Source organism: Cupressus sempervirens, chromosome 4 (genome assembly GCF_028749045.1).
Source record: "Cupressus sempervirens isolate cs-2001-9-10 chromosome 4, ASM2874904v1, whole genome shotgun sequence".
NCBI lineage: Eukaryota > Viridiplantae > Streptophyta > Pinopsida > Cupressales > Cupressaceae > Cupressus > Cupressus sempervirens.
In genome coordinates, this window is record NC_143121.1 from 570,761,260 (window position 1) to 570,833,348 (window position 72,089).

Here is a 72,089-nt window from a genome sequence, read left to right on the forward strand (position 1 = left end):
ATCCTAACTGCAAAGTCAAACCCTAATCTAACTCAAACCCTAATATAATCCTAACTGAAAACTGAAACCCTAATCTAACTCAAACTCTAATGTAATCCTAACTAAAAACTCAAACCCTAGCTAACTTGAACTCTAATGTAATTGTAACTAAAAACTCAAACCCTAATCTAAATGAAACCCTAATCTAACAATAACCCTAGAAATCAAACCCTAATCAAACCTTAATCTAATCCTAACTAAAAACTCAAATGCTAACTCTAACTCTAACTCTCATGTATGATATATTAATGTGTACCACATTAGATGATGTACAATTTCATATCTTTTAAATAAAAGTTTTTGTACTAGACTACATGTATATGTATATGTATATTTACAATATATATTAGCTATATCATTGTAGATATGACTTCACATGATCAGCCTACTTATCATCCTAAGGGTGATGAGGATCCTGTTGTGACTCCTCCTATTATGGCTCTTGTTGTAGCTCCTGATGTGGCTCTTTCTATGGTTCCTACTGTGGCTCTTGGTGCAATTCGTGGTGTTGGTCATGGTGGCACTTGTGGTGGGGCTAGCATTGCAACTCGTGGTGGGCCTCATGTTGTGGCTCCTATTGTAGCTCCTATTGTAGCTCTTGGTGTGGCTTCTGGTGTGGCTCTTGGTGTAGGTCCTAGTGTGGCTCCTAGTGCAGCTCTTATTGGAGGTCTTGGTATGGCTCCTATTGGAGGTCCTGTTGTGCCACCTCCGCGCATTGATATCGATGCATTATTTTCATTTGTAGAGTAGGAGGTTATTATATTAGAGTAGTCTATATTGTCCTCTAATGATAGTTTATATAGAGACATGTGTGCAATCATATGTAGGAGTTTACAGGATCTCACTACTAGATTTAGAGCTCATCATTTATTTACCCCTAATGTATTAGTTGTCATATCTAGGGAACTTAGAGATGAGATTTTAGGAGATGCATCTTTTGATGATGTCAAGAGGGTGGCCCCCAAAGACGTCATCAAATGAGATTTGTTTCCATCACATGAGGTTACACAAGGCAAGGTGAGAGGCTATCGAGTGACATAGTGCAGAGATCCTATTATCGTTAGTATGATCTATCCTCATTTTTTAGCCACCAATGGTCATTATCCTAATAATTATTAGGTACCTCTTTATTTTGTACAATAGCTGTACATTGAGTTCTACATGGGGCTCAATGTCAACTACTTAGACATTCCAAATTATTGCAGACAGAGGCGTGGTCAGATCGCATATCATGAGTAGTATCGTAGTGCACAACATCTGCCACCTCTAGATGTAAGATAGTTCATTGGACAGAGATTTCCTCTAGTGACACCAGCACTAGCACCTATTGCAGATAGAGTTGTCATTGCTTCTTAGAGGGGAGCAATTGACAATATTGGACACATTGCATCTATGGCAGTCCAAAATTCTATCTTTTCAAGGAACTCTACAAATATTCACCCAGTTATTCTCAATGTTATCATCTAGCATATTTCTCCTCTTGATGTATCTCTAGATAATTCTTTTAGATATATGTAGTACATCAAAAATTGCACGTACCTATTTTCTATGTGTCAACTTTCTACTAGATATAGTAGTCATCAATGCTTTACATGCATTACTCAAATTACCTCCTTGAGTTGTGTTGTCAATTTTGTTATAAGCATTTTGCAAGTTTTCAACTATTGTTTTATTAATATTATGTGCATGGCTTTTCCTGTTATCAACATCCAACAACTCCAAAACAGGTCTCATATCTTTTCTCCTAAATAACTTGACAAATAATTATGCCTATCTAAATATACTTTTATCCTTGAAATATTCTTCACACATGTTCTGACAATGCTTTCTAATAGTGTTATCATTTATCATATTTTTAGATGGAATTTGGTTAAAAAGTAGTTCCTCATCCAAATCCATCAAATTTTCTATGCCTTCTAATTTGTCTCTATTAGTAGAACTGCCAATTTCTTCCTCTTCATTACTTTCATTTTCTTCATGAATCTCATCTTGTTCAAGAATTTTAGTAGGTTGGTTTTGGTTACATTTTGTATGACCTTTCATTTTGTTATCTCTTATTCTATCATATTTCCTTGATCTTTTCCTTTTACTGCCCATTGAATACTTTAATCTATAAAAACAAAAAAATTATTTTAGATTTCACTAAATACCAACTAATGCTTCAATATAGAATACATAAAAATAAAAAATAAGTAGACGGGGAAAAACACATTAAAAATCTTTGATCCTTTGGAATTCTGATTAAATCCACGAAGTAGTTGCTGAAAATGGCTTCAAAATTAGTTGTCTTCCAAAAATGCTCTTCCAATTTTCGCTATTTTCTATATTTATTTTTTTTTAAAGAAAAAATAAACTTTATTTTATATGAAACAACCACATTAACCGCATGTGGTTTAATCGGCCAACAGGGATTTCGATCAAAACAGGTCTAGTCGAAAGGGTTACAACCAAAATAGTTTCAGCCATAACTCCTTATGTGGCATCCTAGGTGGTAGCCACACAAGCAAAAATAAGAACTTCTGTAAACATCTCACTTTGAAGGCCAATTTGACCTACTAAATTGAAGTTTTTTAAAAAACTAAAAATATACTTTCGTAGGTCTCGGAGTCATGATTATGATCATATAAATTTTGTATTATTTTGATTATGGATAATATGTTATAATTTGAAAATATTATAAGTAGGTATTTTAAGATTCAAGAAGATGTCTATTCAAAAATAGGAAAAAAATAGTAAATCATGTTCAAAAATTATTATTTTTTAATGCTACACTAGAGGAGAGAGTCTCCTTCAAGAATATGTAATTTGTTTTAAAAAAATATGTAGATTTGATGGAAAAAGTTTGACAGGAGAAAAAAACTATCAATTTCTGATAACTTTGACTTTGATTAGTTATAACTTGAAAAATATTAGCTAAATTTCAATTTTTCTTTTTTGGTGCACTAGGTATACATGTTAACTCTAACATATTCCAAAATCAAACCAAAATATGAACATTTGCATATATTTGTTTTATGAGAAAAAAAAAAAATATTTTCAGCATTTTAAAAAAATTTAAAAATAAATAAAATTTTCACTCAATTTTTTTAAAAAAAATTATAGACATAAACTTATCCAATTTTACACATTTCATTAGTTTACATATCTTCAAATTCTAAACACAAATGCCACTTTTATGTTGTTAAAGTTTAAAAGTTTAAATTTTGATATCACTTTCCTTTATAAAAGGTGACACAAGTTTGTGCTTTTACCAAGAATATTAAATCCATAACTATTAAATCATCACACATGTGAATTAGGTCCTAGTACATATCATAAGTGAAATTCACCAAAATCTAAACATCACAACTAGTATCCTTTAATTCAATTAAACATAGTGTGATCACTAACAGTATCATTTTATCATTATGAGATAATATATCATAAGGTATATCAATTATGTCAAGTAATCAGAATGTTTGCATAGTAATGTCACATAGTTTCAAAATCAATCATTGAATTAAATTATTATGTTATATTGGGCCATAAAATTTGTCCTCGTGAACATCAACATATCCACCTAATACTACTTGCACAATAATTGACTTATTACGTTACATCATAAAGAGTTCTACCATGTAGACCCTTATCAATTTTGATAACAATTTTTCTCTATAATTATTAGTATTATTCACAAGGGTGGGTGTTGATTTATCTTTTCCATAATAACCATCTCATTCATTTATCTTTATAGATCATAAAATACCATGAATCCATTGATATAGTTTCTAGGATAGGACATCTTGAGCCTTTATTCCATAAGGTCTTAACTTATCAACCTAATGCAACAGAATAGGGTATTTAACATAACAATAACTACAATCTATATCAGTCTCAAAAAGATCTCAGATTTCATTATTGATAAGAAAAAATGTCAATCGTGACATACATAAATCCTAAAACCTGCTTACTATCATTCTATCATAAGATGTATGGATAATAATATATAATTCACATTCTATACACAAGAGACCAAAAGTTGACATCGTTGAGCTCCTTACTCTTCCTAGCTCTAATCATTTTCAAGTTATTAAGATTTATCATAGGACACTAGGGAAGGGGCCTTACATTATGATTGGTCCTCATATCTTAGACGATAATGCACATACTGGAAAAGATATCAAAATGTTCCATTTTTGCTTCTATAAGGCTAGGCTAGGTCACAAGTTCAAGTCCTTTATTATTGTATCCCTCAAGAATAGGAATTCTCATATTGGAAAGAGAAAATTTTCACTTGGCGTAACTCACAAGATGATCGTCAAAGAATAAGGTGGTCCAAGAATGAATTTTTACTTTATTTATGCCAACTTCAATTATCTTAACAATGAGGGTGGCACATGAGAAATTTTAAACCTTGTACTTAGCCACCTCATGACAAGACTTATTTTTTACCAAGGTAAAAAAAAAAATATTCTATTTGAAAGATTATTCTAGGATTGCCTCATTAAATCCAAGGTAACATCATGATGATCACACCTTGAAAAACCTACCATTGGGTAGGTTCTTACTTCTCAAAGTTTTAAAGCTTTAGTAAAAAAATATCAGCTTAGAAAAAGGGGTGAGTGGGACATAATGTTGATGGGTTGTGGGAACATAGGAGCGTTGAAAGCATGGTTGTGACTTTTAGCTTTATAGGATTCATGATAAAGTTGTTGGCCTAATTTTTCACTTTCTTGCAATCTTGTTAAAATCTATGAAAATCAAGAAGAAATATGTCTAAAGTGCTTAGGGTTTCTAAAATTTATGTTAGGCCTCATGAAAAAACCCTAGGTCAGTATTTTATCTTGTTATGTCATTTGAGTTCATTCGAAATACATTTGACTTTTTAAAAGGAGATATGTGAAATACCTTGTTATACCTTTATATCCCTAAGGTTTAAGCTAATGTTTTATCTTTGTATTTAATGATCTCTTGTCATTTTAAGTCATGATGTTGCGAAGTCTCAATAATTGCAATATCGCTTTGTTTTTCTTACTAACCATTTCAAGATGGTGAAAGAGTGAAACAATCTATCCTGAGCTCAGCATGGCTAACAATAATATCAAGGTTGGATATGTGAATGAGTGAAACAAGGAAGAGCACATAATTGCAAGTAATTTTTGACTTAGGGAAATTCAAGTGGCAGTGTTGCAATAAAAGGAAAAATATTAAGTTCAAATAGTCATCGTAAGGTCATAGGTCATAAGGCATTAAGGTTATATTAAGTTGCGATCATGTGAATAAAAGGAAGCAGCTAATAGATATTTCAGTGCAACATCATAGGAGATTAGATAAAATGTGAAGATTAAGCTACAAGAATGTGAAAAGGCATTGATGGTTAAGAATTATAAGCGAGTGCACATTCACAAGTGAGTTAAATTGACCTTAGGTTAATGGAGTGAGACTGCAAAAGCTTACAACCGTGCCTTCACAGGGTTATTTATTGAGTCAAAGGTTTAAGCCACAAAGCAATAAAGAAAAGAAGGCAGTCAAATAAAGCCCTGTTTGCATGATCACATAGTTAAAATATGAAGGTGATGTCCAGGATGTGAAACTATGAAGGATGCTTAGCAATTAGAAGAAATTATTATACTAGATTGCAAAGGTTTGATGCAAACTAATATGTTAAGTTGTGATGAAGTGATTCATTGATCACTACAGTTAAGATTTTATACTACTACACCATTCCTAGAGTTAATGAATAACTTAGAGTAAAGGTCGAGAGGTGGTGAATGCTATTGATCGCACCTTTGCAAGGTTTAACTACAATTGCTAAATTGATGTTGCGAGTAGGTGATGATAAGTTTAGAATGGCCAAGGTTAAAGACTAGTGCAATTTTACAAGGATTTACATAATAGTTAAAATCCAAGTGGCAGAGCTATGAGAAGAAGGTAATAGTCAAACAAAACAATGGAGCACATCTTCACAAGTCAAGAGTAAAGGTAAACAAATAATGATACGAAGTTGTTTAAACAAAGGAATTGTTATAGTTAAGAATTTCTCTCACACCTTGCACAATTCCATAGACATAAATAGGGTATTAAGTTATGATGTTGCAAGATGAAGTAAATATCAATGGAAATGCTTGCCGCAATGTCACACAGTTAGGATGAACATCTTGTCTAATGGTTGCAAAGAAATGATAGTAATAGAATACATAGTAGCACATCATTGCAAGGATAAAAGATGTTAGGGTATAAAGAGAATTGAAAGTGTGAAATGGTAAATAAAGTATTCATCATTGAATCATAGTAGTCTAAAGGGTAAATAAAAATGGAGTTACAAGGGAGCGAACAAAGGCATTTGCAGCATCACAAGCTAGATTCAACAGTTGAAGAAATAAGATGTGAGGTTGTGAAACATAAAAAAGGTAATCTTGTTTGTATGGTTGCAACTATCAATTTTAAGGCATGAAAGTAGTTTTAATAGCGACACTTGAGCTAGATAAAAATAACATGAGCCAGAAGTATGAAAAATGAAAAAGCATAGATTTTGCCAACTTTTCAAGAATTGATAGGTTTTCAAGTGTGTTGATCTTAAATACCATTAATGCCACACTCCCATTATAGAAGAAAATAAATTTGATATAGATTTGATACCATGTAAGAATAAATAATTATTATTTATGGTTTACTTAAGATAAATGCATTATTTTATTATTTATTAGGTTAGACACCTAGGAATTTGTGTACTCATATGAGCTATCTTATTGACAACACAGGAGTAAGCAACTCTAATTTAGCACGTGGTGTCTACAACATAATTTTACATGACACACCTATGTAGGCTTATCCTCTCATCATTGCACTAACTCCTATGCTTAATGGAGGATAATCCACTTCTGATGGACATGTGCTTAGTTGTGAGGCTTATCATATGGCTAACTCTTAGACATTCTAGATGAATCCTAGATGCCTTTATATACAGACACTCCTAGTGTACTATGCAATCAATTGAATATCATATTGTTATTCTAATCATACTCTATTGGTTTATTTTGTGTTAGTTATTATGCTTCTTGGTCTTGGGTGATTTTTCCCTAAGGAAAATTCTTACATGGTATTGAGCCATAAAGGCATCATTTCATAGCCATTGGAGACCATTCTTGCTTCACCTCTCTGAGATGACCTCGATTTAGATCCAGAGTATCCATAGTTATTGAGAGTGTCTAGAGCCAAAGCAAACCTCACCTTGTGTCTGGAGTGTCAATTCGATGAATTTTGACTATAAATTCACCTATATTGGGCCATAGTCAAATTTGAGGCAATTTTTTTTTTGCAAACTGGCACCTAAAGACCCAATTTGAAATTTTGGTATGATCTATTAGATCTGTGCATTTTTTTGCTTTAGATTTGCATTTTATTTTTCTCTATATTTTTTGGAGTATTTTGTTCAATTTTTTTAGGCCATCAGGCCTAGAGAGAAATTTATTTTTTACAGGAACCGAGTGGTGAAATCCTAGCCCCCACAAGTGGAATATTTTGTGAATTTCAGCATATTCCATTCTCATTAACCACAGGTCTTATCCACAAATTCCTGATGACATTCAACACATAACAACCAACCACCAAATCTGGCAATCGACCAACAAATCTAGCATCGCTTTCAAGGCACATGGACTGCCTTCAAAATCTAGCAGCCTCATTCACATTGAGCCCAATCACTTGTGTGTTTTAAACACACCTCAGCACCATATTTTGGTGCATGTGGGACTAACCCACTGCATTGCCAACCTTTTGAGAATCTGTTAGGAACCTGTGTGTTCCTTCTGTTTATTTTGTTAGAGTAGAGTTGTTGGACGCATATGCTTTGTAAGTCGTCCCGTGAGTTTATTTTATTATCCCACATGCATAGGTAGTATTACTTTTCTAGATCGTACCCAGTATATAAGAATAGGTTGAGGCCCTTGATGGGTACGGACGAATTTATTGTATTGAGCTTGCTCAAAGGAGGTTACCCCCTCGAAGTGGCCTGCGATCAGTAGATTTATTTTGAGTTCTGCTATCACTTTGTATTCTGTTATTTCGAGCATTCTCACGATATTGCTATAAGGAGGTTCTTCTCAGAATCTCGATGACCATTTTTTTAAACTCAACACCGACACCACTTTATCAAACACCACCCACCCAATTTGACGCTTCCACATGGTCTGACCTCCATGGCAACAAGGCGCTCAACCTGCAGACATGCAATCCACATTAGCCACCATGCAACCTTCTCAGACCCTACCACGTGATGCTAGACAGGTCAGCCCATAGTCTGCATCAGCGACACATCAACAAAGTGAGATGTAGGTGCCAACTTTGTAGTGACTCACCCACCAACTCAGTATACAGCTAAGTACTACCACATGGCTTCATACACATATGTATGATTCTATAAAATTACTGATGTCACTAGTGACATCACTGCCATGTCATTGGGGACCTATTTTTGCTAACATCAATAGACCTCGTCATTAAATTCAATAGTCATCTGACCATCATTTGGAGACCAACTTACACTACTGTGACAACCATTTGGACGTCAAATTTCACTTCATGGTTTGCTAATCAGACCCCTCTCTAGATTTAGTTTTGATTTGACAGCCTAACTTTGGGAGGCCATATCTCAGTCATTTGAACTCCAAATTAGCTGCAATTTTAATTTTTTTGGCTAGAATTTCTTGAACTTTCCAGTGGTGCTATTATTTTTTGGTTTTGGTGCACGAATTTGTCAGAAATTGCAATTTTTGATGATTATACCTTTCTAATCCTGCATTTTACACCTTCAGTTTCTCCATAAAAGCTCATCTGAACTCCAAATTAGGTTCCTTTTTTTTTAAAGTGAATAATTTTTCATCTACTTTCTAGATCTGCAATCAGATAATAGGCTTGTGTGGACAAAAATACCACTTTTAGAATTAGATCCTTTCTTTGCATTGTATTGCTTCAAAATTGTTGTACATTGCTTAGTTCCAGATTTGGATTCCAAAAGGAGGTTGTAAACAGTAAATTAGAAGACCACTAATGCCAAAATTGACAAGTGGCTATTATAATCGCACTAAGTATAAAGTTTCAAAATCTTTCATTTAGGAGGTTTCTTGATTGAGTGAACAGGGAGGGTGTCTCGTGGTGTTGTGTTCCTCTTGTCATGTTGTTATCTTTCATTTCTTGCATCATGGGAAATCTTAACATTCTAAAATTAACACCACAAAACTATGCCACATGGTCTATTAAAATATGGTGTAAATTGATGCATGCTAAAGTTTCTCAACATGTAGATGGTTCCCTTCCTAAACCAATAGGTGATCAAGTATCCAAAAGTGATATCGATGCTTGGGTACAGGCAGATAGGAAAGCCCTAAGTGGTATTAGGATGAGGGTTAAAGACAAGATCCTCTATTAGACCATGAATTATGATACATCCAAGGAAGTTTGGGATGCCCTCAAAAACCTATATGGTAAAGTGACTGAGGAGGATGTTTACAAAATTGAAGATGAGCTTATCTCCCTAGATCCTAAGACTTTTGATTCAATACAAGATTTTATCATTAAGGTGAATGAATTAAGAACAAAGCTTGATGATTGTGGTATTCCTATAAAATATGACAGGTTGATCTATCTCATTCATAATAAGTTGCCATCTGAGTACTCCACATTTGTTTATTCTTTCAACACCACAAAGACTACATTAGGGACTGCCTATAAGAAAATCACTTTTGATGATTATGCTCAACTGTTAGAGGATGAACAAACTAAGTTACAAATAATGGGGATTCTCAAGTCTTCAAAGTCTAAGGCATTGGTGGCTAATAATGAGGGTTCTCAAAATTTAGCTGGCCAAAATTCAAACAAAGGAAGGGGCAAGAAGAATAAGTGGAAGAACAACAAACAAGGGGATATAGAAAAGATAACACCAACATCAAATCAACAATGCAAGTCTTCCTCAAATACAAATAAAAAGGGGGACACTAATCATGAGAAGAAAAAGTGTGCTTATTGTAAGAAGATAGGTCATGATAAACATTAGTGTTATCATAAACAAATTGATGAGTTGAAAAACATCATGAAGAAACACAATGTTCCACTGCCTAACATGCTTATAAAGAGAAAGGATTTTCATCTTCAAATTCTAAGGGCAAATGACATGCTTTACTCACAAACACTATTAGTCAAGGACAATGGATCATTGATTCAGGTGCCACACATCATATGGGTGCATCAAAACAAGATTTTTCTTCCATGACACATTTAGAGGTACCACACATCTTTGTAGGTGATGGTACTAAGGTGGAAGTTGAGATGCACAATGGAATGTTCAAGGATGTTCTATATGTTCCTAATCTTACCTCCAATCTTCTTTCAGTCTACCAAATGACTCACTATGGAGGTGGAAATAAAGTTAAACTTCTTCCAGATTCAGTGGTAGTGAAAAGTAGCAAGGATGACTCTATGATTGCAATAGGTGAAGCCAATCATTATTCAAGGCTTTACACTTTCTCCTCCTTTGTGCCAAAATCAAATGCAAAATCCTTGTTATTACATTCAAATGTAGAAAGCAAACTATGGCATGAGAGATTTGGATGTCTCAACTACAAATATCTTCAGCAGCTTAGCAGCAAGATAATGGTTAATGGTCTACCTCAAGTACAATTTTCAGAAGGTCTTTGTTTAGGTTGCTCACTTGGAAAACATCCAAGAAATCTTTTTGAAAAGGGGAAGTCTTGGAGAGCACAATGTGTTCTTGAAAGGTTTATAGTGTTATAGTCAGCCCATTTCCAATGCCATCATTTGGCAAGTCTCACTATGCACTCACCTTCATAGATGACTAATCTCGATTTACTTGGGTTTTCTTCATGGCTCATAAGAGTGAAGTGTTTGAAAAATTTCTCAACTTCAAGGCTCAAGTGGAAAAGCAATCAAGAAAATCCATCAATATTCTTCAAAAAAATAATGGGGGGAGTATATGAACACAAGACTAATAGACTTTTGCACTCAAGAGGGAATTGACCTTCAGCATTCACTACCATATACGCCACAATAGAATGGTGTTGCTGAAAGGAAAAATAGAACTCTCAAAGAGATGACCACTTGTATGCTACTAAAAAAGTCTCTTGATCAAGTCTTTTGGGTTGAAGTAACGAATTGTGCTAACTATATCCAGAATAGGAGTCCTCACAAAGCTTTGGATGGTATAACTCCTTTTGAAGCATGGATTGGCAGGAAACCTATGGTTAAGCACTTCATATTCTTTGGTTTTCCAACATGGGAAAAAATTCTTCTATAGAAATTCAAGGCATTGGAAGCTCAACATAAACCTTACATCTTTATTAGATATGCGGACTCACATAAACCCTACAACTTAATGGATCAAGAGACATGATATATTCTATGAGAGGAGTGTACATTTTGAAGAAACTTGTCCAAGATTTACTTCTTCAACTCCTCCTTCTTCCTCCTCCATTGAAGAGAGCGATAGTGATAATAGTGACTTGGAAGATGTTTGTCCCCAACCAACACAAAGGCATTAGCTAGTTGAGATTCAGGATACTCCTACTACATCTTCTTCCAATATACCTAGATGGGCTAAGAAGACATTGGATGTGGCATGACCATTGGCAAGGAATCCTTTAGATAATAGGAGGACAATATCATAGCACAACTCACTCCCACATGCTTATATTGCAATTTCTTTAGATCCACAAGCATTTAAAGAAGCATCAGGTATTCCAGAATGGGATTGAGCAATGGAGGAAGAATATAACTCTCATATGAGAAATGATACATGGGACTTAGTCTCTCTTCCTAAGGGAAGAAAATTGGTTCACTATTAGTGGATCTATCAGACCAAATTTGTAGCAGATGGAAGTATTGATAAACATAAGGCTCGACTTGTTGCAAAAGGTTATTCTTAGGTACCTAGCATTGATTACACTAAGACCTTTGCACTAGTAGGAAAGATGAATTCCATTCATTTGACATTAGCTATAACAGTAGCTCAGTGATGGGTTGTTCATCAGATGGATGTGAAAAGCATGTTTTTGAATGGGGATCTTCATGAGGAAATATATATGGAGCAACCATAGGGATTCATACAAGATGCTACCTTGGTTTGTAAATTGAAGAAGTTTATCTATGGACTTAAACAAGCTCCAAGAGCTTGGCGTGCCAAGATGGATTCTTTCCTTCTATCCAAAGGGTTCACTAGATGTCATTTCAATCTAAATGTCTACATTCTTTAGAGGGATGACTCTCATTTTCTTCTTATTCTTTATGTTGATGACTTGATCATTACAGGGAGAACAAAATCCATTATTGATAGTGTCAAGGCTACTTTGCAGGACAAGTTTTTGATGATAGACTTGGGACTACTACACTATTTCCTTGGTATCAAGATACATCAATCTTCATCAAGGATTACATTATCACAACCCAAGTATGCTCTTGATCTTCTTTCTCAGTTTCACATGAGTGACTATAACGCTACACCTACTCCCTTTCTTTTAGGTGTTAAGTTAGAAACAAAGTGTTCCACTCCACTCATTGATGCGACTTTGTATAGATAGTTGGTTGGAAGCCTTATCTACTTGACACATGCAGGCCCTAACATCTCATTTGCAGTTGGCATGGTTTCTTGCTTCATGCAACAGCCACATGAACTTCATTGAAAGGTAGCCAAACAAATCTTACACTGTATCTAGGGTACACATACACATGGGATACACTATGTAGCTAGTACTGAACTTTAGTTAGTGGGTTATACAAACTCAAACTATGCAGGGAACCTTGATTCTCACAATTCTAATTCAAGATATATGTTTCATCTTGGTTCTGGCCCCATTTGTTGGTAGAGTAAAAAGCAGAATACCATTTCTCTTTCATCGACTAAAGTTGAGTATCAAGGAGTTGTGACTTCAACAATAGAGGCTACTTGGTTGCAGTAGATTTTGAAAGAGTTTGGTTTTGATCTACCTAGACCTATAGTCATCCATTGTGATAACTAGAGTGCTATTGAGATCTCAAAACATCTAGTGCAACATTAGCACACCAAACATATTGAGGTTCATATGCACTACATCAAAGAGCTAATTCATGAGTAGGTCATCACATTATAGTATTGTCCTACTTAGCAGCAAGTAGCCGACATCTTTACCAAGCCCTTCACGAAGCTCAAGTATCTTTATTTGTGCAATTTCTTGGGGATGAGGGATTTTTCACCAGGGGGGGTCGCACAATCCTTCTCAGTCCTATTGTACATATCTCTCTTTTTGGAGGAGGATTTTTCCCATGAGGTTTTCCCTCTTTCTCTATTTGTAGAGAGATTTCATTGCATTTGTACTAGGGTACCTAACATGGCCTACTAGTCAGGACCCATTATGCATTTCATCATAGCTTTTGTGAGCTGAAGTGCATTCTCCTAAGTTGCACTTAAGGGGGGGTGTTAGTGTAAATAATTATTATTTACGCTTTACTTAAGTTTACTTAGGATAAATGCATTATTTTATTATTTATTAGGTTAGACACTTAGGAGTTTGCATACTCATATGAGTTGTCTTATTAACAACCCATGAGTAAGCAACTCTAATTTAGAACATGGTGTCTACAACATTGGAGTATGCATAATCAACTCAGTTGTCATGTTGACAACATAGTTGTTCGCACTCTTAATTAAGCACGTGGTGTCTACAACATAATTTTACGTGACACACCTTTGTAGGCTTATCCTCTCATCATCGCACTAACTCCTATGCTTAATGGAGGATAATCTACTTCTGATGGACATGTGCTTAGTTGTGAGGCTTATCATATGGCTAACTCCTAAACATTTTAGATGCATCCTAGAGGCCTTTATATACAGGCACTCCTAGTGTACTATACAATCAATTGAGTATCATATTGTTATTTTGATCATACTCTATTGGTCTATTTTGTGCTAGTTATTATGCTTCTTGGTCTTGGGTGATTTTTCCCTAAGGAAAATTCTTACAGTATGAAGGATAGGGAAATTTTCATCACTTTTTTTTGTAATCACTTAAGTTTCCTAAGTGAATTTCAAGTTGTAGCATGATTTCAAGTGACTGTTAGCATCCAATATAGAAAGTTGACAAAATTACTTGTAGAAATGGCTTAGAGAGAAGGAGAAATAATTGCACAAGTAGTGATTGAAGACCCAACTATGCCACCAAAAGTTCCTAGCACATTTGTAGAAGAATGGATACATATTTTGCCTAGTTCCACCAATGCCCAAAATGAAAATGATCTTTCTTTGAAAGACCCATATGCATCATGTAGAGACACAAAGGTTCCTTACAAAAATGGGTACAAATTGTGATAGTATTTCTACAAGAATAGAGCAACAAAGGTTCTAGTATGTAACTCTTGGGTAGGAAATTGGGAAAGTTAATTATGCTAGAAGTGTTTGTAGATGTGGACTTGGTGAAAGCATTAATCAAATGCTACAATCATGTTAACAAATCATTCCACATAAAAGATAGAAGTATTTTCTTATCCTTGGATAAAGAAACATTTATAGAAATATTCAACTTGGGAGGACGTATGTCATTGCCAATTGAGATAGAGAAATTGAATGCAAATTTCAAGAATAATAAGAGTTTCTAAATGGGTAGGAATATGACCAAGCACACTCCTTCGTTAAAGAAGAATGTGGGAGACATTCTAAAGAAGAAAGATATTGAAAAGATTATGCCCTTGGAATTCTTCCAAAGATACTTTCAAAATACTATGTTTGGAATCAATAAAGCCCTAGTTTCAGATGGAACCATGAATGCTTCAGGAGCACATTATGCCATGGCTTTAAATATCCAAAACCTAAATCATAATGTTGGGTATGATTTTGTGGAATATATCATTGATAGAATCCATAAGGAGATCACTGCTGCCTAGAAATGAGAATTGAAGGATTTTAAATTCCATCATTATTCCCTAATCATGCATTTGATCATGTTCAAGCATGCTAATATATTTGATCAGAGCTTCTTTGAGTCTATACAAGAAAAGGGAGAAAGACCGCCACTACAAAGATGGATAAGGGTATGTAAATTTTTTACCCATATTCTAATGTCATTTATGCTTATAATGATTTTTTTAATCTAGTTTTAAAATTGATAGGTTTTCTAATTGAAAGAATCCCTAGGAGTGTTAGAAATGTTGTTAAACCTAAAATATGTGTTGATGTTGGAAAGCAATTAACATATGATTGGGGAAGTGTTTTCTTGTTTGAGGAGTATATTGTTATAAGGATCTTTGGATGCCCTCAGCCACCCCATATCCTACCCCTGAGAGGTTAGGGTTTGTAGAAGTATTTTGGCAACTGATTTATGTTAGTGTAGTTTTTTATTTTTCCTATTTTGCTAGGTTTTTCCTACACTTTTAATAATCTTGCTTAGGTTAATAAAGCATGTCTTATTAGGTGAATGGTTGTGAGGTGTCACCTTCCTACATGTGAGCATCCATAGCTATCTTGGGAAGATACTTTTCTATCTTTAGTCCAATAGATGGTTGCTCCTCATTGGTTGGTGTTGCCACCTCCTCCCTCTTCCTAGCCTATATAAGCATGCTACCTGGCTTGTATTTGCATCTCTTGTTTTTGCATCCTCTTAATGCTATTTTGCTTCCAGCATTTGCATTACTCTCTTGGAGACTAACTCTATGATGCTATTTTGATTTTGTATCATTTGCATTCATAGTTTAGATATTTATTCTTTGCACTAGTTTTCTGAGTTATTAATCTTATCAGATTCTAACATGGTATCAGAGCTTTTCCATGTGCAAGAGTAGATTTTAGTTTACTTATTTGGCGGGGGGCGCAAATAAACTATATTGTAGTTTTTTGAAAAATGAAGTATGCTTTTCTCTTGCATCTTTGGATGATCCTGAGAATTAGAAAAGTTTTGACAAAAACATTTTTTCTCTGGGGTTTCAATCTCAAATCTGACAACCAACTTGCATATTTGGAGTTTTCAATCAGTTTTGCAAGTTTCAACATGCCATTGATGGACTTAGGAAGCTGATCTAGCATTTGCATGTCATATTGTAGTTGCTGGGGTCATTTTTTGATTTTTGGAGCCATTTTTTTTTTGTTAAAGGCGTCTGATTTACACTACAACAACATCTTTTGTACATCAGCAAGGAAAACGCTTTTTGGGTTTTGTTCGCAGCACCAAAAAATCATCTGGGTATCTTTTAGATTTTGCATGCAATGTATATATTTTGCAAGATCTAGCGTGGAAAGCTACAGCAATACCCCTCTCCATTGGCAATCGCAGATTTGAAAACACTTTTCAAATGTCTTGTTCTTGCTCATATGGACTCCGATTTTGATGATTCTTGTTATGAACTTGGCTATTTTTTTGTGCTCTATCCACTAGTGGAGTTGTTTTTTGATTTTCATGCATGAATTCTTCAGAAATTGCAGATTCTTAGCCGTGACTATGCACAGTTCTCGTTTTGGAAACTTTGAAAGATCATGACTTTCTCATACGACCTCGTATCAAGGCGATTCTTTTTTTGAAAGTGCATGATTTTTTGAGTAGATCACAGTGGTGCTATTTACTTTTTTGATTATTGTGCCCAAGTTTCACTTTTAGCATATGCTCTTCATGAAGGTATGTAATCCATTGAAATCAAGACCACTAAGTATTTCTTTCTAGTAGTAGTTGTAAACGAACTAAAATAAAGTGTCAAATCATATTTCTTTGTGGGGGGGGGGGGGGGGGCATTTTCGTGGTTGGGTTCTCTTCTTTCTAGCATTTATTCTCTGCATTTCTTCATCATGGATCAAACAAATATGCCCATCCTAAATCCATACAATTACTTTGAGTGGAAATCAAGCATGACAATTCACTTAAGGAAAGATGGATTAAATAGGATAACTATGGGACTTGAAACTGAACCTACTAAAGATGAAGATAAGCCAAGTGGTTTAACAAATGTGATGAGGCATTTGGAACATTGTGTTTGTCTGTTTCTCCTGACTTGCTATTTCACATTGAGTCTTTGGATACACCAAATGAAGTATGGACAAAGCTAGAAACACTATTTGACACACAAGATTCAATGAGGGGTCATATGTTGGAAAATAAATTAATTAGTTTGAGTCCAGGCAATTTCAACACAATCCAAGATTTTTTCACCAAATTGAAATCACTAAGGCTGCAATTAAAACAATGTGGAATTGAAAAGAAAGATGAACAACTGATTCTTAGTATTCTCTCTAAGCTAAGTTCAAAATATTCTGTGTTTGTCTCTACCTTCTATGCTACTAAGGGTGCACTTGGTACTCAATTCACCATGCCATCTTTAGATGATTTTGCTGTCAATCTCACTCAAGAATAGGACAAGCTAATCCAGATGGGCATTCTTAAGTCCTCTAAGTCACATGCCTTGGCTGCCAACCAAGGCACAAAAGAACAACAAGGACAAAGTAGTAACAACAATAGTAAGGACAAGAAACAAAAGAATAGCGAGGAGAAGAAGGATCAGATGCTAGTTTCTTCAAAAGCAACTATTGATACACCATCTTCCAAGAGTGATAAGCCTAAGAAAGAAAAGGTCAAATGTGCCTATTGTAAAAGACCTAGTCATGATGAACATAAATGTTTGCAGAAACAACTTGATCACTTAATATACATTCTTGAGAAGAATAATATCAGTGTTCCTGACTCTATCAAACAAAGTTCTAATGAAGGGTCTAACAAAGAAAAAGAAAATAGCAAGGGGAAAGGAAAGGGCAAGGCCCTTTTTGCAGTTGCTTCCTCACCATCCTCTTGGGTTCTTGATTCGGGTGCTTTACACCACATGGCTTCATCTAAGGAAGAACTTGCATCTTTGGAGCCGTGTACCATGCCTTCTATTTTGATGGGTGATAAAACTCTTGTTGAGGTGTGTGGGAGAGGGTCTATTGATGTGGGGGATGGCACATTCCATGATGTTCCTTATGTACCCTCATTGTCAACTAATCTCCTATCGGTAAACTAAATCACTTACACAGATTTAGGCAAGCGGGTTGATTTCACTCCTGATTTAGTGGAGATATGTGAGTTGCACAATGATTCTACAGTTGCAGTTGGGAGAGCAGATCATCAGTCACGACTCTATATGTTTTCTCACTTTGTTTCTGATCCTCCTTTGATTGTTTTGCTCACTCACTTTAATGATGTGAGCAGATTATGGCATGAGCGGTTTGGCCATCTTAAATTTCACTACTTGCATCAGCTTAACCAACAGAGCATTGTCACAAGGTTGCCTTCTACTTTGACATTGGAGTCACTTGGAATATATGATAGATCTTATGATGGGTCAGATTCACTTGAGCAGTCTTCTACCTCCACTTTTGATGCAGAGAGTGATTCAGAGGACTCACCTCCTTCCTCTCCTAGTCATCATTCACAGGTTGATGATTCTCCTCTAGATTCTCCATCTTTTGGTCTAGTTTGGGCTAGACAGACCTTGCAGTTTGCAGGTGATTGGGTTGGGGATCCATCAGACACCAAGCAGACTCGTTCACAATTCCAAGATGCTCTACATATCTTCATTGCTACTACCTTAAATCCACGGTCCTTTCATGAGGCTTCTGGTATTTTTGAGTGGGATACAACTATGCAGGAAGAGTATAGTTCCTTGATGAGGAACCACACTTGGGATCTTGTCCCTTTTTCTAAGGGAAGAAAAATTGTTCGATGTAAGTGGATCTACCAAAAAAAATTTGCAAGCTTTGCTGGGGGTATGGGATGCTTCATCTTTTGGGGGGGGCGCTTCCTCTCACTTGGAGTCCTAATTTTCTTTGGGGAGTCTCTTTTCTCTCTCTTTTGGGGAAATTTTATGTACATGGGTACCTCATTAGGCTTGACTTGCTGGGACCCATTTCTACATCCACCTAAGCTTCGCTTATGGGGGGGTGTTAGTGTAGTTTTTTATTTTTCCTATTTTGCTAGGTTTTTCGTACACTTTTAATAATCTTGCTTAGGTTAATAAAGCATGTCTTATTAGGTGAATGGTTGTGAGGTGTCACCTTCCAACATGTGAGTATCCATAGCTATCTTGGGAAGATACTTTGCTATCTTTAGTCCGATAGATGGTTGCTCCTCATTGGTTGGTGTTGCCACCTCCTCCCTCTTCCTAGCCTATATAAGCATGCTACCTAGCTTGTATTTGCATCTCTTGTTTTTGCATCCTCTTAATGCTATTTTTCTTTCAGCATCTGCATTACTCTCTTGGAGACTAACTCTATGATGCTATTTTGATTTTGTATCATTTGCATTCATAGTTTAGATATTTATTCTTTGCACTAGTTTTCTGGGTTATTAATCTTATCAGATTCTAACAATTTCTTTGAATAGAGAATACTTGGGCAAATGTGCCAAGAAGGGAACCTTTTTGTGTAGATGCACTAGGGTATGAGATTTTAAAATAGGTAAAAATTCCATTGAGTCCAAAACAATGCATTTTTGAGAAATTATAAACTCGCATAGGTGTAATGTTAATTTTTAAGAAATTATACATGCATGTTAGTTTATAGGTGTAATAGAGATATATATAGTCACTCACATATTTGTACTTATATATATCCTTTTATATTTGTATATTATTATTATTATTTCCTTTTACATTTTCATTTATATTTATATTTTTATATCTTAATTCCCCCTTTTTAGTGTCTTAATGCTTGGTTTTTAGTATTTTGTCTAGGTAATTGAACTTTTTCTCTTGAATTCCTCTCTTTTTCTTGTTCTTTCTTCTTTGCTTCTCACACTTCTCTCAATCTACATGCCCCTCCTTATCATACCACTTTTCCCTCTTCTTATACCCCCTTTGGCCTACAATCTTATTCTTTATGACATTCTTACACTCTCTCATCCTAATGATGGATGATGGAGTATGATCCAAAACATTGATGGTAAAAAAAATTTACACAATCTTGGCCCAGGAAAATAGTTGCATAATTCATGGATTGTGAAAATCTCATTACTGCAAAATTATAAGCTGCCAACTAGGCTAGCCAGAACTTATGATCCATTCAATGTAGTCAGATATGCCTTGAAGAACATGAGAGGGTACAATTTTCCTCCCACAAAACCTATGTGGGAAAAAGATGTTATTGTTGATAGGTTAAATGAGGATATCTATAGGGAAAGGATGGTGAAGTATAGGGATATTTTCAATTTTAAATATGAAACGAGAAAAGCAAATCCATCATTCAAAGGTTTTTATCCTGATAAAGACTATTGGTCCAAATTGGAGAAATGTTTGGAGAATTTCGATGAATTAGTATTTCAAGTCCTTGAGGCAATCAGAAAAAAGATTTTCCTTGAGTATTCAGATGATGAGATTATGGTTGAGGCCTCTAATGATGAGGACTAGGTTGAAGAAGATATTCCTGAAAGTTCTGAGTGGGCAGAACAAAGACAAAAAAGGAAAAAGATGGTGGAATTGCCCAAAAAAGCTCAGCAAAAAGCCCTCTAGATTCTGCCAAGGGACAATAAATACTTTGATGACATAAGAAGGGGGTTTTTAATATCTCAAGCATTAGAAGATGAGTAGAAACTGAAGAAACTACAACTAGAGGTGCAAATGGTTAATGATAGGATTATTGAAGCTCATGAGTTTATGAGTGATGTCAGTTTTATCAAATTTGATAAATTAAAAAATGTATTCTTTAAAATAAAGCAAAATGAACTAGCTCTATAAATAAAGCTAGGAGATTTTGATGAAGTAGTAGTTGAATTAGTGTAGAAGCTATGGGAATATGATCCTGGCATTGAAACCCTCATTGTTGAAGAGGCAAGAGATATGGTGATAAGGAGAGATATGATTATTTTCCTAGGATGGGATATGAGCTCATCTATTCTATTGGATCAAATGAGGAGATATGAGAGATCAATTTCATTTGAAGATGAAAATCATATGGAAAGCTAAAAGAGTCAGGATATAACATAGATGCTCAAATGATGGCAATATGGAGTTTAGCTCCAGAGCATGATAACCCTACCCTCATGGAGATCAAAGAATCCTTTAGGGGGAATGTCATTTTCTGGCATGCACAATCTACTTCTAGTGATCAAATAGATGGGATGCATAATTCAATAGCATTGATGGGCAAGAATACGATGGATACTCTTCAGGCCTAGCTAGAAAGAACATATGAAAGATTTATCAAGACAAGGAGAAGCTATAAAGAGGAAATGAAGAAAACATATGTCTTGGAGCAAAAGACTACTAAGCTGGAAATGGAAGTAGCATCATTGAAGAAAATTGTTAAAACTGCTAAAAAAACTCCATGACAAAGGTGTACAGACATAAAGCCAAGCACTTGAAATAAGGGAGCCACCAAGTCATGCAATGGAAGTTGATGAAGGAGACTTAGAAGCAAGCAAGGATGTAGAAATTAGAACAATGAAGAACTTGTTGATTCATAAGATAAATACACTAAAGACAATCTCTCAGAACATGCATAACAGTTACCTTGCATTAGGAGTTGAATATAGGTGTTAAGAGGCTATGAGGCTATTGCTCTGTTATCTCCACATTTTAGTACATGGGGCCCTTACATGCAATTCTTTGACAGTTTAGTCCCTTTGCTACCTCAGAAGAAATACTTACCAAAAGAAACCATTGTAAAAACCAAGAAAATGATCCATAAAATAAAAGAATTAAATGGTTTCTTTGGTGATAAGATGCAACTAATCCAAAATAAGATGAAGAAAATTTTTGTGGGTACTCCTAATTTTGTACCCACAATTTTGGATAGTGAGGGCAAGGTGAAACATTGGGTAGAATGGTAATCTTCTCTTGATGTAATTCTTGATCATCCTAGGTTTTTGTCTTATTGCAATAATGAAGCAAGTGCTACAACAGTATATGATATGATTGATATGCTTTACAAGATAGAAGTTGAGATGTCTACAGTAACTGTTGAAGTCAAAGCAATAATAGATGCCAAGTGGATCAAATGCTTAGATGAATTGGAGGCAATCAGTAATGCCACTTGGCTGGATGTGGATACAAATATTACTATGTGGGAACTTATTGCAAACATCAAAACCCTACCATCTAGTGATAGTGACTAGTGTAGCAAAAAGGTGTAGTTAGGACGCAGTTAAAGGCATAATGGACAAAGAAAAGGCATGGATGGTGATACGAGCTAAAGACAAACCAAGTTTGCTAAAGAGATATATGTTGACAAATGACACCTACCAGTTTTTGGAACTACATCCAAAGCTTTGATCCAAGTATAGAGAATGTTTTGTATTGTAAAAAAATAGAAATACCTTTATATTTGTTTTCAAATAGTTTTTTGACAAGTGTCCTCCCATTTGAAGCTTGTTGCAATCCTTTAATAAAAATAATTTTCAAGATGTGGAGTTAGGGTCTAAAATCTATATAATTTTTAGTGTTATGCTAGTCTTGCATTCAATCTAGTTAATCTTTGTGTCAATTTTGTGATGTATTCATCTGCATATCTGAGAATACGAGTGAATATCGAATGATAAGTTGTCATGTTTTGAAGTATTTCTAAGTTTACATCAATATTTTGTGATTTTCAAGGAGAATTAATACAAAAGGAGTGTTCTGCTATATCTTTTTTCTCTAAATTTTGTCTCTATTGTTGTATGTTGGTTATGTTGAGATGGTATGAACAAGGTTTATGCAATTTAATGCAACTAGGATAGGTTGTATATCAATTTGTTGTCGCTTTTAATTCAAGGAATTAAGTAAATGCTTCAATGAATTAGTAGGATTTCTAGTCATATAAGAAGGATATTTATAAGAATGGGGTTTAGGGTTAATTGTTGATATAATTGATTGTAAGGCAATTAATTCGGTCAAAATTTGTTGGGTAGACTCTGAATGCCAATGAATAGGGCACTGATCATATATTCAGTTACATGTTGAAGAGATCATAAGGTTGCAATGAAGCATAAAATTCAAAATCAAATCAATTTTTACTTTCATGTATGAAGAGTTTAATTGTTGGTTAGCACTTATTTGCAATAATATTTAAATGTTATAGTTAGTTGTTATAATCTAGAATTATTTGCAAAAGTTTCAGAAGAATTGTGACCATTTTTCTGCAATAAGGGATAAAAGTGAAAGAGAAGGAAAGTATTAGTGAGCACATGATTCGATGTCAAGATCCATAAAAATAGTCATATATTTGCTTATCCCTCAGGGGCACCCACTTGGGTTTTGCAAAACCAAAAAGAGTAGAGAATCTTTGAGATTCTATTGATGTTGGTCCATATTTGAAGAAGTTCATGCTGATCATAGGAAGTAGCTAAACCTTAGGCATGTTTTTATCTTCTAAACCCTGGTGTTAGGTTTTCTGTTGCCTAGTAGTTTTGAAACACCAACAGAAGCAACATCACAAGTTATGACTTTGGAGAAGATAATGGTTGAGCAACTTTAGGACTTGCAAAGTGGTAATTTTTGAAATGGGGGGTTCATAAGCCACGATTAACACCTTTACATATAGATACCATATGTGTGGCTATTGGCCTTGTAGATTTTATATGTTGGGATAAATAAAATGAGTTATCCTAGTTTGAGGGTGATGATTGTAGACTTGAAAATTTGTTAGTTCAAAATATTTTGAGGGTTTAAATCTATCTCTCCCTTTTTGTTTGTCAAATAATTAACTAGCTTGTCTACTACAAAAAAATTATGTTTGTTTATATAGTATCTAGTAGTTTATTAAGGATTTAGTTGGAAGAACAATGGTAAAGACAATTTCATCTCATTTGGATAGATTATGGTTTTATCTAGTTTTATTTTTTTGTCTAATTTAGAGGAGTCATTACAAGTGACCTTCAATTTCTTCCTCAAATTTTTTTCTAGTCACACAAGCTCTTCTTACATGTCATAAATGACCTAAAAAGGTCCCACAACAAAATGAGAGATGGATAATCAACTTCAGGGGGAATCATAATTGACCATACTAATCTCGATACCTATGTCACCCACACAATTCTAAATACCTAAGTTATAATTGAGCATGGGTCATATATTCTAATAAACATCATTCTAGCTATAGTTTTATGTCATTTTTCAATTTATGGTCCAAGCCTTTAGAACCTGTTAGATATTCCAACCAAGATGCACAAAATTTTAAAAGCATGTTGTTACCCCTCCAATAATAATTTATCTAGTAGGAGAATACATAAGATATTCACTTTAACTAATAGACCTCTTAGTAGAACTAATCTAGCTCCAAAACATTGGTCAAGTTGACTAGAAAAGTTACAACTTGTGGTTGAGAAGCCACCAATAGGTCCACAAAATTCGTTGGTATAAGTTTTATTAAAAAAAAAGAAATGGAACCAAAGATGAATAATTGCTAAACTATAGTATAAGCAAGCTCAAATGCATGACAAGTTCATATAAAAAGTCTTCGTAAGATGTCAAATACTTTTGAAGATACAATGAGAACCTAAGCACATATACTCTAATTAGACCTGTTAAAATATCAATGCTAATGATCCTTCCCTCCTTCCCCTCTAATGAAGATTCAAATGAATAAATATTAATATATACCACTTCTATTAAATATAAGGTTTTTTCCCCTTAAATCTCCATCATTAGAATGCTAACAATTAATCTCTCCATCCACAAAGAAATTTGATTAAATAATCAAATATATTACTTGAATTATTTTTCTTACATCTTTGCCATTGATATCTGACTATCATATATGCCACCAAAATACAAAGTCTTGATCACTATAAGAAAAGCACAAACAGGGGAGATGGTCCCACAATGGAACTAGCACCAATATTGAGGATAGTAATCAAAATGAGCTCTTTACTGGAGCATTAAAAGAAAAAGACATATATCAATGCTCATCTCTAAAAACATTTCCTTAAATTTGAAGAAACAACCAATTATGTGATGTTGTGCATCAATGCACCGATATACATAACTTGGTGCACAACTATGGGTCTAACGTTTTAGGGGAACAATTTTGGACATGTCAACAAAAAAAACATGTTCACATTGCATCATATTTTGAGGAGGTGGATTAAAAATCAAAATTTCTAAGGATAGGGCTTTACACTTAAATTGCTATACAAAGTTGATAGTGAATTGAAATACCCACAAAAGATTTTGGAAAGCACAAAGAGTGGATTGAAATGCCCACATAAGATTTAGGGTCCGTTTGGTTCGTGGAATTTACAAAACCTGAATTTCTACAAACCTTGGTTTAGCCAAATCAAGGTTTTGTATATCTTCATTCTGATTTTTGGGATTTTACCGAAACCATTTGTTTCACTCAGAAGATATGTGTGAAGACACATTTTTATGCGTAAGCTTGGAGTTGAAGGCAAATTTCAAAAAATAGTCCAATCTATTGTTTTTACACTCCTTAAAAAACAAAACCAGGTTTTGATTTTCAATTCCTACTTTTTTTAGAAAGTTGAAAAACCTGATTTTGAGGCAAAATTGGAAGTCCTGTATACTAATTCTATTTTGCAAATTTTGAAACAAATGCACAAATTTTCAAATCCGGATTTTGAAAAAACCAATCCCTGTCATCTTCTAGTAACCAAACGGATCCTTAGTGAATTCAAATACCCAGTAAGATTTTGGGAAGCATAAAATTAGCATATATGCTGCCAAGATAAGAAGCCTTACAACACAAAGGCACCAATAACTAGCAAGATTGGTACCTACTGAAATTTATTGTCATTTCTTACAACACTTGAAGAAAAGCACCAATAGCTATACTGCCTTGTAACTTTGTTCCCCTCTTTCCATCCACAATCCCCGTAGCGTGGAAAAAAAAAACACCATCTAAAATTTAGGGCCTTCTAATACACATCTAAAGTTCAGGGCCCTTTAATGTAGGATGACTTCAAATCTAATTTCATTGATCAGGAATGACGATGAGCATTTATGTACCACCCATTGTAATTAGCTTTGTATTGAAAAAAGTCTGGTTCCATACTGATATGAAGATTATCCCTAGCCAGGATACCTAGAAGAGTCAACCTCGTGTTCCAAGCAATTGAGAAATTGAATGCCCTCATACGGACAAATAATATCTAAATTCAATGTAACATTAAATTGTACTTTGCCAAATATGCACTGAGCGCACAAACCGTGAAAGGCTGCATTTCCACCAGTGTCCACATTGAATGCCCAAAACTGCCCTCCTAGAAGTAACCATTTAACGAACGCTTCAATAAATGCTGAAACAACCCATTTCTTAGGGTGCAATTTAAACCCCCCCAACACGCAGATTTTATTGAAACTTTAGTGAGAGTGATGTAAGCGGTGGTTCACCTCCATAATTTATGGAACAGTTAAATCTCACGAGCTGACAATTACATTGATTTTACTGCATCCACCAAGAATTGGTAATAAATAACAATAGGTGCAATTAGTAAGGAGGGCATTTGCATTGATTGGGGATTTGAGCGTTAGGATGAAGGGTTTGGTCCAATTTAACTTGCCACCATTAATGGTGTATTTAAAGCTTCCCACTATCAACTTTAATGTGATAGCCTACTACATTCAATAGCAGTCCTGAGTGCAGATGTGTCTACGTGCATGAATAGAGACAGCCATATCAGAAACTTCTTTTTATGCTCTCATATGCTTCCCACTTGTTTTTTTATTTAAATTTGCCCTCTTGCCCACCAAAATCTATTCTTTTTGTCTTTAGAGCTGTAGGTGGTAGTACCCTTCCCTTCATGAAGGAATGAATATCAACTCTCATGGGTATATGAGTTTTATATTTGCAGGATAAGCTCTAGGTAATTCTCTATGTTCATCCCTCTTCGCTTTTTTTAGTGTCATGGATATTGTTTTAAAGAGGATTGCTGGTTGTTGGCATGATCAGTTTTTTATAACAGATGGAGAAGAAAATGTGTTCTGCAAGATTTTGTTGATCGTCTCTAATATAGATGGAGAATTCTTGTTTCTTTCTTCTTCTTTTCATGTTGGGTGGTATGCTTGTTCTCGTGATATAGATAGACAATTCTCGAATTCTCTTCTTCATTTCATGGTGGGTTGTATTGCTTATTTGGTTTCTATATAGATAGAGAAGAATTCTTTGTTCTTTCCTTTTAGGTTTTATTGTTTGTTCGGTTTTTATATAATAGAGAATTACTTGTTCTTTCTTCTCCTTTTCATGGTGGGTGGTATTGCTTGTTGGCCTCCATATAGATAGCCAATTCTAATTTCTTTCTACATGATGGGTAGTATTGCTTGTTGGTTTTGATACAGAGAGGATTCTTAAATTTTTCGTATTGCTTGTTGGCTATGATATACTTAGAGAATTATTGTTTCTTTCTTCTTTTCATGGTGGGTGGTATTTGCTTGTTGGCTATCATATACTTAAAGAACTATTGTTCTTCTCTTCATGATCGGTGGTATTTGCTTGTTGGCTGTAATATACTTCCAGAATTATTGTTTCTTTCTTATTTTCATTGTAGGTGGTATTTGCTTATTAGCTTTGATACAATTACGAAATTTGATTCACAGATGGGAAATGAAGTTGATCATTTATGTTTTGCAAAAAATTTGCTTTTTTATTTATGTATATATGTAGATAGAGAATTCTTATTCTTCTATTTTCATTTCAATAGTGAGTGGTATTGCTTGTTGGGGTTGACACAGATAGAGAATTCTTATTCCTTCCCTTTTCTTTTCATAGAGGATGGTATTGCTCGTTGGCTTTGAAATAGATAAATAATTCTTATTTCTTTCTTCTCTTATTCATGGTGGGTAGTATTGTTTGTTAGGTATTGTTTGATCAATTCGATTGGTAACATATAGGAAAGATTTGTTCTGCAGTTAATATTGATAGAGAATTCTCCTTCCTTAATTGCTGGCTTTTATGGAGTTAGATAAATGGAAAAGGAATTTTGATCGTTTTGATCAATTTAATTATTTAAGCACCAGTGAAATCTGGCTGTAGGTATTGGAAGGTTATTTTTGTTCTGTTGGTTTGTGTGCTTTGATATGTTTTGAATGTGAGAATTGTATTTTTTTTTCAAGCAGGATTCCTAAAGCTATTAGAATACATAATTATATTATTCAACCTACTAAAATTCTTATCAGGGCAGACAGTCTGAATGTGGGAGCCGAGTCTTGTGTATATTGCTTACCTTTGGATTATTTAGATAAGTATTTGTAATTATAAATTTTGTTGTTAGGTATTCTAAAATGAATACCTAAATCCTACTATTAGAAGATTTTTGATATAGTTAAATTGTTAGAAGTATTGATATTCTTATTTGGGTATTCATTTTGTAAGGCTGGAGTAGAGTCATATGCATATTTCTTTGCGTTTGCATTAATTGCGTAAATTTTCCTTACAGCTTTGAACTTGCTGACTTTAGTGAATCGTATTGCAGTCAAATATATTCAAATTCTATTATTAGATATACTAATATGATAGGAAGGGAATTTTATGCTTTTATTCTTCACATAGTTCTGGTTACACAATTGAATTCACGTTTTACCAGAGGTATTTGAATTCAAATATACAATTTCTGAAGTTTCTAAATTTTACTGTATAAGTTGTTTCCATGTTTAAAATCAAGTCCTATTGATCGTCAGATACCTCAATATGGTTTATTATATTTAATTATCATGGTCAGTACTGAAGAATTATTTATTCCATCGATTCTTAATGTTTTTTATTGTGATATTTGAATTTTGTCATCACATAACTAAGATGGCTTACACCCTGTTTTTTATTTTGGCTAAATGTTCGAGTGTGAGAATTTTGACTGGGTTTGGACAATTGAGGTTCATTGAAGATCAATTATTTTATAAAAAGCTATTAAGTTGCTCATCATCTTTAAGAAAATGCTTTGAAATAGTTTAATATAAATTTCTATCCCATCTAATTCCAGTCAGATGCTATGAAAATATTGCAGGGAGTGCTATTCTAATAGAGAAGACCTAGGCACCTGAAGGACAGCTTTACCAAGGTGAACCTTTGATCACATGTAATATTATTTTATTAGTTACATTAAAGTTTTAGTGGGAGCTGGTATAAGTTTTCCACATTTAATATAGTATACACAATTGTCTGTTGATTCAGTTGCATATGTTCATATCACTTTTCTATATAAAAAAACATATGCAATTGCAGACACTATCTTTTAAAATTCTTTATGTTTTAAATCTCAACTGATTACGTTCACTTATCATACCCACTCAAAGATGTAACTGAATATTCAATTGTTCTCTTTACTGGGTATGAAAAATCTGTGTATGCTATGTCACATCTCTCGTTGAATCATCTGTGTATGCTATGCCACATCTCTTGTTGACTCATCTGTTATTGAATCAAGTGTGCATGTTTTAATATTATCTTATACCAAAAAAACAAAAGATACATATACATAGTTAAATTGTAGGAGTTGTCTTTTTGAACGCTTTCAATGTTTTAAATCTTAATCGATTATGTCCACTTCTCATACTCACTCTGAAGATATTAAAGAATATTCAATTCTCCTCTGTTTAACTAGGTCTGAAAAATCTTGATGCATTTGGCTAAGGCCAATACCAATATGGCAATAGACAGTCTTGGGAGGAAAGAAAGACTTGATATGAAGGCCGAGCTTAGTTTGTCACCTCCATCACTTGGGAGACAGCTTGGGTTATCTCAACCAAAGGCAGAAGAAAACATATTGAGGAAAAGAAAATGGGAACAAAGCAAGACTCAGGAGCATCAGTATCTCCTCACTCCAGGGAAATTCAGATGCAATAACTCAAGCAGAGGTGTGGACCTCCAAATGGAATCACCACTCCCCTTAGATTGGGAGCAATATCTAGATCTTAATGTAAGCCATTTTTTCCCTTTTGAATTCAAATTATTATATACAGTATTTTTACAATGATTCTTAAACATCACATATGAAGGAAGAAATTAAGTTCGAAAAAAATAAAATTAAGAAATTAAGTTCGAAAAAAAAAGCTAATTTTATGTATTAAATACTTTCAACTTGAAAATCAAGCTTTAGTATGTGATGTTTCAAGCACATCTGTACACATAATTGTGTCACATTCATTATATCTAAACCTTAATGCATGTACATTTTTGCCTTGTGAATTCAAGCTACAATACCATTTTGAACTTATAATTGTTTAAGATTCTTCATAACTGATCATATTTGTTGGTCTGATCTTAACAGTCAGGAGAGATATACTACATGAACAGAAGAACTCAAGAGAAAACACGTCATGATCCAAGGCAAAAGGTGGACTTGGAGCTTAAGATTTCTTCTGAGACAACATTTGATCATTTTCATGGAAGACAGCAGCAACAAGGATTGAGAAAATCTATAAACAATGAGATGTTTGCCGCAGCTTGTGCACAATGTCATATGTTTGTGATGTTATCCAAGAATTCTCCATCATGTCCAAACTGCAAACATGTACACCCATTAAACCAATCGTTCCCTAGTGTCAAAGAAAAGACCGTAAATTTGTTTGTATAATTTAATCAAGTAAATGTACAGAGGCGGGTAAGAATAGGGTTCTTCTTGTTTGTTTGGTTTCATATTTACCTAGGAAATTGCACGCATTCCACAACCAAGCTTTGAATTCTGGAGGACATAATAAATTTGATAGTACGTTATAACTACCTCTCTCACCCAGTCTCTTGGAAAGAGCAAAACTATAAAACTACATGGCAATGAGAAGTCGAAGCACAGGCCGGCCTGTTCCCATGTTTATTTTGTAATACAATGCATTATATATAGTTGTTGATAGTTTTCATGTTCTACTTTTGTTGTACCTTTATATTCAATCGCAATGTGATACCGATCAAAGTAGTTGGCACTCCCTTAGTACACTTAAAAAATTTAGTACTCCATGTTGGTTCCATAATAGATCATTGAATATATTATTATAATAATAATAATTAGTTTGATAGAAAAGTTATAATTAATATTTTTATATTGCAATTAAAAATAATAATTAACTATTATTTTATCGTGTTAAATACAAGTTTTGATCAACTAAGTGAATTTAGTTCAAATTCAATTAATTTTTGTAATCTTTGATATTTAATCATCACAATTATTATTCTATTTTCTCAACTCTATTTTCTTGATTTTTAAAGTCTTGTACTACAGTTTAGGTTTTATATTTAATAAAATGGTTCATTTTAGATCATTTAGGATAATCAAATCTTATTGTAAATCTTATTGTACTTGCCATAGCTAGTTTTATATTATAAAATATTCTTAAAAATAACTTATCTGAATTTGCAGGTGTTAGAGACCCCTAATTAAATAATACTAACTATAAAACTAATAAGCAAGAACACCTAAAACCAACTATTTTTAAAATTAAACTACATTAATGGAGAGATATAGTTAAGGTGCAATATGGAAATTGGATTTATAAAAGGAGAGTGGAATTTTTTAAAGTAAATTAATTGACACTCGTAAAATCTATACATCTAAACTTTACCATCTCCTTAGCTGCATGAATGGTTGGTTATAGACATACATCACAATATAAATATGGAATTTTGTCAAAATATAAGAACTTTACAAATACTATGACAAACGATAGTTTTTGTAAACATTCTAGATATAATATACAAAAGTATTAACTATAATAGTCTATTTTATCTACATTGTGTACAGTACATATTTATTCTATTTACTATAATTATATAATACATATTTATTCTATTAATTATAATTACAACGGTAAGTACATGTGACTATGTAACACTTGTTAAAAAGACGTCAACATTTAAAGTATTTCAATTAAGTATTTGTATAAATCTTAATTTTACTTATACAACACACTTTAGTTAAGAACATTTTGCTGAGAATTGTTTGAGTTTTGAGTTTGTTGAAAACAATTGGTTAATTGTGTATTGTCTTTGATGTTACACAAAATGTCATATCTTTACTGGTTAGTGTATGTCGAGCTCACTTAGGGATTGAAGATAATTTTTTGTGTCTACCGAGCATTCTAGAGATTCCTAAGATGAACTTGATACATTGCCAAATCCAATTGGAAGTCAGCGAACTTTACCTCCCGAGTCCCCAAAATCTCCAAAGGCTATTGAGTTGCAACTAGTGTAACCTGAGTCATAGTTTGGAGGACTTGTGTTGCAGTCAGAAGCTATCGAATTGTTGCCAGAGCAAACCGAGTCTGGTGGACCAAAGTCACAGACAATGTGACCGAAACTTGATATAGAAGATCATGGAGAAGGTAGTGGAACAAGTTCTAAATCCAAAGTACCTGTGTTAGCAAGATATGTTAGAAGGCACCATGCACCTAATCAGATCATTGGAGACAAGTCAGATGGAACAATGACAAGAAACAGATTGAAAGGTACATGTTTTCTTACTGAATTTGAACCTAGATCAGTGAAAGATGTTTTGGATAATGAAAGTTGGATTGAAGTTATGAATGAAGAGATAGAACAAATAGAGAGGAATAAGACTTGGACTCTTTTTCCTAGACCCAAGGGTAAAAATGTAATTGACACAAAGTGGGTTTTCAGAAATAAGCTAAATGAAGATGGAGAAGTTTCTAGAAATAAAGCAAGATTTGTATGCAAATTCTATTATCAAGAAGAAGGTATTGATTATGGTGAAAATTTTGCTCCTGTTGCAAGATTAGAAGTTGTTAGAACTTTACTTGCTTATGTTACACATATAGGATTTAAAGTTTATCAAATGGATGTGAAATTTGCATTCTTTAATGGGATTCTTAAAGAGGAAGTCTACATAGAACAACCTGAAGGTTTTGTGGATCCTAGCAAAAGAGATATGGTTTGCAAATTGCACAAAGTGTCATATGGTCTCAAGCAAGCTTCCAGAGCTTGGTATGAAATACTTCATAACTACTTGATAAAGATTGGTTTTCAAAGAACAAATGATAACATTAGGGGTAAGTGCACCAAGTTGTGGTGCCAAAAAGATGACACCATTTTTTTTCTTTGTAGTTTTAAATAGTGCGCACGCACTATAGCGTGCACGCGCTATGCCTTGGGTATACCAAGCCATAGCGCACATGTGCTATAGTGTGTACACACCATAGCACGTGCGCGTTTTTTGAAAAAAAAATTTTACAAAGCGCGTACGTGCTATTTGAAAGTAAATTTAATAAGCTTTAAAAAGCGCAGCGCGCACGCACTATATCACGCACGCACTATTTAAAGATTTAAATTCTACCAAGCCTAACTTTTGGTTTTGCCTTGGGGATCCAAACCAAAGCTTTGGAGTCCATAAACTGGTCTGAGACGTGTTTTGCTGCAAACATACAAAAAATGATTGATTTTTCTTGTGTGCTCTCCTTCTAGTTTCTTCGTGGTTGAGCATCAATAAAATCAAGTTACATGACATTGTAGGTCTCTTTGTTAGCTACACAACCATATAATTTATTTTTAATTTGAACTATTTTAAGCCTTTCATCAATAATTTCTTTTGAATGTATGTCCATTTTTTGTCAAAAACCAACATGTACTAATTGGGTTGTAGATTTTAGCTCGTTCATCAAATTTTGAAACAACTTAATTTTTTAGAAACTAGACTCCATTCTACACACTTTGAAAAAAAGAAGTTTTGATTTTAGATTAGTTTTCAATCATTTCTAGGGGGAGCACACAGATATTTCACATTTTTCAAATGTGTCTAATTAAAAAATTCATTAAAAAAAATACACATTATAAAATTACCCAAAAAATCTGGGATAAACTAGATAGTGTTAGGTAACTTTTGACTGGAGCGATTAAAGAATTTCAAAAACAAAGTTAAAATTTTGGGGGGGCCACACTTTGTACTATGTTATATTTTTCTGGAATAAACAACACCACTTTTTGTGGCCCCCTTTTTTGAGGACCTAAAACTAAACCATTTTGAAAAAAAATTAGTAGTTTAGAAACTAGATTCAGAGGACTATGACTTTTGTTTTTGTCATATCTTAAAATTTTGAGCGTAACTATCTTCAAATTCTTGTTGAGGTCCAGAAATTGTTGACTTGAGGAAAAAGGTGTCCATTTATACCCCCTTTTGGCACCACAACTTGATGCACTTACCCTTAGCCTATATATCAAAGAAGGACTAGAGAAGAAGATTGTGTTGGTTGAAATCTTTGTGAATGAAACATTATTTACTAGAAATGAAGACTTATGCAGTTTTTCAAAAGAGATGAGTAAAGAATTTGAGACATCCATGTTTGGAGAGATAAAATTCTTTGTTGGATTGCAGATTTAGTAGAAGAAAGATGGTATCTACATTACTCCATTCAAATATATCAAGGAGATACTAAAGAAGTTTGGAATGGAAGATTCAAGACTAGTTGGAACACCTATGTCTATTGGATATAAGCTTTCCAAAAATGATGATTCCAAGGAGGTAGATCAGACCACATACAGATCAATGATTGAAAAACTGCAATATGTAGTGCATACAAGGCCTGATATTGCATTAGCAGTTGGTATGGTGGCAAGATTCTCAACAAATCCTAAAGAAAGCCATATGATGGCAATCAAGAGAATCATGAGGTATTTGGAGGGTACTGAAGACTATGGATTATGGTACAAGAAAGGAGGCAATCTAGATTTGAAAAGATTCATAAATGTTGATTGGACAAGGAGTGTTGATGACAGGAAGAGCACCAATGGTGGAGCATTATTTCATGGTAAAAGACTAGTGTCTTGGACAAGCAAGAAGTAGAATTGCATTTCTCAGTCTATAGCAGAGACAGAGTATGTAGCAGCAGCAGTTAATTACTCCAGTGTTGTTTGGTTCAAACAACTATTGGTAGATATGAAGATAGAAATCAAGGTTCTAGTGGTTATCTTATGTGATAACACCAGTGCAATTAATATATCAAAGAATCCTGTGATGCATACCAAAACCAAACACATTGCTATAAAATATGATTTTTTGAGAGAATTAGTGCAAGATAAAGTGGTAAGATTGGAATATGCAAATACCAAAAAACAAATTGCAGACATATTCACTAAACCATTACTGAAGGATGCATTTTTGTAGCTAAGAGGTAAGTTAGGGGCCATTCTCCTATCTGAAGCTCACTAAATGAAGTTTAGTGATGTATTAAGCAGAGCATCTTGAAAATCAATCAGTTGATGTAGTATTGAAAAGGGCACATCACATATGAATTAGTACATAAGGTACATTAATATTCTTTAAATATTGTCTTTAGCATGAGATGTCAAAGAGTGAGAGTTTGTTTTCATATCACAAAAATTTTCTAAAGAGGAATAACATACATTTCATAGAAATTTTGTTTGAAGATGTCAGAGAAGAAGAAGAACTTGGTTTGATATCAAATAGGAGAAATTTGCTATTAGAAGACAGAGTTTGCTGACAAAGGGAGAAACTGAAGGCAGAGGGAGTTCTCATGGATGAGAATCAGAATGAAACTAAGGATATGTTCCTTACTTTATTTTTGCTCTAAAATTTCATTGTAGTATGACATGTTGTGTTGTCATCAATGCCAAAGAGGGAGATTGTTGAAAATAATTAGTTAATTGTGTATTGTCTTCGATGTTACAAAAAATGTCATATCTTTACCAGTCAGTGTATTTAGTCTACCGAGCATTCTAGAGTTTGTCAAGTTCAGAAGACAGTGTCTATGAAGTTCACTCAGGCGACAAAGAGAAGTTCATAGAAGTTGAGTGTTAACCGAGACCACTCAATTAATGAAGAAAAAGTTGGATGGAACCAGTGTTAACTAACCTCACTCAGTTACTAAAAGAACTTTGTGAAAATGCAATGTTAACCGAGTTCACTTGGTTAACACAGGAACATAGTTTCTGAGTTAGTGTCTACCAAACAAGGTCGACTAACAAAGGATTTTTTTGTTTTGGCATATTGAGTTCAAGAGTTTTGTTTGTTGGTTCTAGCCAACTGAGAAGATGAATATTAAATATTTCAAGTTGTATTCAAACCAACTTGACAATGTGTATGATATAAATATAAGGTCAATTTGAGAATTGAATGTGTGCAAGTGAATAGAAGATTTGAATATGCTTAGAGGAAGCAAATTAGAAGGATAAGAAGAATATCCTTGTGGAGCTGCAAAGATATATTCGATCAGAAAGGATTAAGTATACAAGCTAGAATTGAGATCTATAATTAGCAATTTAGTTGCATCAGAAATTAGGTCATCTCATTGTTACTTTCTAACCATTACAAGAGTGATCTAAATCTCTTAATAGAGTTGGCTTAACAGCTATTTGTAAATCCTCTGACAAGGTGACATTTCTAGATTGAAGTGTCTAAAGAACTCTAACAAAGCCACTCCTAATAGGGACACACCTAATAGTGTGTTTTGTAACCTTTAACAGGGTTGGCTCCTAATAGAGCTCACTTCAAAAGAGTGAAAATCAGTAACTAGTTGTAATTGGTGGTTTTTTCCAAATTGGGTTTCCATGTTAAATCTTGGTGTTACTTTTGTTCATGCTATTTCTTTTATGTGTCTGCAATTAAAGTTAAGAGTAAAGTTAATCACAGATAATATCTTAAGATTTTCATTTGTCGAGTTATGGTTGTTATTTCAGTGCTTACCGAGTTACAACATTTACTACTGTAAATTGAGTGCCCATGTGTTTACTGAGCATCAGTAATTTCAGTGAAGGTTATGTTATGTATTGACATCTAAGGGATCTATGATTTATTTTAGTGGTAATTGATTCACCCTCCCCTCTCAGTTACTCCTCTTATATATTTCCAACAGAGTCTTTGTAAGACATCTACATTACGTAATAAATAGCATCATCTTAGTCATTTAAAATCATCAAACAATACCATCTTAGATCATTTAGAATCATTACTTCATATAAAAAGGTATCAAAATTTAGAGCATTTTTTATAACACATGCATAAATCTTAATCTTAATTATACAACACTTATGTCTTTATACATTTTGTTGAGCATAATTTTAGTCTTTGTACTTAAATAATAAAATTTGATTTCTATTAAAAAATATAATCTTCCTTTTGCTTGTTAAAGAAATCCCTTAAAATGTCAGAAAGAATCATTAGAAGTTTTATATACAATGTATACATACATGATAAAAAATCATTATTTAAAAATTGAAAACAAAACTCTATATTGTTGAAACCAAATTTATAAAAGAAATTAGATGCAAAGAACATAAATATTAGAATAACTTAGTCAAATTTCATCTATATACCTTGATACTTTTTGTAAGGACATAAAAGGGGAAAAAATTAAGTGGTCTAAATATATTAATAACAATTTTATAAGTATAATTTATATAGTATATAGATCTTAGGTTAAATATTATTCAATAGATTACATAAAAATCTTGTTATATTTATGAAAGATCATTATTATAATGAACAACTACCAAATGGTTGCATCCATCCATCCTTTATCTAAGGTTTTGCTTTTGACTATATAAGAAGTCTTATTGTACTATTGCATTCACTTCAATCAATAACTCAATGAATATGTACCAATCACAAATAATTATTTTTAGGTAATTTACATATTTCTTAAGTTCTATAATTTATTTATATTTTTTTGTTCTAAAAGTTAAATATATTAAATTTGATTGGCTCAATTCATTTTGTATTTTGTGTTATAGGAGCCTTTTTTTGTAAGGTTCTCATATTTCATATTTTTAGGCTAAAATTTCCATACACAATTTGTGAATTGCAATGTACATTAAGAGTTAAATAATATACTATAGTTATATTTGAACAATAGTATGCAATTAAAATTCTAGTACATAATTTATAAATGATATTTTTTTATTAAAATATAAACTATATTTTATAAAATTATAAAATTACATATATTTTATAAACTATTTACATATAATAATTAATTCTATAAATTTATAATATATGATGATAATTAAATAATATATTACTATTATATTTGGAGGATAATATAATAAACAACTATTATACATTCTAAACTATTTCTTATACTAAACTTATAATATACAAAATAGAAAAATTTAAAATACTTAAAAATATTAATATATATTATATATCTAGTACTATATTAACTATTTCTAAAATAGTAAACTATCACAATTTAAAATACTTAAAAAATATTATTATATACTATATATATCTAGTACTATAATTATCACAACTTTATATTTCTAAAATAAAATTATTTATTATACTTGACAATATTCAATATTAAATTAAAATTTCTAATTATTATAAAAACTATTATGACAAGTACATGCCACTATGTGGCACTTATTTTTAAAATATGTTACTAATATATGTATGTTGGAGATATTGAAAATTATTTTGTGATAGAAAGGAGATGAGATATTCAAAATATCAAAGTTTTAGAATTTATGTAATAAACAATATAAATTTTAATGATGTTTCTTGTGAAGATTTTTTATTATATGATTTTTTTAATATGTGTTTTTTGTATGCTACATATTTCATCATATTATTTAATCTATTATTTTTAATTTTTTAATAGATAAATAGCATTCCTATCATATGTCTAGCTATTATGATTTATTTTCACTAAATATAAATTATGTAGAAAAATATGTATTATTTTTATCATGTCTTAATTCAAACTTTATGCTATAAAATTTTTATATTTAGACTAGGTTGTGTAAAACATATTAAGTATATTATATTCAATACCCTATAATACAACAGTTGATGATGAATATAGTGGATTATATTAGAAAATATTGAAAGATGGCTTGCAAATAGAATGGTTTCACCTTAAATGTCTTGTCTTGGTGTTTATAAAACATTTAAACAAAATAAATGTAAATGTGTGGTAATAGTTGTCATCTTATTTTATAAAATAGAGAGAATAATATAAAACAAGGATAATAGAAACAAAAATAATTGCATTTGATTTGTTGAAATAAAAAATATTAAGTAAAAGTACTAAGTGTTTCATCCATAGATATTTTTTTACTATTTTAATTATAATTTTTTAAATTTTAATTGTAGGATGTGTTGGAAGTATAAGTACAAAGTCTAAATTGAGTTATTCTCAAATTTTGACTATTGTAAAATCTATGTACAAAAATGAATTGGATTAAAATAATGAGATTTCAAGGTGTAGGTTTGAAAACTTTACATGGGAGTAAATTGTGTAGAGAGAAGTACTCAACGATAATAGTTTTCTTGATAGATCTACTACATGTGCCAAAAACTTGTAGTTTTGATATACAAAGATATTAGTTTACTTGGCATAACATGTCCTCTCTTGGTCAAATTGTTATTGTCAATTTAATAGTCTTGTTGAAAAAAATTAAATATTAAAATTAAGAAATGATTTTTTTAATAGAATTAACTTTCTTACTTATAGATTTAACCTACATAAAGATAAATGAACTAAAAATGAAATAAAAATAAAAATAATATTAATAAAAATTAAATTATTTATTAATTTTTACATTAAAAAATGCTACTTAAATATTGAATTAAACAATCCAATCAAAAAAAATTGGAAGATTTGCATTTGTCACCATTTCTATCTTATGAAATCATAACATTGAAATAATAATACCTTACAACCTTAAATTCAAAATGTCAATTAAAATCTTGAATTACTAATAATAGTAGGAAACTTGTTAAATAGTTCCACTATTCAATCATTATGCTTTGAAAAGAGATTGAAATAACAACCTATAGTGGGAAGTCTTTTATAAAATATTAAGGTGGATAAAACTAGTAGTAACCCTCAAAATGAGGAAGAACATCTTGATTTGGATTCTCTTGAAAACTATGTAGTTATAAAAAGTTGAATTCATACAAATTCTATATCACAAGTCCTTTTCAAACACATTAGTTTCTATTATGATTGTATTTAAGTGTCTAAATCTTTTATTTAAATTGAGAAATTATTAAACATGTTTTATATGTTTGATATTTTTATATATATGTGCATCCTAAAATATTTCCATACAATAATGGTAGTGCTTCTTTAAATCTGGTCCTATAAGACCTCGTATATATGAACCAATCAAATTAACATAAAATACTTTTAATGAATTTTAAAAATAAAAATTTGACATTTAAACATTAGTATAATGAAAAATGAAAAATAAAAATAAAACTAATGACATTTGATTGGTTGAAATAGAAACTATTAATAATGAGTTAAGAGCAAGTGATTACAATAGTATAGGCTACGAAAAATACAATAAGAACTATGATCTTAGTCCCCATCTTTTGTTAAAAATGAGCATTAAATTTGTTATGTCTCAAAAAAAATAGACAACTTAGAAACATAATGAAAAGGTATAGTTGAATAACATAATTACTCTTCTTAGTTGTTTATGTTCTAGGCTTTAGCCTTTGTCATTCCTAAGTTGTTTCTGTTCCTGGTCTTTTCTTTGATCTTTTTATTTAGGCTGGGCCTTGGGCTTATTATTAGCCTTTGAACTTGTACTCTTTTGGCTGGGCTTTTCACGCTTATTATCAGCCTTGTTATTGTTTTAACTCTTGGGTTTCAAGGTCCTTGTAAAACCTGTTTATCTAATCAAAAACATAATTACTCTTCTATCAATATATAAATAATTTAAACATTTATTTAAAGATTAAAAACCTACTAGCATTATTTTTAAAATAATATTATATTGAACCATTTCATGCTCCCACTCCTCTTCGCCCCTATGCTATGTCACATCTCTTGTTGAATCATCTGTGTATGTGTTTATGTCACATCTCTTGCTGAATCATGTCTTAATGAATCAAGTGTGCATGTTTTGATATTATCTTACTATTAGTATGATCTGAACCAAAAAAAAAAAAGATACATACCTAAATTGTAGGAACTATCTTTTTGAATTCTTTAAATGTTTTAAATCTTAATCGATTATGCTCACTTCTCATACCCACTCTAGAGATATTAAAGAATATTCAATTCTTCTCTGTTTAACTAGGTCTAAAAAATCTTGATACATTTGGCTAAGGCCAATACCAATATGGCAATAGATAGCCTTGAGAGGAAAGAAAGACTTGATATGAAGGTTGAGCTTAGTTTGTCACCTCCATCACTTGGGAGACAACTTGTGTTATCTCAACCAAAGGCAGAAGAAAACATATTGAGGAAAAGAAAATGGGAACAAAGCAAGACTCAGGAGCATCAATATCTCCTCACTGCAAGGAAATATAGATGCAATAACTCAAGCAAGGGTGTGGACCTCCAAATGGAATCACCACTCCCCTTAGGTTGGTAGTAATATCTAGACCTTAAAGTAAGCCATTTCTTCTCTTTTGAATTAAAATTATTATACCATATTTTAATGGTGATCCTTAAACATCACATACTAAGGAAGAAATTAAGTTTGAAAAAAAGTAAATATAGATGCAATATCTTTAAGGATACTTTTTTTCAAACTTAATTTCTTCCTTAGTATGTGATGTTTAAGGATCACCATTAAAATATGGTATAATAATTTTAATTCAAAAGAGAAGAAATGGCTTACTTTAAGGTCTAGATATTACTACCAACCTAAGGGGAGTGGTGATTCCATTTGGAGGTCCACACCCTTGCTTGAGTTATTGCATCTATATTTCCTTGCAGTGAGGAGATATTGATGCTCCTGAGATATTGAGCATCAATATCTCCTCACTGCAAGGAAATATAGATGCAATAACTCAAGCAAGGGTGTGGACCTCCAAATGGAATCACCACTCCCCTTAGGTTGGTAGTAATATCTAGACCTTAAAGTAAGCCATTTCTTCTCTTTTGAATTAAAATTATTATACCATATTTTAATGGTGATCCTTAAACATCACATACTAAGGAAGAAATTAAGTTATTTTTCCTGTTTAACACTTCCACTTGAGAATCAAGCCTTATTATGTGATGTTTAAGCCATCCGTAGACATAATTGTGTGACATTCATTATATGTATATCTTGATGCATGCACATTTTTGCCTTGTGAATTCAAACTACAATACCATTTTGAACTTATAATTGTTTGAGATTCATCATAACTAATCATATTTGTTGCTCTGATCATAATATTTAGGAGAGATATACTACATGAACAAAAGAACTCAAGAGAAAACATGTCATGATCCAAGGAACAGCTAAATTTGGAGCTTAAGATTTCTTCTAAGACAACATTTGATCATTTTCATGGAAGAGTGTAGCAAGGATTGAGAAAATATATGAATAATGAGATGTTTGTTGCAACTTGTGCACAATGTCAGATGTTTGTGATGTTATCCGAGAATTCTCCATCATGTCCAAACTGCAAACATGTGCACCCATTAAACCAAATCTTTCCCTACTATCGAAGAAAAGACTATAAATTTGTTTATATAATTTGATCAAGTACATGTATAGAGGTGGGGAAGAATAGGGTTGTTCTTGTTTGTTTGGTTTCATATTACCTAGGAAATTTCATTTCCCTGATTGCATGCCACAACCAAGCTTTGAATTTTGGAGGACATAATAAATTTGATAGTATGCTATAACCACCTCCCTCACTAACTCTCTTGGAAAGAGCAAAACTATAAACTACATGGAAATGAGAAGCCTAAGCATGGGCCAGCTTGTTCCCATGCTTATTTTGTAATACAATGCATTATATATAGTTGTTGACAGTTTTCATGTTCTACTTGTGTTCTACCTTTATCTTCAATCACAATGTGATACTGATCAAAGTGGTTGGCACTCCCTTAGTACACTTAAGAAATTTAATACTCCATGTTGGTTCCATAATATATCATTGAATATATTATTATAACAAGTGCCATGTAGTAGCATGTACTTGCCATTATAGTGAATCACAATGGAATAGAAATATGATATTTTTGAAACTTTACATGTTGAACATTAAAAGAACCCAAGAAAATAATTATGCATATCAAATAACCATCACATCAAAATTAATGATTGGAAGAGAAATCCTTGACATGGAATAATCTATCATAAAATATGTATAATAAAAAATAATTGCATGGTCAATTAGTATAGAGGTCTATAATTGATTGGCATATTATTTCATTTGAATCATTGGGTTCATTTTGTAAGAGTGAATTAGACTTAGGACCATTTCCTTTTTATCAATATAGTGTTATTTTTGCAATGCCGTTTCTTGTCTATTGCTACATTTTCATAATTCAACCAATGTTGATATCACTAACTTATGTGTGTACACAAAACATTAACAAGATAACTTTTTGATGTTATATTTATATGTTAAGAAATCTATTAACCATATAATCATGTGAAAAATTAGGATTGGATTGTTTAGAATATTTTATAGTTTTAATACAAATGGAGGCATTTAAAAAAATAAAATCATTGGAATATTTAGGTTACTAAAATGCTACTTTTCTTAATTATTCTAATTATTATTGCTTCATTTGTTTGTGACAACACATCAGCAAGATAACTTTCTTTACAAAGCATAGATTTTGATAAAAATGAAATAAGAAAATAAATCATAACTATTGAAAATTTATAAAAGGTAATCTTCATTTTTTACTATTTGATTTTACCTTAGTGAAAATTTATAAAAATTAAATCTTGTAAATTGGTTAAAATTTAGTGAGAAACTATATGAATATTTTTAAAATATGAAATTATTCAATTGATTTATTGTAAAATAAATAATATTAAATTTTATAGAAACTAAAATTTGGCCGAAAAAAGTGCAATATGGAGAACCCTTCGAAAAAAGGGCTCTTATAACACAAAAGCAATTCAACCAATCATATAATTTGTTTTATATTAAAAAAAAAAAACAAAAAAAACAAAAACAAAACATTAGATAATTTACAATTACTTTAAAATAATTACTTGTTATTGGTGGAAATGGTAGAAATTAATTATGTTTTGAGCAAAACTAAATGCAATAGTATTTGCCTATGGCAAGTAAGATAATAATAATTAATTTGATAGATAAGTCATAATTAACATTTTTATATCAATTGCAATTTAAAAAATTATTTTCTAATCAATTAAGTATTATTTTTTAAATTATGTTAAATACACAGTTTTGGCGTTCTTTCATCAACCAAGTGAATTTAGTTCAAATTCAATTAATTATTTTAATCTTTGATTTTTAATAATTATAATTATTACTCTATTTTCTTAATGTTTAAAGTCTTTTACTATAGTTTAGGGTTTATATTTAACAAAATCATTCATTTTAGATCATTTACGATAATGTAATCTTATTGTACTTGTCATTACTATTGCATTCACTTTCACAATTAGGTAATTAGTTTTGCAAACTTCCACCAATTATATTCACTTATTTCTATAGTTTTTATAGTCTTTATCAATTAAAAATGTTCTTAAAATAACTTGTTTGAATTGTAGTTGGCTCAAATATTCAATTATTTCTAAAGTATTTATAGTTTTTATCAATTAAAAATATTCTTAAAAATAACTTATTTGAATTGTAATGGCTCAATGCTCCCTCCATATTGCATTTGTTACGACAAAGACATTGCAATTAAATAATACTAATCTATAAATTATAAAACTATTAAGGAAGAACACCTAAAAACAACTACTTTTATTATTAAACTACATTAATAGAGAGATGATAGGTAAATTGCAATATGGAAATTCAATTTATAAAAGGAGAGTGATTTTTTTTTAGTAAATTAATTGAAACTTGTAAAATATTTATATGTAAACTTTACCATCTCCTTAGGTGCATAATGGTTATAAACATACATCAAAACATAAATATGAAATTTTGTCAAAATATAAGAACTTTACAAATACTATGACACAAGATAGTTTATTATCTTTTTGTTTCAAAATTTAATAATAATATTCTAATCTAAAATTAAATAGACATTAATTCTATAAATATAATATATTAAAAGTGAGTTACCTTCTCTTCATTTTATTATTAGAATACAAAATAATCTAATTTATATATTAATTAAGATATTGTGGTATTATAAAAAGAAACAATTTGTAAACAAATAGATATAATACAATAATATTAACTATAATACTCTATTTTATCTGCATTATGTACAATACATGTTTATTCTATTTACTGTAATTATATAATACATATTTATTCTATTAATTATAATTATAAAGATAGGTATATGTCACTATTGACACTTGTTAAAAAGATGTCAATGTTTGAAGTATTTCAATTAAATACTTGTATAGAATGTATAAATCTTAATCTTAAGTATACAACACATTTTGAGTCTTTGTAAGACATCTAGATTATGTAATGAATAACATCATCTTAGTCATTTAAAAGCATCAAACAATACCATCTTAGATCAGTTAGAATCATCACTTCATATACAAATGTATAAATCTTAATCTTAATTATACAACACTTACATATGTATAAATTTTGTTGAGCATAATTTTAGTCTTTGTACTTTTTGTATTAAAAATTATAATCTTCCTTTTGCTTGTTAAAGAAATCTCTTAAAATGTGAGAAAGAACCATTAAAAGTTTTATATACAAGTATATACATACATGATAACAATTTAAAATTTGAAAACAAATCTATATATTGTTGAAAGCAAATTTATGAAAGAAATTAGATGCAAAGAACATAAATATTAGAATAACTTAGTCAAATTTTATTTATATATCTTGATAGTTATTGTAAGGACATAAAAGGGAAAATAAATTTAAGTGGTTGAAATATATTAACAAGTGCCACATAGTGGCTTAGTACTTGCCTTTAGTTTTTATATAAATATAGTTTTTATTTAATAAACTTATTATAGTTTATATAATATTTTAATTAATAAAAATATTATATATTTATATTTTTCTATAATGATATTAATTATAATTTAGATTTAAATTTTTTTATTAATATAGTTATTCATATATATGTTTTATTGCATACATATCATGTGATATTATTATATTATAAATAAATTGTAATACTTTTATAATAATAATATTTCTTAAATGATTATATAATATAAGAAATATCTATTTTACTATTTTTAATTGAATGACACAAATTATATTATAAAAAAATGTAGTATGAAAATATAAAAATATAAACCAACCTATTGACATTAAAATAAAAATTAAAAATGAATCACATTCTCCTTAATAAAAATCAACTATATAATCCATCAGACCTGACCAATATAAGAGCTAAATGAATTCACCCCATCAAATTTTTAAAAAATATTTTCTAAAAATTGTAAAGTTAAAAATCTTGTATGTATGCTATGCAAGATATTAGTTTGATAACAAAAGTTCAAATAAATTAATTTCGAGTCTTACAAACCAAACAAATTAATCACTAATTAAAGCTTAAAATTCAAAATGTGTCGCAATAGTCAACCGGTAAGTACTAATAATGATTTTTTAAGTATGATTTATATAGTCATATAGATTTTAGATTGATTATTATTCAATGGATTAATTAAAAATTATGTTATATTTATGAAAGATCATTGTTTGTTATAATGAATAACTACCAAATGGTTGCATCCATGTACTTGTCGGTAGGCTAAGTAATATTGTAACACTTTTTGAATTGTTACTCTTAACTAGTTATTAAATACAAAATTCCAACCAATCTCTACAAATTAAATTATTTTTTTGTGCAAATTTTGATTTTTTTTATAGTTTAGATGCATGTTTTTTAAGCTAATGAATCGTGAAAAATATTTATTAGTTATGTGATTGGTTTTTGTTAGAATTTGTAATCTTTCCTTGGTTGTATTTATTAAATGGGATAAACCAAGGTATCCCTTATGTCGTTTGTCCTCTAGTCCACATGTGAGGACAAGTCTTTTTTTGTAATTCCTTTATTAAGGAAAATAGTTTATTCCTCCTTAAGAAGATTATGACACTTGTTATGCACAAACTTATGAATGCGGCAATCATTCACATGGGAGTTACAAATAACTCCTCTTCTCATCTCTTTATAAGAGATGCTTCTCTCTCATTCTCTACACAACACACAATCACGATGTAGTTCATGTAATGAGCCCTTTTGGCTCCACATTATCTCCCTCTCTCTCCATTCTTTTCATATAATTCACAAGGGGGTTTTCTTTGCTTTCCCCTTTCAAAATCATTGTCTCCTCCTTTGTGTTGATCTTGGAAAGCTCTTATAAAGTATGGTAATTATGTTCATCACAAGCTTTCTTGGATTAAATTATAATTCTTTATTTTTAGTTCATTTCGATTTTATTATTTCTAACAGTTTTCAATGTTTGAGTCTTATATGCACAGTTTTTGAAATAGGAAAAAAATAACAATTTTACTACCACATTTTTAACTACAATTATTTTAAATAATTTTTTCATTTAATTGTATAATTAGATGTAAATAATATATTAGATTTATTATTATTATATATTTAAAATATTAATTATATTATATTTATATATTTTCTAAAAGCTTTCTATTCTTTTGAACATACATTTTTTTAGTTTTTATTTTATTTTATTTTATTTGTAGATTTTATTAATTTGTTTCTTTATTTATTATAAATTATTGATATTATATATTATTTTGATTAATTTAGATTTATAATTATATCATTTAATAATATATAATGTTAATAATAAAATAGAAAAATAATATTAGAGATAATGAAAAAGACAATTAAATAAATAAAATTAGAGTCATCTTTTTATTTCTAATGTAACATTATTTTTATATATGAAATAAACTATAAAACTTATATTTAATTTTAATAGAACTATAAATTAATTAAAGATTATGATTGTGTTTTAAATTTATTATTTTATTATGAACCACAAGAGTGAAGAAACGGTTGAAGATGGAGGTCCGTGGATGGCGCTGCGAGTGTACTAGCTAAGTGCTAGGGTTGCTGCATGTTGGGGCCTACATTTTTTGCATGACCTAGCCTTAACCTCCTACTCCTCCTCATGGCTACGACCTGTGTTCTCTACATGTACGAGGGTTTCTTTGGTGTTGAGAGGTGCGTGGATAGACTAGAGGGTCCAAACTTTTTTAGTGGTGGGTGAAGGCTTTTTCTATGTTTTGTTTTGACTGCAACATTCTTGGCTGGGATTTTATTCTAGGATTGGAGACCGTGGGTTTCCTATCCCAATTTTTTTGCTAGTGGGATTGTTGAGCTTGCCCTATGGTGAATCAGGGTTTAGTTTTATCTCAGATTACCTCCAAGGATATGGATATGGTTGACCCATCATCTTTAGCACATGCCAATGGTGGAAATCAGATGAGTAAACCTACAATGGGAGATGGGGCCTCCCCCTCAAAAGGGATGCCTCGAATTCAAAAAGTAAATGGATGTTTCGAAAGATCTAAGGACCGACCTATTTTGGTTATTCAACCTGAGAAAATTTTAGAGGACATTGAATACTGGCAGAATCATGCCCTTATCTACAAATTTTTGGGCCTTCATTTCTCCTTACTTGTGTTGGATTCCTGGGCTTGTTAGGTTTGGAATCTCGAAGGCGACATGGAGATCATTTTGGCAATGAATACTTATTTTTTGGTTATCTTCTCTTGCATGGTAGATAGGAATAAGTCATTTGAAGGAGGCCCTTCTTTAACTAGGTGAGGCTTTTCATCAAGTCGTGGCACATGGGCTTCAATTTAGCCGAAGAGATCCCCTCATGAGTCCTTATGTGGGTTCGTTTGCCGAGACTTCCTTTTGAGTTTTGGAGGGAAGATATTCTTCATTCAATCTCATTACTTTTGGAAAACCTGTGGGAGTAGCTACACAAACTCAAGATCGTAAGGTAATTTCTTATGCTCATTTTTGTGTAGAGGTTGATTTAACTAATCCATTATTAGACTCTATGGAAATATGCTTGGGATCCTCTTCTTGGATCCAACAGCTAGATTATGAGACTCTCCCTTTTAGATGTCAGATTTGTCATGAATATGGTCACTTGCTCCGCAAATGCCCTAGATTTAAGCCTGCTACCTTGGATGCCTCTAGACCTCTTAAGGGGGACAAGGGGAAGGCTCCTACATCTACTGAACCTGGGGATAATGAGGGATTTACTCAGGTTAAAACCTAGAACAAAGGCAAGGGTAAGAAGAGAACCTAGCTGGAGAGACACAATGATGGTATTTTCAATAGATTTGATGTTCTTGAAGACCTGGTACAGGAGGAAGGTATTCTAGTTGAGATTTCTTCTGGGGATAAGGGTCTACATGAAGTTCAGGAAGAAGAGCCAAAGGGGGAGGATCAGTTATTGTTGTCAGAGGATCCTTAGAATATACAAATTGATATGGATCTACCTTCTTAGGTTGACAATACTAGGGAGCCCCAAGGGTCACAGGCTCTGATGAGTTCGATTGTGGTGGTTCTAGACCTCCCTACTCCTAAGGGGACCTTAGATTTGGCCAAGGGTGGAAAATCCCATCCAACTTTAGGTTTACAACAGAAAACCTTTAAAAAGGGGTCTTTGCAGAAATCATCAAGGAGTGGCAGAAATACTGATCAAGAGAAGGTCAAGATTATGGGGGATACTTTGGTTGAGTCTAGGTTTGTGAAACCCATTGATTCCCATTTCTCCCACCCCCATAAATGATTGTTCTATTATGGAATGTTTGGGGGTTGAACAACATCTCTAGGAAAAAGGTTTTTTGTAGATTAATTGATTCTCAGTTACCTAATGTGGTTTTTATTTAGGAAACTAAGCTTACAATGGATGGTTTGGCTAGTTGTGCTTCACGTATCTAGCCCTAGGGAAATTGGCAAGGGGTGGAAGCTCAGAATAGTTCAGGAGGGGTTGCTTGCTTTTGGAACCTGCGAAAAGTTCTCCCCTTATGGTGGATTTCTAGTCGATCCTCTATCTCTTTGGTTGCATCCTGTTTGGCGACTGGGGTGAAGTGCTTTCTATCCAATATTTATGCTCCTACTGATATTTTAGTTAAGTAAAATATTTGGGCTCATATTAGCTACATTCAGGCCTTAGACCCATTTCTCCCATGAATCTTAGCTGGTGATTTTAACTCTGTTACTAGTTTAGATGAAAAATGTGGAGGAGTTGCTAGGTTGGACCCCTCTACAAATATTCTTAGGGATATAAAAGATTCCTTGAATCTCATTGATGTGAAGCCAACTAATGGTGTCTTTACATGGAATAATAGGAGGTGTGTTGTTGAGGCTATCTTAGAAAGGCTCAATAGATTCTTGGTTTCCTATTATTGGATGGACAACAAGTTGATCACCAGTTCAAGAATTCTTGATTGGAAAGGCTCTAATCATTGGCCTATCAAGCTCTTGGTTACTGCTTATGGAGTCACCAAAAAACCTTCCTTTAAATTTCAGTTAATGTGGTTAAGGGATCAGTCTTTGTAGGATCTTATGGTGGTTTGGTGGTATGAGGGGATGCCTGCTTACCCATGCGACGATAATGTTTACTTTTTGTAAGAGGCTTCAACATGTTAAGTACAAGATTAAGAAGTGGAATAAACAATGTTTTGGGAACCTATAGGCTCAAAGGATAGCTACTTAGGCTAAGTTAGAAAACATCACTCAGTTGATTTAGGATCAAGGGAGGACCCTTGATCTAAGTGAAGCTGAGTCCTTGGCTCTTAAAGGATTAGAAGAGTGGGAGCTTTAGGAGGAGATCTTATGGAAGCAAAAATCTCGTGTTGACTGGCTTCAGGAGGGGGACAAGAACACTACATTCTTTCATAATTTGGTCAAGGCTCGAAGACATGGGAATTCTTTCTCCTCTTTGATCTCGCCTGAAGGGATTCATCTCTCTTCCAATGTTGATATTTCCAGGGCAGCGGTCAACTATTTTTCAAATCTCTTTTCTAAGAAGGATCTTGATGCTAGGGATGAGGAGAGAAAAATATTGGATTGCATTCCTCACTTGGTCTTTGCAGAGATGAATGGGGCCCTCTTACATCCTATTTTGCTATCAAAATTGGAGAAAGTAGTGTTTAACATGAAAAAAGGTAAGGCTCCTGACCCCAATGGATTTCTAATTGAGTTCTTTCAAGAATTTGCGGAAACAATAAAGTTGTATCTCCTTGAGGTGGTACAAGAATCCCATAGGAATAAGCAGATGCTCAAGTCCACGAATTCTACTTTTTTGGCATTCATACCTAAGTAGGAGGGGGCTAATTAGTTGGCTCAATTTAGACCTATTGCACTTTGTAATATTGTCTATCAGATCATCACCAAGCTAATTGTGGAGAGACTTAAGCCTTTCCTCAACACTCTAATCTCTCCAGAGTAGGGGGTTTTGTTGAAGGAAGAAAAATTATGGATGGTGTTGTGGTTGCAATGTAAGCTATTCATTCTATGGCTAATTCTAAGGAGAGGGCTATGTTCATGAAGCTTGACATGGCTAAAGCTTATGATCAGGTGAGTTGGGATTTCTTACAAAAAGTTCTCTTGGCATTTGGCTTTGCTGAGGAATGGGTGAATTGGATTTTGAGTTGTGTGACCTCCTCTTCCTTTTTGGTCATTATAAATAGGGAACCATTATATTTTTTTAGTGCTTCTCGAGGACTTTGGCAAGGGGATCCTCTATCTCCTTATTTATTCATTATCATAGCAGAGGGTCTTGGAAGATTTATTAAATCTCAAGTGGGGTGGGGTCTTATTCAAGGTTGGAGTTGGAATGACTCTCTTCCTTCCTATTCTCACCTTCAGTTTTTGGATGATACTGCACTAATGGGCATGGCCAGAGTTAGTGAAGCTATGAATTTCAGGAGAGTCTTAGACATCTATTTGAAGGCTTTAGGTCAGTGTATTAATGATAAAAAAATCTTCCATTTTCTTCTTCAATACCCCTCAGCCTATTCAAAATAGGATTTCTAGGATCCTCATATTTTAGATTGGTTCTCTTCCCCTGATATACCTTGGAGTCCCCTTGGCTTTGGGATCTCAGTATAAAGTGTATTGGTAGGTGATCTTGGATAAATTTTGGTAGTAAAATCAATCATTGGACTTATAGGTGGCTTTCTTTTGCTAGCAGAGTGGTTCTTCTTAAGACTGTAGTGCAATCTCTCCCTATTTATAGGTGTTGTGTGGAAGTTCGCCCTTCCACTTTTATGAGGGATTTTGATGCTCTTTCTCGGTAGTTTCTTTGGTTTGGTACCCTTCTCTCATCAAAGTGGAGTTTGGTTAAGTGGGAGTGTGTCTATAGGCCAAAGTATGTTGGGGGCCTTGGTCTTAGGTCTATGGCACTTGTTGTCAAAGCCCTAGCTGCTAAGCTATATTGGAGGTGGTGTAACAATTATCATTCAGATTGGGCCAAGATTCTTACTCACAAGTATTTTCCTGGTGTTGATAGTTCAAATGTGCCATGCCTTTCTTTTTTTGGTAAAGGTTCTTATGCTTGGAATACCCTTAAGAAGGGCGCTTAGCTAATTAAGGAAGGCCTCTTTTGGATTTGTAACAAAGGCTCAGATGCTCTATTTTGGCAGGACTCTTGGGATGGCCATCTGCCCATGATCTCTAGCTTTCCCTAGCTTCAGTCTCTCTGCCACATTTTTACTAATGTTGGCTGGTTTAAGGTGGAGCATTTTAAGATTGTCAAGAATTTGGGTTAGGTGGAGCTGACTTGCTAGAAGGATTCTCAGTAGTGGCTTTTTCGTGGCTCTAATGAGGATCGTGCTCTTCTTTCTCATGTTTTGGAGAATAGGCTTTGTAGCTCTCTCAAGGGGAGGGATGTTTTGGCTTGGAATCCAAGCCCAAAAGGAAAATTCTTTATAGCTCAAGGCTATGCTATACTGGACAAGAACCTACATGGTCAAGTTGAGGTGCACTAGTGGAAGAAGGTTTGGAATAACTCTTCTTGGCCCAATTGTAATTTTTTCTTATGATTGTTGGCCTAGAAGAAATGTCTCATATGGGAGAGTCTTCGTAAAAGAGGCTTTCAGGGACCTTCCATTTGTTTCTTATGCTCACATAATGAAAAGTGTATCTCTCACTTGTTTTTTCTTTGCCCCTTTTCGAAGGAAATATGGCATAGATGGTGGGAGGCTTGGAGTCATGGTTGTATTCTTGCCACTTCTCTCATTGACTTTTGGGAAAGTTTGAGCAGATCTCTAGTGAAGACTTCTTTCTTGTAGATTGTCTGGACGGTTGGGCCAATTTTTTTTCTTTGGAACCTTTGGTTGGAAAGGAATCACATGATTTTTTGTGACTCTAAGTTAGATAGCCTTCAGTTGCAGAGGAAGATTCTTAGTAGGCTTTAGGAAACTATTTTTGCTAAGTGTGACATGTCCAAAAGTATAGATCTTGGGGAACAAACTATTGTGAGGAAGTTGAACCAGGATGGCAATAATTGGGTATGCACTCTTAGAAAAAGGTTGTGCCATGACAAGCAACGTGTTTTTAGGGATGGGCGATGGACCCCTCCCTTGGCTAGGATCTTGAAGATTAATACAAATGGGTCTTCTTAGGGAAATCCTGGCCATGTTGGTATTGGGGCTATAGGTAGAAGTAATGGTGGTGGTGTGGTTTTTATGTTCTCTATTTACAAGGATCAACACTCTAATAATCTGATGGAGGCCCTTGCTATTAAGATTTCTGTGGAGAGAGGATGCTCTTTAGGCTATAAAAAGATCATATGTGAGTCTAACTCTCAGATTGTTGTTGACATTTTGAATAACCAGAGCTTGGAGAACATTAATTGGAGATTAGCCTCTTTGGCTAGACAAATTCTAAGTCTATATAGTTCCTTGGATTCTGTCTCCTTTCGTAATATCCCTCATGAATGGAATAGAGTTGCGGATTGTTTGGTGAAGTGGGCTTTAGAGAATGTGGATAGTTGGGATATTAATGGAAGGGATGAGTTACCTTGTGAATATCGTGGGATTTTTGATCAGCTGTTATTGGAAGAGAGGAATATGTAGTGTTGTTGTGGGCCTCTAGCCTTTTCTATGTAATCTGGATTTGATTGAATAATTTTTTACCCCTTTTCGAATAAAAATAAAAATTATTATTTTATTATAATACGACAAGTACTTAGCCACTACATGGTACTTGTTTTTGAAAAATGTCACTAGATTTATTTTGTGATAGAAAGGAGATGAGATATTCAAAATATCAAAGTTTTAGAAGTTATGTATATAAAATATAAATTTTAATGATTTTTTTGTTGAGATATTTTATTATATAATTTTTTTAATATGTGCTTTTTGTACGTTATGTATTTCATCATATTATTTAATCCATTATTTTTTATTTTTAATAGATAAATAGCATTCCTATCATATTTAGTTATATGATTTATTTTCACTAAATATAAATTTTATAGAAAAAATATGTGCTATTTTTATCATGTTTTAATTCAAACTTTATGCAAAACTAGGTTGTGGAAAACACATTAAGTATATTATATTCAATACCCTATGATGTAGCAGTTGATGAATATAGTGGATTATATTAGAAAATATAAAAATATGGCTTTCAAATAAAATGGTTTTGCCCTAAATGTCTTGTCTTGGTGTTCATAAAATATTTAAACAAATAAATGTAAATGTGTGGAAATAGATGTAATCTTATTATAAAATACTAGAGAGAATAATATAAAACAAGTACCACATAGAGTTAAGAAAAAATTGAATAATAGAAACAAAAATAATTGCATTTGATTGGTTGAAATAGAAAATATTAAGTAAAAGTACTCACTTTTTCCATCCATAGATAGTTTTCTCACTATTTTGACTATAATATTTTGAATTGTAATTTATAAATGTTAATTCTAGAATGTGTTGGAATTATAAGTACGAAGTCTAAATTGAGTTATTCTCAAATATTGACTATGGTTAAATCTATGTACAAAAATGAATTAGATTAAAATAATGGGGTTTCAAGGTGTAGGTTTGAAATCTTTACATGGAAGTAAATTGGGTAGAGCGAAGTACTAAATGATTATAGTTTTCTTGATATATACTACATGTGTCAAAAACTTGTAGTTTTGATATACAAAGATATTAGTTTACTTGGCATAACATGTCCTCTCTCGGTCAATTTGTTATTGTGAATTTAATAGTCTTTTTGAAAAAATTAAATATTAAAAGCAAGAAACAATATTTTTTATAGAATCAACTTCTTACGTATAGATTTAACCTACATAAAGATAAATGAACTGTTGAGTTGTCATTTTGCATGATGCTTAACAAAAGGAATCCTTTCAAACTCCTCTCTTGAAAAGCTAATCTAGGATCAACTCCAAAGTTTTAGGCAATCTTGCGACGTACTAGAATCCGCTCAATTGAAGATAAATGTATATGTTCATGAGGAGGCCTTTTCTGGTTCGAACAATTTTGGATAAGATATTTGATCTGTTGTTTGAAAAATAACCACAAAAGAGATATATTTTTTGATATTTTTGATTTTATGATGAATGCAATTTATTGATGCAACTATATGTATTCCTATTTTAACCAAGAGATAGCAAAGAAAATAACAAAGATAAGGTAACGGTAGACTTAAAAAAATAAATTGAAAGGGAAAATTCTTAATGGATATAAACCACAGTAACAACACATCTGTGATTCAAATCATCGAGAAGATCAGGTAGGAAACCAATGAAAATAGGAGTAGCACTTCCTCAATTCCACTGATGCAATCATCGATAGAAAATCAATAATAACCAAAAGATATTTCACTTCTCATCAAATTGCAAGGCCATACAAAGTGCACTCATGCAAGACAAGAAGCTATGCAAGTATAATAGGTGATCTTTTCTCCAACTCGGTATGTCAAAAAAATTTCTTAACATGAGCCAAACACCAAAACTAAAAGATCGCAAAATCAAATCAACACAATAAAACCATTGGCTCCATTATAATTCATGAACCTGCATTCACAAAAATAACACACTCTGGCAAGAAGAACTACACTCAGAATGAGAGCACCAATAGCATATATTATTGCATCAAAATAATGGCCCATAGTACATATTACATCCATGTGTTTATAAGAAATCATCTCCTTTTTTGTGTTGAGACTGAGAACTTTTAAAATTCAATTCATGCTAAACACTAATGAAACAAATCTAATTATATACAAACTGACTCTCTAAATGGTGCTAAGTAGGTCTCCACCCCAGTTTATATTCATTAATGGGTGCATGAGCCTTTAGATGACTTAAAACCAATGAATGAAGAAGTAGACTAGAAAAAGGAAGCTACAAGAGGATCTAAGAGTCACTGGAAGCTCTAAAAATGGAAGCTTGACCTTCTGTGAATGTTTCTGGGAATTGAACTATCGTCAAAACACATTTTTGGTGCATGGAATGCTCTTAAAATAGCAATTGGCAGTTAACTGTTGACACACTACTGCTTCTTCAAAAAATTTGGTGCACCTCTTAGAATAGCACACCTTGACGACAAGTTCCAAAAATGCAAAATTTTCCTTAGTGTCAAAACTGAATTTCCAACATCTGGGTTTTCTTCTCCTTTATACCAAAATGATGTATGGATGTTTTTGTTGAATTGATTAACTATCTCTATTACTTGGGTAGCTTCTAGAAAATCCAAAGCTCGATGTTTATCCTTGATATTCAGTCAATAATTACTAGCCTCTATCTAGGTTGTCACATAATCCTCAAGTTTGGTGTCTAGCTCCAACAATACCTCCTCCATCTTGAATGCTTTTCTGATATCTTCATTTGACAAAGCATCTTTGAGAGTTCCTTAGAATTGTTGGACCATTGATTACATTGAGTTGAGCTTGGTTTTCTACTCATCTTCAAAAATCTCAAGGAAAGAAGCATTATAGTACCTTTTTGCTTCCAAAATTTTCTCTTAAGTTTGATCCCTTAATCTCTAGATATCTCATGTAGTATTTGCATGACTTTATTACCAGTAGATATCTTCTCTATCCAATCATCAAGCTTATCAATCCCCTTTGCTCTATAGACTTCCATGAGTGTGTGATACCTTTGACCTTTTATTGATGTCAAGTCGTATAAGTCATTTTCCTAGGTATGCACCCCATCCATCAACCCAAAATCCTAGTTCACTATGGATACCAACTCATCCACACTTGATTAAATATGGTGTAACATGTTCAAATTGCCATGTATTATCTGTACACCTTTCTCCTCAAGATTATCATGCCATTGCTGACATGCTGCCAAAAATGGATCTAATTGTATATTTCCCTTTTCCTTTTTATCCAATTCTACAGCAAGAGTTATCTCTAAATTATCTAGATCTATCAAGCACACAACTCTGTGCAAATAGCCTCTTAGAAGATCATTTTTTTTCCTTAGAAAAATCAACTTTGACTCATCTCAGTCAATGTGCCTAAACATCTCCTTCATGCTCGTAGTGATCATTACTTTTGCAATATCTACTGTGAGCCTTCCTATCATGATATGCTTGATTTGGTAATCCTTAGGAGTTAGTTCCTTTATATCAGAGTGTAGAGGAGGGATAGCTATGTGTGCAAGCAAGTCTTGATATTGATTCTTCATACTGAAGGCCAATTATCATGCATCACCTATAGGTGGCTCAGGCTTCTTGATAGCTTTAATTAGCTCAGTCATTCCCTCATCAATAGTTATATCCAAGTGCTTCTTCTACCAAAAAGTAACCTCCCTCTTCAACCATGTCGGTGTGATGCCCATTGGAGACATATATTTGATAGAAGAGGTGGTTTCTACTGTAGGCCCCTTCCCCTTATGAGTCCTCTTCGATGTTTTCTCCTTTTTAGAAAGATCAATAGTTAGAGTCTTTATATCTGTTTGGGGTAAGGTCCTACCCTTTGTATCATGAGGAGTTTGTTGAAGCTCTTCAGGTATTTTCCCCTCTTCCAATACTTCATTGTCTTGTAGTTGTTGAGGTTGTGCTTCCTTCGTTGTTTGTTCTTCTAATTTTGTAGCAAGTGGAAGTGGTCTTGTTGAGCCTTTATCCAAGAAAGACAAATATTGAGATGGTAGTGGTGGTATTCCTAGAGGTCCTTGAGGTAAAGGTAGTATTTGATTCCAGTCCTCTCCTAGGGATTCATTCATGGGAGTAACTCTTATCTTATCACCCACCATCTCAGTTTTTACTAGCACAAAATCAAAATAAAAAAGGTCAAAGACATCTATCTTTTGTCCCTCTATTTCATCAATCCATTGTTGATGTTCATCTTCTGATGTAGACACTTGAATAGGATTTTTGGGGTAGAAGGAGGCATGATAGTTGAGCTTTTTCTCCTCTCTTATTCAACAATCCTTGTACCACAAGTCCTTTGACTCAAGGGAATATATTCAATCTCCTCCCCTTCTTGTTCTTCCACCTCAATTTTAGGGATTATCTCTGGCACTTGTGGGGGTGGAGTTTTTTTTTTCTTCAATATTCTCCTTCGTGTTCCTGCCATAGTGGGCTCAATCTTGGCCTTTTTAGGAATTGACGAGAAGGCTTCTTCCTGTGTACCTTCTGGTAGCACCCTCTAACCTTCTTCTACCTATTCACCCTACACTTTTTCTTCCTATAGGGGTGCTTGTGGTTCTTGTCTAGTACTTGTTCAGGCTCTTGTGCTTCAGGTTCTTGAACTTCAGGCTCATCTTGTTCTTTAGTGGACACCCTCTTCCTTTTTTTCTTTCCTTTGTTTGTCCTAAAGTACTCAACCTCCCTCTCATGTTGATATACCATTTTAGCCTCATAAGGGATTGATCAGGGAAGGTTGGTATTGTAACCTATCATAAATCTCTTTCCTATTGTTTAGAGGATCCAAGATGCCGTTCGTGTCTTTCCTATTGTATTGTATAGGGGATCCAAGATATCTTCATCTTGAGCACCTCTTCTGCCAAATATAGAGTCATTCTACAATGATCCCTTATGCAGATATCATAGTCATCTATCGCATTCATCAAATGGTTCTCCAATGCATCTTCATGTAAAAACTACTTCCCTACTAGATGTTGGATCATCCCTATGTTATTGAAGTATGGGTGAGGGGAGTTGTACTTTTCTAGGGGATATTGATCCCATTCTAAATCTAGCATAACATTATCCTATTTTTGTTTGATTTAAAAAGAACCAATTCTCATGGGCCAAACCCATGTCATTCTATATTGTTTTCTCACTCTATCATATGCAAATGTGAGTTGTCTTGCAATCTCCAACAAAATGAGCCTATCCAATGTATACCTCGAGAGTTTTTTGGATTCTTCAGTGTACCTGCTACCCTTAGGTAGGTGAATGTTTTGAATTGGATGTAGTACACACCAATCTCTATGGTCCTAGTTGTTGCTTCCACTAACATCTTTTTGGCATAATCACCCTCTAGGAATCAGATGATTGAAAATATAAAACCATCATTCACCACCCTATATTCCACACTCTACTCTAAGAGTTTCTTCTTAACCAATTATGGATACACCACATAGGGCCACACATTAGCATCTTGCATGCTTTACTTTTTGTAAAGTCCAGGGTAGTCTGTGGTCTTTGACACCAATAAGTACACTATGTATGATCTCGTATAGAATCTTGGATTGAATTTCACAACTATGAGCTACTCATGCATATTATCACTAAGAATAGTAGCCCAGTCTATTGGCATCTTTTCCATCCTAATGGTATCAATAAAATGTGCCATCCATGTGTGAAGGTATCTAGCTGTAGGGAGTCCCATTGCTTTTCTTAGAAGCACAATTATGTAGCCAATATCATCCTTTATGTACCCTCATGTCATATTCACTTTTCTAACTCTATGGCCTGCTAGTGATATGTTTATTAGAAGAAAGATTGAATCATCTCTTTGGATTCCTTTTCATTCTCCTGATATCATCTTTTTTCCCATTCATAGGTTATCTTTACATATTGATATACCCTAAGAATATGGACCACTTTCTCAATATTCTTAGGTCGGAGATCCAGGACTATGTCCCCTTTAACACTCTTGACAAACTCTTCTTCAGACACGTAATGTTCTGCCAAGGTCATAATCATCTTTGAGGACTACACTAAAGTTAGATGTGATGCTACACTAACTAAACCAAATCACATAAGCATTGAAACCATTTTAGACCATTCTTTTGGCTTATTGCAAATGGTGAGGAAGGCGTTCCAATCAATGTGACCAAGCTTAGTGTCTTTGGTTTTGGAGTGTCCATCTTGAAAGAGAGATTTTCTTAGTGCACCTTGGTACTTGAAAATAACTAGTTTAGGAGCTATCTTTTCTACCATTGAGGATGATGATGATGCCATTTTATCTACACAAGAAAATAAACATTAGTCTAGAAAAGTAAAAAGTAGGTCATAAATAAACCCCAATTGATCAAAACCTAGGATAGATTCACCTAAAATAGTTAGAAACAATCAATCTCTCCCCAAAATCCCTTTCATGAAGATTAGCGTACTTAGTGCACTCTTAAAGGTATGCTAGGTACACTAAATGGTCCCTAAATCACCATTGAGCATAATTGTACACTTGTGCACCTAGGTGAGGTGCACACATTCACAATGGCAAGTGATTTTTGTGGGGGGACTTAGTTTCTAACCTAAAGTTGTGCACAAAGGGTGCCTATATGCACACCTTGATGGGGTGCACATCTACACACCCTAATGTGCCTTGAGTGCATTGAAGAGAAAGAAAAAAGGTGTGCATCTGCACACCTTGAGGAGGTGTGCACATGTAATCCTTTTTCTTTAGGTTGCTTAGTTTTTATAAGTTTTAGGTTTTAGGTGAACAAACGTGCACATATGTGCACATTTACTAGTATCTATTCTAACCTTGGTTTGTGTTGTAGGTAGGCTGGTTAGTGCACATGATTGGGTGTAGAGGTGCAAAGACTAATGAAGTGCAATGGCAAGGGTGTAGAGGTGTGCTGCTGACTAGAGTGAGGAGAAGAATGGACAAAGAGAGGTGGGTCTGGGGTTTCTATGATGCCTCGCTTGGGAACCCAAAGGAAATAAACCTAATATGTTACAAAGTTTATTGGACTATATTTTTTTAAAGTTCAAACAACATCAAAGAAACAATAATGTGAAAAAAAAATATACATACACATCAAGAACACGTAATCAATTACAAATATAGTTTCAATTCCTCAAGGGTTCCTTCATGTTGAGTGACATTTAATAAAGTTTTATTAATAAGTTTAAGTCTCATTTACAATGTCCATAATCATAAAATGAATAAACACATACATAGTCATATAAGAAAATGCATAAGTATATCTAATAGTATGAAAGCATATGTAATGAACAACATCCACTGCACATGTCACAGGGTATGTGAGAATAGATACATATACATCAATATACAATACAATATCCCATGGGATCTCAAAACACATGATACATAGATACATGAAATGAATAGAAGTCTTCAAGATAGGAATAAGAATGATAAAAGTACCCCTATATCAAGGAGCATCCAACATCTATCAATTTGAGGGGGACCCAAATGGTAAGAATACACTACCTTCCAACAATGTGGTCACCTAATCAAACTCCCACTCCCACCATGCAGGAAAGATAATGTACAATCCACACACAGACAATCAAATCATAAAATAATCCAAAACAAAGAATTTTGATAGCCAAATCTACCTCAAGGTTAACACAAACTATTCAAGAAGAAGAGATAATCAAAATCAAAAGGACACTCATCCAATACCAACACCACATACCAAGTCAACATACAAATACCAAGACCATAAATTTACAACCACCTCAAAATCAATCTCAAGTTTCACAAACACAATGACCAATAGATAATAACTGTCATCAATAAAAGTAAACTGCCAATCACTAACTCCAACAATAAAAAATACCATTAATGAATAACTTATCATTCATTAATAAAAGTCAACTGCCAACAATAAATGACATCCAATCAATAAGTAACAACTCACAATAAACACACCATCAAAAGTAATATCCAACAAGTACACCACTAGAGGCAAATATTAAAAAAATTATGAAAGAGACTCAGGCTACATACTATGGAGTGTCATCACATGAGCCAACTCTAAGGTAACCCTAGAAGTCTCCCAAGACTCCGACCTCCTAGTAACTCTATGTGGAACTGTAATACCCTCTCATGATGACAAGGAAACTAGTCATACTTCTTAAGGTATCATCTCCATCTGATCCTTAGTCTATACAAGCACCCAAGGCATAGATGAGGAAAAAACTCTAACTTATCTTTTGAATGTATCTCAAGGAAAAGGGCTAGGCAAGATATTTTAATTACTATATTATCACTTGTTACATAACTCACAATGAGTGACCTTGATAGCTACTTTGGGCCCTGGCCCCCATTGCAAGCCACTTCCATAAACATGCACTTAGACTACGTTCCCAAAAAAATCACAAACCATAGTAGTGTCCCATACCACAAAAGTAATATTGATTGAATTTGGTTCCTTAACAGGCAACCCAAAAATAACATTGGTTCTCAAAACCCAAGTTCTTATAAATGCTCAATAACATAAAGCTCGTAAAACATAAATCTCAATTTAAATCATAAAGTTCATCATGACATCTAGTCAAATTATCATAAAAGAAATCTCAAAAATGCTTCTAGTGCACATCCTAACTTGGCTAATTAAACAACCCACAAAGAAAAACTATCATGAAAATAAACATCACAAGACTATAAATAGAATATTAAAAAACACAGTTTTCAGCCACATGATTTAATTCCACCAACTTCTTTTGTTTAGTTTGGGTCATAAGAACGTGTTTAGAAATAAGGTAAGAATATACATGATAATATAAATTGTTATGCTAATATACTTATTTAAAATAATAAATATTCAAATATCCAATCTTTTTGCATATAAAATATCATGCAATATTATTATGTTACTAATTTAAATAATCTTAAATCATAAATGATTTAATTAATAACATAAATGTATATTATTAGATTACATACTAATATCAATTACATTTCTAAAATAATAATTTGACTTCTATATAAATCCAATATTAATATTTTACTTTTCCTTTAATTCATAATGCAACTAGAAATAAAATTATTAATTTAATTAATTAATTTATTATTTCTCTCATAAAGTCAAATAGTCATTAACTAAATGATTACAAAGTGAACTCCACCACAACTTCTCTCAAAATATAATAAAATTATAAATATGTATTTATTAACTTACCTCTTGCATTAATAAATATAAAATCATTTATATGCAACTAAGAGATTAATTAGACTTAAAGATTCAATAACACTAACATTCACTTTATAACTAAATGAATAATATTTATTTAATTTTTGAAATTAATAATTTATTTATTTATTTATTTTTAATTAATTAATTTTTTTAAATAAATAAATATGAAAATTAAATCATATAAAATAAAAATACACATGCAATTAGTATTTTTGCATGTCTTTGATCTCTCAAATCATGCAATCATACTATACTTGGTTTTCTATTTTTAGCATATTTGTTTTCACATGCAACCCTACTATACTTAGCTTTATATTTTTAGCATATTTGTTTTCACATACATGTAACCATACTATACTTAGTTTCTATTTTTAGCATATTTGTTTACACATGCATGTAATCATACTAAGTTCTCTATTTTTAGCTTATTTGTTTTCACATGCAACCCTACTATACTTAGCTTTTTATTTTAGCATATTTATTTTCACATGCATGTAACCATACTATACCTAGCTTTCTATTTTTAGCATATTTATTTTCACATGCATGTAACCATATTATACTTAATTTCTATTTTTAGCATATTTGTTTTCACATGCATGTAACCATACTATACTTAGTTTTCTATTTTTAGCTTATTTGTTTTCACATGTATGTAACCATAATCTACTTAGTTTCTATTTTTAGTATATTTGTTTTCATATGCATGTAACCATACTATACTTAGTTTTCTATTTTTAGCTTATTTATTTTCACATACATGTAACCATATTCTACTTAGTTTCTATTTTTAGTATATTTATTTTCACATGCATGCATAAGTTTAGTTACAACATGCTTTCCTCTCAATTAATCTTTTTCCTTTTTCCAATAAATTTTGCAATTAAATTATTTTAGATATAAGAATAATATTTATTTATATCTAGAAAACTCGTGATAATCTCATAGTTCTAATGAAAAATTTAAAATTGAAACTCAAACTGTTCAATTTATTATTTTCTTCCAATTTTCTATAATCGAATTTTTCTTATATTAGAAAGAGTTTTAAAATAATATAGTCATAATAATTTTCTACAAATTTTTTCCACTCAAATTTTCTTGATTAATAAGTTTTCTTTTTTTCAAAATCTACTACATAATTATTTATCCAAAAATTAATATAGTAAATTAATAAGCATTATGCAAACACCTAAGAAGACACGAAGTAGACAAATTTTTTAATAAAATTCTACAATGGGTTTTAAAATCCTACCTCAAAACCACAACTAAAATTTGAGACAATCTATGAATGCATGCAAATCCAAACCCTCTAAAACTTTTAACAATTCTTTTGATCCAATTCCAAATTTTGCTCTCCAAAACTTGTGTGATTGCAAAATGAGCTTTAGGTCTCTGATAAAGAGTTCTTCCCTAAATTGGGGCTCTGATTGTGCAATCACGAGAGGGAACTCACTGATCAATTATTATTTATTACTTTATTACCTTTTACCTTTTCATGCACAACTCTTTTAGATATTTTTATTACAAAATATCTTAATTTAAATAATTAGCTTTCTCTCTTTAATTAATTTTTTGAAGCATTTTTAATAATGTATTTATTAATTTAATAATAACATTATTTAGAATTTATTATTAAAATAAAACTCTAAAATAATTATCATTAAATTAAATAAATATAACTATGCCATAATTAGAACTATAACTTTATCTTTAAGTTTCATTCTTTTATATTTTCTTTTCCTCCAGTTTATTAATTAGTGTAAGCACTAATTAAAGCATAGTTTATTATTTAAATCAATCATAACAATAACCAAAGCTCATTGTTTAAATGCAATTCTAATTTAATTATTATTAAATAAATAATTATAATAAAATAATATTAAATCATTAATATTTTAATTTTCTTTTTGTCCAACTTCTTAAATTAAACTTTTAAATTGAAGTACATATTTAATTAATTTATAATTAATTAAATACCATCATATTCTAATTTCTCTTTAACCAATTTTATAAATTTAGACTTCTAAATTAAAGCACATATTTAATTAATTAAATATTCTCATGCTTTAATATTTTTTTTAATCAAATAATATTTAATTATATGATTAACCCAAATATTATAATTAAATTATTTACTAAATAAATCACATAGCAAAATCCACATAAAAGCAACATTACCAAAATAGATTGAAACTCAAAATCAAATAACACAAACAAAGATAAACTCATGGGTTTTTAAAAAAGTGGAAAGTTAGTTACGGGTCTTCCTTGCAAGACAAGTATTTAGGCTATGGCTAGGATTGGACCTGAACATTATCTCTCCATTCTTACCATTGAGTTATTGTGATAGGGCACACATATCTTGGCAATTCAAGGTAGTCGATGCCCAGTACCTACATTTTGCATAAAAGATGAGCATGTACATGTATATAAATATATCTAAACTAAACAAGAAATGGTAGGGAATGGTACATCATGTAGATTCTGACTAGCAGGTGACTATGATGCCCTTCTTTAACCACATCAAACATGACAAACAAAAAGATAAAATAGACACACACACCATACACATGCAAGTATGGGATAAGTATCATAATAATTATAAGTCAAACATCAAATGCTCAAATAAAATAATGCATCACTATGAATATGAAGTAATCATTATTAAAGAATCATTTGACATTGCTATGAAAGGAAACATATTTATTAACTACAAATCATTGAAGTATCATTAATGCACTAGTAACTATAATCATTAAACAACACATGAAATATAGTCAATTAAATAATCATCATTAGTATATCTCTAGTCCAAGTCATGAAATAATATTCTTGAAACTAACACATCCATGAAATAGGCATAAAAGAGTTTGGTAAATATAATAGAAAAGCAAACTATAGGTGGGCACTACAGTTTCTATAGACCTTGACCCCCAGATGTGCACCTTCCAGAGGTGCACACATGTGCAAATGCACATGTGGACATCTTCAAAGGGAGATGGTTGTGCACTTGCGCACCTGAGTAAGGTGTGCATGTGCGCTAGTGCGCACTTTTGTACCAATTCACTTAAAATATCTAATTTTCCTCTAAATTTGACACCCTGGACTTCCTCAATTAGAGACTGAGGCTTGATCTAAACTCTTGGGGAATTCAAAAATGACCCATGCCCTAGATTAGGGGTCTTGGAGATAAAAAAATTTACTAGGGGGTCCCCATTTTTTATAGAAATGGTGTGTGCATTGTGATACCACAACAAATAGCCCCAAAAAAAAGAAAGAAATAGAAAAGGCATTTCTTCATTAGCAAGCATTCTGCTAACATGTGTTAAATGACAACTCAATCCTAAACACTTCAAGCAACTTTCAAGTTCCTTGATAGTCAAATCTTCAAAATCTTGAATCTTCAAGCTCTATGTGTGCATAGTGTATTCATTTCCTTGGATGTTTCAAAGTGCAGTCGTATCATGAGATTCTAGCAACTTGAAAACAATCATTCACTCCATTGGTCCATTCATCAAGAATCGTCACAAAATCTATGTATTAATCATTGTTTGACTCGATGAGAGAATCCGTTCTGAGGGCTCTTGGTAGGTTACCCATTTTGTATTTTAGGTCCTTAGTAATTTCTTTTGATTATGCTTTCACGAAGCTCACACATTTCATTTGATTCTTCTATGAAGCAATTTGTATAGATAGTGGATAGCCATTTTGGGTGCATATCCCTATTGTCTGATAATCTTGTTGGACCTTTTGGAATCTTTATTTCTTAACACCATGTTTCTTTTTTTATTCTCTTTATGTACCTTGACCACACTTAGATTGTGTGGACAAGGCATTGGTGTCATTTCTTAGATCCTTTCTCTTTTTTCTAGTTTTATAACCTTTGCATTCCTCTTTTATGAACCTTAGGAAAATCTCACTCCAAAAAATGACCTTAGTAATCCTTTGAATAGACCTTTTGTTTGAACTGAGAAGTTTTGAAGTGTCCCTTTCTATTATCAACCTTGATTTGAAAATACTAGGATAGTCAATCTTTAAATTTGTAAAGTGTTGAGAATTATCAATTTGCAATTATGATTTCAAGACTAAAGGTCCTTTACACCTATAAGGAAAATCATCTAAATTCTTTGACAAAGAAATACCTATTCCTAAAATTTGGAGCCACAAGAAGTGATCTATGAAATGTGTCAAGAAAGAATCTTGATTGCACCTAACCCCTAGACTAACAGGAAAAGACAAACATGACTTTGAAAGAAAACACACAACTGAAAGCAAACACACTTTCATAAATAAACACACTTATAGAAAGTAAATACACTTATAGAAAGAGAATTTTTATTTTATTTTTGCTTTTAGGCTTTGAAGTAGTATTTGAAGAACTAACTATTGACTAGAAATGGGACCAATTCCCCTTGTAAGGAACTTAGCCTAAAAGTAATTTTTCCCAAAATCTTTGCAATTTGATAAGGACCAATCCACAAGTATTAAGATTTAGTGTGACTACGTGGCTTTTCTTTCACCTTGTCCCATAGGAGAACAAGATTAAATATTCTAAAAGATTTAATTGTGGCTCACTTGTTGAACCACCATTTGATGAAAACCCAATGTTTCACCATATGCTCCAAAGTAGTTGTTCTCTTCTTGTCCAATTCCAAGAGATTCATTAATCTGATATGAACTCTATTCCTGTCTTCAAAATATCCCTTCATAAATTTCAATACTATAATCCTAAGATTAAGTGGTAACATCAGTTCTTTTCCATAGACAAGTAAATATGGAAGATGTCCCAAAAGCATTTTTTTATCTTGACTTTGTCTATCTACAATGCATATTTCAGTTGAGTGTGCCAATCTTTTGGGTTTTCTTGTAGCAATTTTTTTATCACTGTAATCAAGTTCTTATTGGTTGTCTTGGCCATGCCATTCCCTTGGGGATAGTAATTAGAGAACTTGATTATGACCTAATTGTCTAGTGCCCATTGAGTAAGGAATATTGATGCAAAAGTTGACCCATTATGATAATCAACAATGTCTTGATACCAAACATTAGTGATTATTTCTTGATCAATATCCAATTGAGACGCTATGACCTTTTGTTGATTATCAATTTTGACTTCATCATCAAATTTGATTTTTTTTATCATTATTGGTCTCATTATCAGCTATCATCTTGGTCAATCCTTGTCCTCTTACCAACTTTGGTTGAATCTCCAAATCAAACTTGCAATATAGTGATCCATTTTCCTCATCTCTTGCCTAATTCATTTTGCATCAGCAATGTTTTAACCATGGGATCAAGCAAAATTGCATATACCTTGATCTTGAGTATATAATCAAAAAACTTCTTAACTACCTTTATCAATGTGAAACATTGTTTGTCAAGATTAGAATAGTTCAACTCAACATTCTTGAGAGGATAACTCATGAATGTGATATGTCTTTTGTCCTCTTTTTCTTTCTTTTGAGTAAGAATCATGACGCATGAATGTTCTAAAGAAAATGAATAGATTTTGAATGGTAAATCATAATCTGAACTTACAAGAACTAGGGCTATAGAGATTGCTACTTTGATATCTTCAAAAGATTTCTTTATTTCAGGAACTCAATTAGTCTTTACCCCTTTCTTGAGTAGGTCATTAGGAGGATGCACTATCTCAATAAATCCACTAATGAACTTACGCACAATATTGATTTTTCCAAAGAAAGATTTTATCTCTTTATGACTATGAAGAGGTGACAGGTTAAGAATGGCTTCTATCCTTTCAGGATCAATGTATATCCAAACTTTAGAAATAATATGCCCAAGAAGTTTTCCTTTTGTGACCCTAAATGAACACTTTTATGGATTCAATAATCTGTCATACCTTAAACGTTGGTTGAACACTTGTTTCAAGTTTGCAATATGAGTACTCCTTTTTTAGAAAAGATAGTGAGGTCATCCATGTAGATAACTATGCTCTTGTTTACTAGCCCTTTGAATTCTTTGGCCATTGCTCTTTGGAATATAGCTCCTGTATTGATCAATCCAAAAGGTATCCTTTGATATGAAAATGTTCCCCATTTTGTTATAAATGCAATCTTCAACCTGTCTTCTTCATCTACCATCACATGGTTGTATTCAGAATATTCATCTGGAAAATACATCATTTTAGACTATTTCACAATTTATAATACTTCGTCAAATGATGGAAAAAGGGTAATTATCCTTCTAGGAAGCTAAGTTCAAATTTCAAAAATCCACACAAACAAAAATTTCTCCAATCTTTTTCCTTACTAGGATCAAGTTAGCAACCCATGTAGAGTGTTAGATCGGGAATATAATTTTAGCATCAAGTAGTTTTTGTACTTCTTTCATTATCAAACACTCAATTGTGGGAATCACTAGTCTTTTTCTTTGACGAAAGTGTTTGGCATCAAGCTCTAACAAAATGTCATGAGTGATGATCTTGGGATCATATGTCTTGAGTTCTTCATAAATCCATGTAATGAAATCTTTGTATTCTATAAGCAATGAAAGTGTTGTTTCTCATTCTTGAGGGTTACACAGCTTTCCAATTCTCACCATCTTTAGATCTTCTTCTATGCCTAGATTATATGAATCACATTCTTCAATCCCTTTTTCTTCAACATTCCTTTTACTATGTGTTGATTCATCTCGATCAAAGATGCATTCCAACTCTACCATCCTCTTAGGAATAGTATTGGTCTTTAGATTTATAATCCCATCTTTATCCTCTAACTCATCTTCTTCAGGCTTTGAATCAAGAGTATCATTAGTCTCTTGTCCCTTGAAAAGGCCATTGGACAAAATAAACTTGAGAATATGTTGGTCATCTTGGAAGACTTGAAAGGGAAACAACCAACTCAACTAAAAAATCTCTTTAGCTTTTTTTTTTCAATAGGTTGCAATGCACTTGCCGAAATGGAATGGGCATCAGATACCATGTTCTTATTCATTGGGATGGGACTTATATTCAAGGACTCAAAATATTCCAACAAGTCCCAAAAACTTTTTTGGTATGCAAGTAGTCTCCTATCATTACAAGAGTAGATTGATTTTAATTGTCTAATGACCAACTGAGAGTCTCCTTTAATTACGAGAGCTTTGACATATTTCTCTAATGAAAAGAGAAGTCTATAAATCAAGCCCTCACACTCTACAACACTGTTATTACATCTAAATTTTAAGCGATATGTTGCATAAAAATACCTACTTGCGCGAACTCCTAATTTGCATTTAGAGTCATCAAACCTGAGTGTCCAAATTGGTTGTTCTTTGGGCTTTCTGGTCTTATGTTTATTTTCATGTGGCTTTTCCTTAACTTTATTTTTAAAAGATTATTTATTTGAGACCCTTTGCAATCTTTCACATGGTGGACTTGGTGAGTTGCCACAGATTATCTTTGATACAAGGGTTGTTTTTTTCTTGTTGATTGGTAATCTTATTAGTTTAAGGTTTTGGATGAACAACCATTAAGGTACAACCTTTTCCTTTTACAAAATGTCTTCTCCTTAGGACTTTGATCATCCTAGATGGAGGATTAGATAAACCCTTACCATCTAAAGAAGTGTCACTATATGACCTATTAGGATCTTCTTTTTCTTCTTCATCAATCCTTAGAGATTTAGATATGAATGTGGAACTTGAACTTTCCTTTTGTACCTCATTAAAATTTGACCATATTTGAATTGCATTATCCAAGTGAGTACCTTAGCAACTGCTTCCTAACAATGTGAGAACTCAAATTTTGAATGACTAACTTTGTGTAACCTGTAGAATCTCGAAAGAAGAAAAATATTTGGATCTACTTCCTCATCTAAGCATTGTAAGTTTGCAACCATATTGTCTACAAATTGAGTGATGAGTTCTTCTTTTGGGGTAGGGATCTCAAATTCTTTATCAAAATGGTTGGGTATTTCAGATGCAATTATGTCAAGAGATATCACTTTGTAGGAGCTTAACTCAGCTTGAAAAAATGTTACCTCATTTGGTGCATTGTATTATGTAATCATTGTCTTCATCTTTGGCTCAACATCAATCTAGATCTAATTATTCAATCTTTTCCAAGGTAGCCATAATTGAGTGAAATTAGTTGACAACCATCCTCTTAGGCACTTTTTCAATTCTCTAGTTAGCAATAATTTGTATGTTTCAAGGAAGTTGACCACATGTATGTCTATAATATCTTGAATTCAGGGGCCTATAGTTAATTATATCTTAACATATTTTAATACCTTGTTAACTTTTACTTCTATCTTGTAAAGTTGTATCACTATCAAATTTGAGGGTTGAGGAATGACTCCCAACCTTTGAGCTATTGAAAGTGGCATAATGTTGCAAGAAGCTCCTAAATTTATAAGACAATTGTGTAGGTTCTTTCTAAAAATTTTGAGACTAAGCGAAAAAGGAGGCCTTGTCTATATACATGGTAGGCATCTCCTCAGAAGTATTGACTTGTTGTGATGTTTTCTTTTGGGGGATTGTGTTTGTATTAGGTGTTGTCTTTATATGATCCAAAGTCCTCAACACTACTTCCCTTTGATTAGGAAAATTTTGTAGCATATGAAACATGGACATATTAGCCTTGGTTGTCTCTAGATCTTCCACTGCACTCTACTTTTTAGTTTCCCATATAGGATTCTTTAGGATTTTAGGCACATTCCCTTGATTTTGATTTTTTCCCAACATAGGGTGCTCTGGTAGATACTAGATTATTATTAGGTCTTGGGTCAAGTGGTGTTGGATACAAACCAAGATGAATCCCATTGGTCATAGGTTCCCTTTTATTAGGCAAATTGTAAGTATTCCGATTGTCATTTTGAAAAGCTAGCATCTCTTTTGGTTGAGGATCCAATTCTTGACTAACCAAAAAAGTTAGTTCTTTACAAGTTGGTTGTTTCATTTCAAAACTTTGTGGAAAATTGTAAGATTCTAACATCATCAAGTTGTATTGTATATAAGACTCGCCATTATTGCATTGTGAATTCTAGTTCATTTCTTGATTTCCATTGAAATATGAGCCACCATCATTAGGTAAATTTTGATTATTGTC

General features: G+C 32.5%; 1 protein-coding gene across 1 annotated transcript; it reads left to right on the forward strand.

Moving 5' to 3' along the window:
- Nucleotides 1-26,443: 26,443 nt before the first annotated feature.
- On the forward strand, nucleotides 26,444-30,799 carry LOC149562479 (uncharacterized). The gene is made up of 4 exons (XM_089823885.1): nucleotides 26,444-26,810; nucleotides 28,944-28,997; nucleotides 29,541-29,855; nucleotides 30,207-30,799. Exons 3-4 carry the CDS (start codon nucleotides 29,556-29,558, stop codon nucleotides 30,510-30,512), a joined length of 606 nt encoding a protein of 201 aa, XP_089680011.1. The 5' UTR covers nucleotides 26,444-26,810; nucleotides 28,944-28,997; nucleotides 29,541-29,555; the 3' UTR covers nucleotides 30,513-30,799.
- The last annotated feature ends 41,290 nt before the right edge of the window (nucleotides 30,800-72,089 follow it).

What these genes read in the sequence shown, in the direction of transcription:
- LOC149562479 (XM_089823885.1), top strand. Translation starts at nt 29,556, where the DNA reads ATGCATTTGGCTAAGGCCAATACCAATATGGCAATAGACAGTCTTGGG. An exon ending in AGCAATATCTAGATCTTAAT is followed by an intron (nt 29,856 to 30,206) that starts GTAAGCCATTTT and finishes TGATCTTAACAG; the next exon opens with TCAGGAGAGATATACTACAT.